Here is a 72089-nt window from a genome sequence, read left to right as displayed (position 1 = left end):
AGAGCTGGACTGTGGGATACTGTTCTGACCGACGAAAAGGTCCACTGAGCAGATGGGAAGTCGGGGCCATGAAATCCTCAATTCAACATTAGTCTGAATTGTAGTCGCTGCCGGGTGGGAATGAAAATAGCAGAAACATGTTGATTTAATCTCATTTTTCTTACCGCACCTGGTGTCGGCCGTTTTGTTTATTCAAATCATATGTCGGCCATATGCTGTTTCATTTACGTATTGGCTTTCTGTTGTCTTTGATCAAGCTGTCACGGTCAATTTTCTCAATTCATGCCAGATATAAATAATGCATCACTTCACAATCATCCCTATTTGTTTGAGTCGGCAACGTTAATTCGAACAGGACCGTATTTGTTTAAAAAGCTACTTTTTTTTCCTTTGGTCATGTGATGTCCATATATAGCTTTGGGATGTTCATTGTTTACAAGTGTTGTCATTTTCTTGTTCAATGACTGTTTCATGGTCAGCTAAAATAAAATGTGTGTGCCATATGCTTCATCCGACGTTGATTTTTGTTAACACTGAAGTTTTGTGCCAATCCGCTCATGACACACATTGGGTCTCGCATTCCCCTCTGAGCCAAAAAGCCCTCGGGCGGTTTCATCTCCCATCTTATAAAATCATGGATGGATCACACATCTTAGAAGCCTCCTCGACCTCATAAAGATTTCATTTACGGCTCTTGAATCACCCCTCTGTCTCTTTTGTTTTCTCCATCATTCCCCTTCTCTGCCACGACCCACACCCTCATTGTAGATGACGGGGCTTCCTACCCGAGGCCACTTTGTTACTCACCACTCTCGTTTTTTTTACTCAAGACTTTCAGCCCCCTCTCCTCTTCCTCTGAACCCAACCACCCCCTAGCACCACATCCTCCCCCTCCCGCCCCATCATCTATCTCCTCTGTGCTGGTGTCTGGTCCGCCTCCCTCACTTTAATCTTATAAAAGTGGATTTCTGATATAGAGAGTGAGTGGGCTTCTAAGTGGATGGTATTGAGGTTGGTATATAGTGGGTATGATGGGTAGAGGGCAGGTGCTTCCTGTAATGGCTCCTGCCCCTCTACCTCCTCTCAGCCACCCCCCCCCCCCAACAGCCACTAATGAGCCTGTATAGACACCCAGTAGTGGGTTATGATGTGGTGAAAATGAGAGCTGGACGCAGGGAGAGAGAGAGAGAGAAGACGAGATGGAGAGTGCGGGTCCATCGGAGCGGCGCAGCACACCAGGTCACTTACAGATATTGATCCGCGTCCCGATCCATCTCAATTTTCCTCACATGTAGTCACATCCAATTATGTCTCGCTCCATCTTGAAAAGCAGCGCGTTTCAAGCGGAGTCATCCGAAAACTGCAACAGCGTGCTAACGCTCACGTATTATGTAAAAAAAACAGAAATGCACCATGCTCGAGGACTTTAAAGGCTCCACGGAGTGAAGAAAGTGTGCCTGTTTTTATGTGTACTACTCACTTTTCACTGTCCAAATGCCTGGAATCCCTGGGGTGGATGTGCTACTCTCTTTGTTATAACGTCTCCATTTGAGGAGAAGATGAATGCGTTCCCTTCTTCATCCCCCCTCCCCCCCCCCCCCCCCCCCCCTCTTCTTCCCCCCCACAAGCTGGAAGCTGCTGTCTGGGTGGTAAAACTTGACTGCAGAGATGCATGAACCCAGGAGACGCTGTCTGAAGGCTGGCGTGTGCTTTCCGCATGGTTTTTTTATTTATGTTTTTGCGTTTGTGATGAATTGCGTTTACATACGGAACAGTAGTCCTGGAGATCCATCCTGTCTCTTATTATAGCCAAGGATATACAAAGCAAAAGCCTCTCTGTCTTAATGACAGCGGTTGTTTCAACAAAGACGGAGGTCCTTGATAAATAAGATGTCCACAGATATAAGTGCTCCGTGCAGACTAACAATCAGCCGCCTGCGAATGCTGTTGTGGTTGTTATTCAACTAATGGGATTGTTTCTTTTTATTGTTGTGTGTACAGTGTTTGAATACAGGGTTCGCCCTGTATACCATTACCCATGTATATTTGTATTGATATTTACCTTATTTATCCAATGACGCCATTAACTTCATTTGTTTTGCATTAAGATGGCAGATTCTGAGTAAATGGAACTATATTCTAACAGCATTTTAAGAGTGGAAACCTTGTTGGGGGGCTTTTATACTTAGCCTGTGGGATGAATAATCCATCATTCATCTTGATCATCTGGGACTCGTATATGTGACACAGTTTAGAGGACCTTAGTCACTATGACCCCAGTGAAAAGCCCCACATATACCATGTGACGGTCTATAAAAGCTCTGTCTCCAGCTTGTGCTGTAAAGAGTGTTTTCACTGATGGAGTGGTGCTCTTTGGGAAATAGCATTCTCTGGTAGGTTTCCACAATGACTGTCTGTCTGGGAGTTATGGGACAGGAGATGTGGTGTTGGTGTTGGGGGAGCAGTATGGAGGTGTTGATGGACTGAACTTGTACATGGAACCATCCCAAAAACTGAAAAATAAAACCACCCCAATGTCTAGTGAGAAAACCAGATGAGTCAAGACGACCGTGTGCAGAAAATGTCACCTGTGCAGGTCATCTTCTGACGCATGTTTCTAATGTCAGAACAAAAACGTCAGATCATTGCCAGTGTGAAGACATCTGTAAAGGGTAAAGGTTGTGTAATGGTTACACAAAACAACCTTTAGCTGAGTGAAGGGGGGGGGGGGGGCAGATCCCATCAGCAAGCTTCAACGCAGAGATGCACCAAAGTCTTCACAGATGCCCTGTGAAGATTTCTGTACATTCAGTGTTCATCACCAAAATGCATTCTGTACTGCATGAGGCTGTGAGGTCTCAACATGTTGAATGCATTTCCTTTTTCATAAAACATTTACAAAAACATTTTTTTTTAATATTCTGAGTTGTTTACATTCATGTTTACTTGCCAGCAGTCTTCTTCCCAAACCTTTGCGTGCAGATTGTTTCCTCTCCTGGCAGATTACTGACGTTTGTAGATCAGAGGAATAATGTGAAACTATTGGTAGGACTGTGCCACATTGCCACGTGTGTGTGTGTGTGTGTGTACAATATGCGGGGACTAAAAATGACTTTTTGTTATAAAAAAAAAAAGTTTAATCTTAACCCGTCAATCAATAAATATGGTTGAATATCCATTTGTCAGTTTGAAAATAACAAATTCATACAGTGTCATCCTCAGTTTTCACAACACTGTTGTAAAAATGTAAATGTGTACCACTATCCCTACTGGTAATGTGCTTGTATGTAGTGTGTTCATCTTGACACTTATATTGCCTTGGGCTGAATACATGTTTCATATTATTTTTTATAGGTATTCGCCCATATTTCTTGAAGACGTTTTGCTCTTAATCATCCACTTAAGTGCTTGGAAGTGAGTTTTTATGCCACATGGACAGAAAGCATCGCCCCCGCCCCACATTACCATCTCTTCATTAACATTAATGGCCCAAAGTAATCTCTAAGTGAAACTTCAGTCAACTCTATCGTATCCATCCATTAAACAAAACTGACCGAACCTCAACCAGCTCCATGGCTGCGGTTCTGTAGCGCAGCGCGTCACCTTTGACCTCCCTGTGAAGCAAGCAGGAGAAGAGTGAATCTCCCCAACGAGATCCATAAAGTCCCCATTAATCCCGGAGTTAATGCACGTCAGCTAATATCAGAGATATGCCCAGAGGAGAAGCTCTACAGAACAAGGGTTTTCTGGAATGGCTTCTCATTTTGGTGTGTAATAGGTGGTCCTACTGTTTAATTACGCACTGTTTAGGTAGAAAACCTTAGTAAAACAGTCCATGAGTCAACCAAGTGAATGTGCAGTTTATTACTCGTGGAGCTGCTCCAGGCAATAAACCATGACAGTCTTGACGAGAGATTTATCTACATTTTCAAACATTGAATAAATTGTCCCAAGCCAATTGGGTTTCTTCCAACATTGTTCAATTCCCATTTAACAAAGATGAAACGACTGCAACAGACACAGAGCACTAATGAGGAACCGCAACAGCAGTGTAGCATATGTGTCTCTTTGAATACGTGTGTGTGCGCAATTAAATCTATTGTGTCACTTGCTCCGTCAGAGCAATCGATGCTACTTCTGACCAAACTGCATAAACATGCATGCTTTGCAGCGGGATACCCACAGCACCGATAAAATCGACACACTAACCATCGCCTTTTGGTTTCAGCAACAAACACATACGCACAAAGATGTTCGACAGTGTTGAATCTGCGCTTCGCTGACATCGACGCGAGTAGAGGAAAGCTCCAGTGGTTCACGGAGGGTTCGTCGTATGTCACGTATGTCATGAATGTGATGCATTATAAACACCCACGCACTGACGCACAGTTTAAAACAAATGGACTCCCACATGTACGGTTCATAGAGAGCCTTTTCTTTACAGTCGGCTAGAGACAAGAGGGGGATGTCATACTGGATGGTGTCCAGGTGTGGAGCCTGCCTCTCCCACCTCTGTCATTAAACCGCCGGCCTGTGGGAAGCACGTTTTACTGGGCTCCGCAGAGTGAGCTGACCCCGAGATAAAGCAGTCATCTGTCCTCTCTCAGATCACCGCTTATGGCTCAGCGCCGTAATTCACAATCAGCCAGACGCAGCGGACGTCACACCGAACTTATTTATTGCTTATATTCTGCTACTAAATGAGAATCGCTCAGCCTAATGCATGTGCCAGTGATGACATTTTTATTTCACGTTGGCAGCCCGCTCACTCACCCGATTCATGAACTTTGTTTTAAATCCCGCTGTCAGTTAGGACGTGCATTGCCATCATTTCTGCCGTCACATTGAAGGAAGCAGACGCTGGTAGAGATCCACGAAGCAGTTCAATCTTATTTATAACAAATGGTCATACTGAACAGTTAGATTTTACATAAGTAACTCTATTTGAGGGAGCTTTCAAAGAATATGAGTGTAATATGAAACAATCATTTTTCTGGGTGAACAGAACCCCCATCCATACATCTACATTAGATTAGTTTTTAAATAAACAAAAACAGAAAACCTAGCACATGAGGGAGTTAGGACGCAGTTATCGTAAGAGTTGATCTTGAGGATTCATTCTTGAGCTTGGAATCAGTTGTTGCAAAAACATCTCAACAATTGGCAAAACATAACGATGTCAAGGTCCACCTTCAGCGGACGAACTGCTGGACTCAACCTTCAAGCCATCATAGACAGTAGTAGTCCGTAGTAGAGGTCCAACAGCAGTGTCTGATATTAACGATAGTTATGATGCGGGAAAAAGCTGATACCGATAAATCAACAGCTGATGGTGTTGTTATATATTCAAGAAATAACTTTTCTGGGGACAAATAAAGTGAAGACGGGTCAGACATGACGCAAATACCACAATGCAGCTCTTCCCCGGACGGCAAAGGTGACTATATCTCCAGAATAATGCGTTGAATGTTGAGTATTGCTTTCTGCTGCGCAGCCATCGGTCACTTTTGGAGCCCAGTTCCACCGATAACGTTAGTTTGTAAAACGTTCTACGAGCGGCTGTTTTGTTTTCCTTTAAATAGATAACCTCGAATAGGTTCACAGGAACCGAACACTTAGACAAAAAGGCTCAGTGCAAAGTATTAGACAGTTTAAAATATCTGCACATCCGCAACTGTGCAAACTTTCTACTAAACAAACCTGATGAAGCTTTGGAGCAAGCGAGTAAGTGAAGCTTAAGTCGAGTATGCTTTGTCAACTGCTGTGTCAAAGGTCAAGAAAGAACTATCAAGCTCATCTTTGCCAACATCTTTAGCCGTAAGAACTTCAAGAACTCCTTTTATATTATTGTAATACCTTTAAATGTTTCCCGTTTCAATACTCCTTTTACCCCGAATCTTTTCTGAATCTATTATTAATAGCAGTATTTGTATCTTATAAGTTATCCTTTGTGCATATTTGTGATGAGCAAGGCTCGTGGATATTTCCCAGATGGCAGGGGATGAGTCAGAAACTGGGTCTGGTAGAGGAACCAATATCCAGGCCTGTCCAGTGCCTATCAGACACACTAGCTGGGTAATCCAGAATGACAGCCGGAGGTCCAGTCTGAAAGGGTTTTCCACTCAGCCTGCAGACAGGTGAGGTTTGATGGTTTCCGGGTCTCGGGAAACACTGTTGTAACCCACTGAGCGGTAATGCAGCCCAGCGAGCATTAACCCTACAGGTGCCCGGTGCTGGACTTTTAGTCCCAAAGCAAATGCGTTGGACCATCATTTTTTTTGACTGATATCCTGTAGTCTGGAGAAATAAGCACCGTGTTTAAGCCGTACAGCATGTGTTGAGCCTCGTATCACTTGCAATTGATTTGCGACGTGAACTACAAATCCAGGATATTGACAGTGAAGAACGACTTCCCCTACACCATGTGGTCGATGAAGCCATGCGGCAATATTACATGTAAAACTAATTTACCACATTTTAAGTCCTCGTGTCAGGGATGTTGTGTTTCTAGATTTGCTTTGAATTGTCTGTATTGGCTCACTCATGACCTCTAAGTGGTTCCTTATTAAATGGGGATTTTCTCGTTCTGGCTCACTGGGGAGGGAAGTGATGCTGTGAAAACACGCTCGCCACAACTGGTTCTTCTGACACGAGAGGAGTTGGAGGGAACCAGAAAAGACTAATGGTGATGTCGTATTCCTCCTCTGATAATATCGAGCAAGCTCGCTCGTCACTAACGAAGCTGCTCCTGAGTGTGTTTGACAAGATGGTTGCCTCTCTAATTTGATGTTACCGTGATGACTTCGTCCACTTTGTGTTTTGACTCTGAGCGCCATAAATACACGTACACAATCGTGTACATCCTTGAGATGTAATTGCTGATGCCTTAAGGGTTTAGTGTTTCCTCAAGAGGCAGCAACACAGTACCTCAGAGCTGCACGTTTGTGCCTTCTGTTGACTGAATGTTTACGTCTTGGATCTCTTCCCTCTGGGTTAAACGTTTCATCTCATCGTCTCTTCCACTCAGCATTTATTCATCTTTTTTTTTTGTATATATTAATAGCCATCATGGGAATAATACCAGTGATTGGTTTATTTAAAAGTTTGTCTTACCATATACGTCTCCAGGCTATGCCATGATTAGAAACGAGTCCCAGTAACACTGACATGTGGGAAGCATCAGCCCTCTCCAGGTTGTCACTTCCTTCCTCTGTATTTTCTCTGCCATGATGGAGAACCGGTGGTTATGTCCGTTCTTCAATGCCGTTGCCCATTAGAAAGGTCACCCCAGGTCATTAAGGAGGTTGCTTGTAGACCAGAGGCAGACTTTAGACCAATGGAAAGCCAACAGGATATCAATTGCAAATGTGGACTGCAGCTCTACCTGTATTTGTACTTGAGCTTTATAAGGAAGGAAAGGCTCAGTCGTAATGACTTGTTTACACTGTTTGGAAAGCGCTGATCTTTGGATTCATGTAATTTGCCCCCCGACTCAATCAATCAAGGTATCAATCAGCAGCCTGTGCTTTAAGTAAACATATTAATCGTTTTAGATTCCTGCACTGCTTGTGGCGCCCAAAGAAAAGGTCAACAACTCTGAGTGAAAAGATTGTAGAGAATCCCAACTGAAGCTAGTGTTTCCATCATAAGCAAACACACTAATTAGTTGAATAAGCAGTCAAACCATCGTTAAAGACGACTTGTTCTGTTAGGATACGCAGGTTAGAAAAGCTGCTCGGTCCTTCTGCCATCAAGGCAGGAAATGGCAAGCTAGAATGGCAATGGCCCCTGGAAGACTCTCAGTAGTGAGGTATTTGTTTCAATCAGCTAGAAGACCATTTACTCTGGTTTCCAGTGTGTGATTTTCAATTATTATTATTTTTTTGCAGAGACTTGTCTCACTGCTCTGTGGTTGGTGAACGTAGCCTGTGTCTTGATAATAACGTTCCATCTTATTTGTGAATAATTTGTCTAACATGCTTGGCCTGGAGTATCATACCTCTGACAGTACTGAATGAAAGCAGTTGTCTTTCCCTCTATTTCGGATGGGATGAGGTCAGACCCGGTTGCCTCTTCTTGTTAAGTATTCATGTTTAACTCGTAGCAATGCCTTCATCCGATATACATTATTGTTTCTGGATTTGAATCAAGATTACGCTGCTTCTGTTAACTTCATTGTGTTTTCCTGAGCTTTTATTAAAGCACTTAATCACTTTTGCATTAACCTATTTTCCACTACTCCCATAATTCTTTGTATATGCAGTTGTGTATGTACATAAATAATTCATACATATTTTTTCTTTATTTTAAATATAGTATAATGTATCTGTTTCTCCCCTCTGTGCTTCTGTTATTGAGGGGAATGTTCTTATTCTACCTTGTTCACCATATTCATATGAATATTGAACTGTATCATGAGAATAAAGCTAAACCTAGAACATATTATGGATGTTTCTCTACAATAGTGTTCTGATGGCATTGTTATCAATTTCCCTTGTACCTATTATTCTATCTCTTATCTCTAGATTAAGTTACAGACCTCCACCTTCGTGTGGTGGCAAAGCATTGACCTGAGAGTATAAATATATTCAATGTACAGTTCATTCTATTTTAATATCCAAGGACAATCCTGTGTCTTACTGTACAGCATATAACATTACATGGACAGTATATGACTGGGCACTATAACTGTTCTTTTAAACTCTATTGTCATCTTTCATTTTAATCCTCACAACCCATGAAAAAAAACCTGCAGCAGATTATTTTATTGTGAATGTATTTTAATATTTTTATTACTTACTCCTCTCTCAAAATGTCCTCATCTTTCTTGTAATTAAGACTTGTTACTTTAACAAACAGTAAAACATACATGACAGTAAACCTGGTTTATTTCTAAAGTGCCCGTTGTTCTGTTTGAGAGGACGGCCGTCTCTTTCGCTCTCCTGAAAGTAACTTTGTCTCCACCCACCGATCTTCAACTCAGCCAATGAGATGGTCTCTGTCTCCAGGGCAGCTCTGCCACCCAAAAAAATGTTTGTACAACACAAATTGCGATCTGCCTGCCTGACTCTCACTCACTGTCAGTGACTTTGGTACTGCGGCTATTTTTTCTTTAAATGTGTGGCAGCTGAGAGTTTGGGCAGCAGCCGCCCTGGTGGTCTTTCACTTCTCTAATTGCAACCCCCCCCCCCCCCCCCCCCCCCCCCTACCTTCCTCCCACACCCCTTCTCCAGCCCTCCCTGCTGCACAGTTCCTCCCTCATCACTGGATTTACAGCCCAATCACTGTTGCCATGGCATGCAATATGTCGGGCGACAATAAAACAAGTCATTTTCATAATGAAGGCACAATTGGGTCTGACCTTACAAGCGTCGTTGAATGTTGCTCGTCAGTTGGTAGTCGGCTCTGCTCGGTGTGGTCAGTCCTTTATAAGGATTTGTCTCTGACATGTTACACTTATCCATGCTCCAATGGGGTTGAAAGGACACCTTATAAAGTCAGGCTGGAGATTAAGTAACTCCTGCCTTCATTACGGTGCACATACAGGCCACTCCAGTCATTAGACAGAGCCCTGCACTACTGTAACCGCACCAAGGCTGGCTCAGCTCACACACACCTCCTAATGGCTTTCCCAGAGTGGCCCCTTGGCCCGGCCCAAACCCTTGCTTTAAAAGGCTGGGATCTTTCAAATGAAACAGACGTGCCATACGTTCAGCTGGGCACGGTGTTGTACAGTACAGCAGAGCGGAACCAGGGGTCCATGTTGGATTGAGTGAGCATTTAATGGAGTACAGTAAGACTGAAGGTACCGCAGGAGAGTTGTGGGATTTTGTTCTCAAGTCTCAGCTTACTAGAACATAACCTTGGTGTCCATCCAGCGCTTTCACCCCCACACGCATGTACTTCACCCCCCTCTTCTCTGCTTCCTGCATCCCAAGTGTGGCCATCGTTGTACCGGGTTGCGGGGTTAAGAGTTCGATCTGATTCATCTTCTTTCTTTCTTTTTTTTTTACCAGAGGGGCGGTGAAGGGGACAGCAGGCCTGTGCCACAGTGAGGGATTAAACACTGTCACCACCCCCTCCTCCGCCGGAGCTCAAACCTCTCCATGACACAGACAGCAGGTCCCAGTCCTCCCAAAACCAAAGCCAAACACATGCCAAACTGCAGAGAGACAGACAGGTAACTCCTCTGATACGCAGCACATGTCGCCCTGTGTCCAACCTCAGTGTGTACAGCCCGAGTGCCTGGATCCCCTGCCGACACAGGGTAATGTAATATTGGGCTTTGCTTTATTGGACTCTTTACTATGCCTGTGCATGGAAAGCATTGACCTCTCATCAAACTACCTCATGAATTAAAGTGCTGACTTAAAAGGCCTTTCCAGACCTTGAAAATGGAAGTTATTATTAAAATTGTTTAAAAGAGACTAAACCAAAAATGTATTGAACCAATCATGTACCAGAATAATGCCCTGGGGCCTTTTACTTTCATGTGACCCATTAAGTGCAAATATTTGAAGTAAGTTATGAAACCTGAGGAAATAAGCGTCCATATTGTTCACTTATTTAGTGCTTTACACCTTTTGTCTCATGTTAGTGATTCTTTCTTCAACACATTTCCAGACCACAGTGGTTGTAGTGAACAATAATTGCATGGTGGTGGCATGACATTGACACGTTCCATGTGTGTATCATATTGCCTTTACATTTAAGAGATTCAAAGGCATCAAGGGAGCGATACAGAAAATGATATTCATTCATTGTAAATGGAATCAAAGGAAAATTACCTCCAAATGCTTAAATTCTTCCGGTAAATTTCTAAAGTTATACAAAAAAAGTGGAAGGATTTAATGCCCTTTTTGACTTCTTTAAATTGGCTTGTAAATGGCCATTTTTTCTTATGAGCTTTCTCTAGAAAAAACTTTGTTATGGGCAAAAAAAAACTACTGAATCCAGCATACACACACACACACACACACACACACACACACACACACACGCTGGTGGCAGTGGCGAGGAAGGTGGTCATGATTCTTGGTGCCCACAGCTGGAGATTGCCCACAAAAATTCCAGGAGGATTATTATTTTGTTTAAAAGCGGGGGTATTTTTTTTTGGGGGGGGGGGGGGGGCAGCAGAGTACAATTCTGTCTGGGACCCTGAATCCTTGGCTACCACCCTGGCTGGTGGGCCATTTGAAATCATAAAATAAAATGTCTGACAGCTGTCTGAAATCTCAGCCCCTTTCTTCCTTCAGTTCATCTCTCTAAAAAGAGTTGGTTGTTCAAAGTCCAGTCAAAAGAAAGAGACAGGCCTTGGATCAACGTTTGCGTCATAATATCAATTTTGGATGTCGATCCTATATTGTGCAATGTGTTAAATTGGGATTTGATCCATTGTGTCAGTAAGTTCAGAAAAACATGGAAGAGGCGAGAGAGCAAAATAGAAACCAGGACTGTTCATTCATGTCCAAAGCTTTTAGCTCACTGTTTAAATGTCACAGTCTGATGTCTTCAAAACAATCCACCCACTGCCTCTGAGTAAATGCAATATTGGCTGCAGCTGAACATTTTTCTGAGAATATCAAAAGAAACACCTTGGATAATTGTTGTTGAAAACCAGAAAACTATTCCACTGTGTAGCGAGGCAGCGGCTCCATCCTGCACAACTGGTTTTAATGGAAGTAAAGCCCCACAGACTGCACTCCTCCACCCCCTCATATCTGAGTCCTGAGTGTCTTGTAGCACCTTCTTAACGCCGTTCAGGGTCAGGAGAGAATCTGACTGAGAAAGTAAGGGTCTCCTCTTGCAGGGGGGGTGGAGGTGTGAATCTGACATGAAGCAGGTTTAGTCAGTGAAGCAGAAAGAATAGTGGTTGAAGTGGCGGATTGACGTGTAGCACACCCAACTTTTATGTGTGAGAGTAGAGCTTGTGTCCCGTCACATCACTCACAGTTAATACTGCCCGTAGCTTCGACCATAGCAGAGTTTCCATCTGCACATATTGTAGAAAGAAGTCGTTTTTAAACGCTAAACATTGTCTCTGAACAAAACTTATAGTAATATAGTATCCAATATTTTCTTGAAGTGTGAAATTTCCTTTTTGAAATTGCAAATATGAATGTTGAATCCTGCATTCTTTTTAGCTTTTTTCTGCAGAAAAAGATTTAGGAATTTATTTTTAAAGGTTTGAAGTCGTTATTTACGGCAATAATCGAATGATCTTGCATCCATATTTTCATAGAATGTATGCTTATATACTGATTTGTAAAAGCAAATTGCTCCCAAAGTTTTGAAGTGCCATCGGAGTGTGAGTGTGTGTGTGTGTGAGTGTGTGTGAATGATTAGATTAGATCCCGATGAGCAGATGGCACCTTGTATGGCAGCCTCTGCCATCGGTGTGTGAATGTGTGTATGAATGCTGTTGACATGCAGTGTGAAGCGCTTTGCGTGGGCGGAAGAATAGAAAGGTGCTGCATAAATTCATGTCCATTTATCATCACGAATAAAAAAATAAAAAAAAGTGTCATATCTGGCAAGTCTCAAAATGAGAATGCCGAGTGCATCAGTTAAATGTTCACTGACAACGGATTTTATGCATTTTCCTACAATATCCGCTCTTGCAAACCAATATTCCCTCGTATAGGCTTTTATTAAACTTTTTTATGGTCATGTTTTGGCTCTCACGATCCTCCGATATTAGGGAACAATTGTGGTCTAGGTTTAATATTGGAAAAACTCCACAGTGACTTAAAGCACAAGAGAGGATGTTCACTTTTTTGACATTTTACCAGGATCGCTCCCAAACTTTTAGTGCTTTTGTTGCCTAAACCGAACCACGCACAGGACTCTGACCCCGGTCTCTCATGTCAAATTCCTGAGCTTTATACACCCACTTTCTACCCTGACTACCTCCTTCCAACTTGCGTGCGGTACAACAATGCAGCACTTCCTTTGCTGGAAACATCGCAATGAACATAATCCAAACAGCATTTTCAGATTTGGAAAAAAGAAAAGCCATCTGAATGAACATAATAGTTGTTCGAGACACTTTTCACAATCCAAAGTCAAATTAGGTTCATTCCCTTAAAAAGATGCTGCAATTTCAGGCACACAAAGAACGGTGTGCTTTGAGTGCCACTTACAGGGACTGAAAATGGCAAAAGAGTGTTCGTGCATTCACCTTGTGAGATTGTTCACAAGGCCACAGGTAACTGGTATTGACCTCTGTAACAGAACTGTAACTGATCCTGTTTGGACGATATTGACCCTCTGTTGGGCCAGCTCTCGCCTCCTTCTCCTCGCTGCTGGAAGCACCGACCTTATTGATCTCATTCTTTAAGTGTTACCATAAATTCCCTCCCCATTAGTTTAAACTGGACGGCCATGATTCATCCAGACAGTCCTCGAAAGAGAGAGAGAGAGAGAGAGAGAGAGAGGAGCCCTCTCCACTCTCTATGCCATCTTCTCCAGACTCTGCTCTTCATCCCTCCTGCAACGTGTTCCCTCCTCTTATATTACCTCTCCATCAGCCACTCTCCTTTTCCACCCTTTCACTCGCTCTCTCCTTTGTTTAAGTGTTGTGCCTCCTGGATTCCTGCAGTACAAAGTGCTCTCTATATAGGAGGGATTCAATTCACCCTTTAATTTGGTTTTGATCCTTTTTATCTGCGCCATTTGCTTGTTGGAAGTGTGGTCGCTGCCTTCCTTGTTGATAACTATAATGTACTCTGTACTGTATACTAAAATGTGTATACTTATTTTAAAGGGGGATAGTCAGTTTACAGCAAACCGGCCCTGACAGAAAACCTTTCCCTGAAACTGAAGTACTCTTCCTGAACGGGCTGTTTTAATGGACTACAGATGAGTTTCAACAGTACACACAAGAGCCGGGTGACATTACATTTGCAAATAAATGTTGCGGTTTGTGTGAGCTCACTTGTGTGCCAGATATGTGTGGAGGTTGCCAAGTAGAACAAAAAAGTTTTCTGTTGTTGTCAACTTACCTTTATGTTATCTGTTGTCTCCTAAAAAAAAAAGAGTGCAGAGAAACGTTTAAACACATGCTAAAAAAGGGTTTGAATGACCTCTTGACCCTCAGACAGCAGCAGACAGGCACCAACCAAACACCATGGCAATGCCAACACTGACGGATATCGTTTCTTGCTCCTATCGCATATCTCATGATTACCCCTCTCCTCCGTCAGTCCTACAGCTTCTCAGGTGTCATGTGATCGCCGAGGCCCTGGGTTCAATTCCCCAGGTGAGTGTTTTTGAAAATCTCCTCCAATCATTTCACTGAAGCGTTCGCACCGAAGTGTGAAACGCCGGACGCACAAATCAGTTCTCGGGGCGAAGCCATATGTAAGGCTTTAAGTGTAGAGACGGCAATAATAACGTTGGTCTGGAGCCAGCGTCATCAACTAAGGGGCTGTTTGATGGATGTCAGCATTATGCACCTGAGCGATCAGTTCAGTAAGCAGCTGCATTATTTCCAATAGAGATTTCAACGCAGCTCACAAGCTCTCGGGAGAACAATTCTCAGGGTCTATTGTGGGAAAGAAAATAGAATTTTATGGTGCGTTAATGCTCCTGAATCATAAATCTTAACTGTTTTTAACTGTATTTTGAGAGCTGTGTGCGGCTCGATTGCGCTATTTTTCACATGTATCTTCTCGTGTGTGTGTTTTTTTTGGACATATGCATACATGTGCGATCCGGCAGGAAGAACTAAATTGGCTTCAAGAGATCGAAGTGGTCATTTAATCCGTTTTTCAAACACACGGCAATTGGTGCAGGAAGTTGTGATTAAAAAGCCTGTGCATCAGTGTAAGGAGCTCACCCACCTCCATGGCAGCCAGTTAGCTGATTAATACCCCAGAGGACCCGGTAACCAACGGCCTGCACATTACTACTGCCGTCTGACAGGCGGAGGAGGGAGGGGGTCGGGAGAGAGAGAGAGAGAGAGGGGGATAGAGACCTGACCGGTGCGCTACAATAAATCACCTCCATCCAGCACACGTATACACTGTAATGCTTTTATTTGTGTTCATATAAACTACAAGCATTTGAACATAAACCATGACAAGTGCAAGACACTGCCGGGCGATGTGTTTTTCCATGTTTACACACCACAGTTCCAGGTTGGAACACAAATAGCAGCTCCTTTTTTTCCAAATGTCAGTAATTGCAGAAACAAAACAGAGCCGCACCTTCAGCAGTTGATGCTGTAAATCTCTCAGCACCAGTTCGAGACCTTTAAGACAAAGCCAGATGTGGACATGTACGGAGAAGTTTTTTTAAGAAACAATTTATTCCTACAATGTCAGTGTGTGAGAGAGATACTATTGGGTTAAGATGTTGTCAAGGTTAGACAGCAAAGACATTGAAGCTTTGGTGTAAGATGTCGGGTAAATGTGACCACGATAATCTTTAATCGTAACACTTTTCAAAAGAGAAGTTACAAAGAGCTTTACAGATGGGTGAAACTAGTAATTTGTTTCTTCCTGCCATGTGGGACAATAATCTGACAGCAGTCCAGTTTACATCCAAACCTAGTGCATATTTGTATATATACAGTATATGTTATTTGTTGGTCCTTATCCCCAGTCCGGGTCCGCAGTTCTCCGCTGATCAACACAGCTTGAGCCAAGCCCTTCTTTCCCTTTCTGAGTTGTGCTTGTATGCTAGAACTTCCTTGAGACCAACCTAAAGTCCCTCACTATAGTTTCCTCGAACTCCTCTTTGGCAGCTGCAGCACTTCTGGCCAACCAGTACCTGTCTGCTCTTCTGGAGACCGCTGGGCCAACCAAGCCCGAAGGAGCTCCTTCAGCGTGACGGGCACCAATAACTAGGGAACGGTATCGTTAGGATTTGATCAATACTACTCTAATTTATACTCCTTATCGGTTTGGTTGTTTTTGATACTCTTGTGGGTTTTTTTCACTACTGAATAATTGTTTTTAAAAATTATCTAAAAAAAAAAAAAAGACTACATTCAGACAGGATTAGAACATCTAGAGCAGCAACAGTAATGTTTACAACAGCAAAGACACAACATAAACGTATTAATAGGGATGCCCCCCGAAACTCCGGAACCGATTATTCGGCAGTGAAAACCCGTTACGGAGTGAGACCCCCGTGGGAAAAAAGCAGCGTCTCAAACCAGCCGGAGTACAGCGTGAGACACCAAAAAAGAGCCAGAGTGTGGCTACATTTAACTCCAGTAGATGCTGAGAACTCTCGTCGTCACTATTAACAATAGTTATAGCGGACTCCACGTCTTCAACCTTTTGATTGGTTTTAAAATCATTGGACATCAATCCATAATAGAAACGGCTTCTATTGTGGATGGATCACAACCCCAAGACGGAACAAAACTACAATCCACCTCCGAATACAACGGACAACTTCTTACTATTAGTTTCTAATTCCAACATCTAGAAAATTGGCTCGTAGATAACATTTTTTTTGTAACACAGGGTTGCTTGTATTTTCACAGACCGGAACATGTTGAAATGACCTTATGTCTACCCCCAAACCTCCACCCGCCCTGTGCTGCTGCGCTCCATATTTACCTCATTAGGTCCATTAATCCGGTCTTGTGCTCCTGCTGCTGCTCGTATGGACCTTTTTCATTATCTGGCTGATTTACTGCTCAGGACCACAGAGTTTAAGGGCCACTTGAATATCCTCCGAGGTCAGGGAAGGAGTTGGATTCCTGTTTTGGAGCGTTGCTCGGTCCTGTGTGTGCTTCACTGTGCTTCACATCTACAGTACGGCGTATAATGAGACGGCAGTTTGACTCATGCTGCGCCGATCGGAGGTCACCGGCTTGCCATGATGTGATTCAGGAATTAAATGTCAATGAGTATTTAATCTATCGGATTCTGCATTGAGGTGCTGCTCGATAAGGTCGTGCAGAGCATAATGATGTGTTATGTTCGGTGCAATGTGTTTTTTAGTGGACTGTTCTTGCGCAGGCAACTTGGCAGTGATGTTAAAACTACATTTATTATTGGAGGCGCTGTGGAAAAAGGGTCTTTACCTTCATTAAGAGCTTATGCAACAACGTATTCAAGGTATTTTGTTAGCTGTCGTTCTTGGCAGCATTTAAAAGGTTGAGATATTATCCCTTTACTTTTATCAGCCAGACTAAACACCACTATTTTTTTTTATAAGATTAATCAAGAATATGTGGAATGGGTACACTCTGATCCACCGTAACATCTCTGTCAAACAGATACTTTATATTGGTGAGATAACATCATATCTAAGTGGGGATTTTAATAGGAGTGTATACACTTCAACTAGAGATCCCTAACCTGAGATAAGTGAGGCTGGTGGTCCATTTGAAAATCGTAAAAGAAATGCCTGACAGCTGCCTCTATTCTCTGCACACACACACACACACACACACACACACTCGCAGAGTCCACCCACTGACCCCGTTCGCCAACATCTCCATTAACCAGAACACAGTGTGATTTCATTACATCAGGCTTAATTGTGTTCGCTGCATCTCGACGTGCTCTGGTAGAAACAGTGGCGTGAGGGCGGCTGGAGGAAACAGAAGATGGGAATGGCGACGGGGACACAGGGCAGAGGGGATGTCAAAGCTTTTATTCACCGGCTTTTAAAAAGCTCTCTATTCCACACCACTGCATTTCCCCCTCCGCAGGGCTGAGAGCATGTCTGCACGGAGAAAATCACCTCCAGCCTCCATGCCGCCTCGCAAACAAACCACACCAACATTATGTACTGGTCTCTGCACTACAGGCCAAAATGGAATACAGTATATTTACCAATTTAGTGAGGCAGAAGAAAGAGGTGATGGTTTGGATGTTTAGCAACTCATACTGGTGTGCTTTTTATTCTAGTTAAGGGGAATAAAAGAGGGGAAAGCTCACCGGGAATGGATGGAAATGGGTTGAGAAAAGCAGGGATTGAAAATGAAGATAAAAAAGGAGCATAGGTTCTCCAAAACCTTCACATTTAAAAACTGATTCACATAACTACCGTTTAAAAAGCTTGATTATGAAGCAGGGCTTTTTCCTGACAGCTGGTGCCGATTTACAACTATTGTGTAATCAATTTGGACAGCTGCAAAATACCAGCAGTGGGATCAAGACCTGCTTAGACCTCACTGTTTGGTATTAAAGGAATTGGCCCCGTCGGGACTAAAAGTTGAGGTGATTCAAGGCCCGACACCTGACATGGTTTGGTTTCTTAGTCCTCCGACTGGAGCTGAAACACCTGCTGTGACTTCGCGGAGTTTTGTTCACATGTCAGTCCATCCAGACTCCCACTGCTGTTTCAACTGTCACAACACGGCAAAGACTGAGGTCCTGTGTGCTAAATTCAGGGCATGACCTTTTGTCTGTGTGTGTTCAGACACATCGGTATGCTGGTATGTTTACCTAATATGGTACTTGTGTGCGCCAGTGTAACTTTTGCATTAATAGTGAAAACCCATTTTAGTAGAGTGGACTGGAAGTGCTAACTTCCTTACCAAAAACCTGTTCTTTTTGGCAGCTACATGGCTCTGTGGAGGACAATGTTGGTCTGTTGGTCCACCACTTTAGTGGAAGCTGAAATATCTAAACTGCTATTGGATGGATTGCCATAAAGTTTTTACATTCATGGTCCCCGGAGGATGAATCCTAACTTTGATGATCCCCTGACTTTTCCTCCATAAGGTTGACATTTGTCGTTTTTAGTGTATCAACAAATATTGGATAGATTTCTATGAAATTTAGTAGAAACATTCATGTCCCCCTCATTGTAACTTTGGTGATCCTTGACTCATTTAGCGCCATTATCAGGTCAAAAATCCTTAAATTTCCAATACTTTTCACCAAGTACTGACAAAACTAATGACATTCCCATGAGCCTCAGCTGTACTGAACATGGTAAACATGCAAGCTGAACATCTGCATGTTGACATGAATTCACATTTAGCACAGCCTCAGAGCAGCCAGCATGCCTGTAGACTTAGTCTAGTTTCAATTTTGGTCTCAATATTTTAGACATCAAGCCTTTTGTCAGTGGAACTGGTCCAGATCCCTTTACCCTTTAATGAGCTAATCAGTGGTACCGGGAAACCACATTGAGATTATATGGAACCTACTCAAAAGTTAGAGTTGTTATAATTACAGGAGAGAGAGAGAAGACGGGGAGGCATATGAGGGTGAGTAACAGCTTTGGCTGAGAAAAAGGACAAAGAAAGAAAAGAGTGGACTAAGGAGCACAGAAAGAGAAATGAACCGAGACTTCCTCTCATCTACACGGATTCACCATGTTGATGTGACTAAAATAAAGACATCAACTTATTCTGCCGTGTCTCTGTTTTTTCAATCAGGCCTTTACAGGGAATAGTTTTCGATGCAGCCGTTTGTAGACTCACAAACTGCTCCCTGATCTGCAGTAAAAGAAGAATCTGCCCCCAAACCAGTTCAAAGGCCTGTGGTCATCAAGTGCTAATCTAACGCTGCAAATGTTTTCAACCAGATTTTACGATTCGGAAACTATTTCACTGAAATTGCATGCAGGCAGGTTCAGAGTTTTGCACCTTTGAAGAAAAGAGTCAGCAGATTGTATTGTGCTTAATGCGGTGTTAAACTAAAGCAGTAATGAAACATGCCTATTTTCACATTTTGTTTTCAACAATCATTACCTATAACCACGGTTGGATGAACTACCTCCATGTGTGCTGTGTGAAATCTGACCTTTAACAACGCAGATCATTGCAGCTAAAGTATATTTTGTGTTTCCCTTGTTGAGGGTGTTGAATGTCTCTGGCTTAACTTTTCCAAGAAGTTTAAGGAGAATGTAGCTTTCTTTGTGTGGAAATAACCTCTGGATTTATAGGCCGAGTGAGTTCGTACGAGCAAGAAATTTGACTTGGAACGACTGCGCTCATTAATATAAACACTTTAAAATGGTTTAAGAATGCAATGGAGAGTAGATTTAAGAGAGTGGAGAGAGAGCTTTCCCCTAGTTTTATACCCAACATCAGAATTTCCACTAAACCGGATCCAAAACATCTTGGTTACAGTTCTAGGTTCTGGGTTACACCTCTTTTACAGTCCTGTTACCGATTGAGCGTAATAGTATCTGAGTTCCACGTTTGACATAACGCAGTTCTCTCTGGACCTGGATAATGTGTGGTTTAGGGGTTTGATGGAAAGTGAAGATGAGCTCGCCCCACAACAAAGGCACCGTGCAGAGAAGAGCAGCTGCTGTCTGTAGGCTGCAGAATACACCAGCAGTGGATGCAGAAACTTTAGAACCACAGAATATGGTGTACACCTGCAAAACCTGCTGCATGTTTGAGGCTAGATTATAAGGAATACGACGGTGGCGTCTGTGAGTCTGCGACAATGGAGACTACAGAGAAACATTTCTATCAGCGTTTGTCGGTTCTGACTTTGGATTTGGACAGTTAAAGTTTATATCTATAAATCCTTACTGACTTTTTTCCTTTTACAAATAAAATACCTGCACCATCCTAATTATAGACCCGCGGTAATACAAACAGCCGAGTGACGCCAAAGTGCAGTTTACATGACAAACGTTCTTAACGTTGCCATCACTGAGCTCATTATAGACAAATAGAGAGCTCCATGCTGCACAGATATGCTTTCATCCAAACCAATTAATGCACTTTTTGCATTTACATCCCAGCTCACTATAGAAGACAGCAAGCTGTCTGAGGTTGTGACAGGTTGGAACGATTTCTTGAGGTGACGTTTATGATGAACACGTCCACTCTCCACCTGCAGACATGAACCCAGGTCTTTGTTTCTGATCTCCCCCCCCCAGCCGTCTGATGCATTAACGCGCTTCTTTCAGCCGATGCACTCATACATGAGTCACTTATTTTTCATGTTGAGGAGCAGCTCTATGAGACTCATTGTGAAATCTGGCCCAGCAGCCCTTGCTGCACAAATGTGATCCTTCAGTACATTAAGCCAACCTTCTCCACGCAGACACATTTACAGCCTGACGGTGACATATTACTGTTATCACGATGTTGTGCATTAGTGGTGCATTATGCTGCTCTTAGCACGTCATGTTATCGTAGTTTGCGCTGAATAATAATCACGTCTAAATGGTTTGTTGTATGAGGTCCTGACATACCATAATAATGCAGGAACAGCTTCCCTATAACTTTACTGCATGTCACACTGTGTTCTCATTTAATGCTGTATTCAGATAGTTTGGTTGGTAGACGTTGGGCATAGCAACAGTCGCATTGTGAGTATTTGGTCCTAAATCTCTGACGCTCCCAAATTTTGATGGTCTTTGTTTTCTTTGGGCTCCAAAGTTCTAAATCCGACCGGATCCCAGTGCAATCGAGCACAAAATTACATGAAATATACGAGGCGCTTCTCTTTTACTCTGGAACTACTTTGACTCAATGAGCTTTGTCGGTGCATTTTGAAGCACAATATCCATCCAATTTTAAACTTTAAATGTCTTGCCTTTTTTTATTAAAATTTTTTTTATGGCAACCGATCAACATCAGCTGACATTCGTTCTAAATGGTTTGATACGTGGTCTCTTTCAAGGCTGGTCGGAAGAGCCGATAAGATGAAGCATCCATTCCGAATTGAAGCGTTTACAATACTCATTTGTCTGCTTTCTTGCATGCTCTTAAATTTGCTCTGAGGGTGACACAGCTGGACACACACACACACACACACACACACACACACACACACACACACACACACGTACGTTCCGAGCTCGCTGCAGTGCATCCTGTCTGAGCAGCTCAATGGGTTAACATGTTAGACCATAACTTAACCGATAGGCCGGTTGGCGTAACTGGTCGAAAAATGTTCTCGATGGTTAACCGAACAATGATTGGCTGACATCCCTAGACACATCTTAATGTCTTTACTGGACTTTGTCCATGACACTTTTACTTTCATTAATTTAATTATATTCTCACCTCCAGAGCTCTTAAAATAGTTTGCTGTATTAATATCATTGACTTGACTGGTCAGAATTTGAATATATTGTAATTTCTTTGCTGTTGCAGATTTAGCATGATTTCACTCAGAGTTGGTTCAACATGACCTCCACAACCTTGTCTAAAACCAAACCTCTGTGGCCGTGAAGCTTATGTTGTTGTAGGTTTCAGACTCTATGCCAATACCACCAGTGCCATGAAGCTAACAAGTGCTCATTTAGTTACTCTCCTCACAGCACTTAGTGCAATAATGCAGTTTTAATGACTCTCTCTAAGCGCACCTTAACTGTATCTGTGTTGTGTGGTGAACAGGACCTCTGAGTATTTTTGCATAATTACAATTATAAAAGAAGCGTCCATATCGTCCCTACAACCTCACTCACTTATTGATAAGATACAGACGCAGGGTTTGTCCAGTAGCCCTGCTCACCTGCCGTCGTCAAAGAGAAGAAGCTGCTCTGAGTTTGTCCTGAACTACGAGACAAAGAAACCGTTTCTCTGCTCTGGCTGCTTGGAGAGAAGAAGTGTGAGACCAGACAGGAAGCAAGCGGATGAATGCTGGAGTCTAATATAATACAATTTAGTACGAGCACTTCCATAAAGATGGTGAGTGGAGCCACGTGGGCTGACTAACGACAGGCACAGCTACATCTGCAAATTTGCCCAATCCCTGAGCTCCGTAGAAAATGATTGTCTGGCCGTCAGTTAGTGCTCCTTAGCTTCAGATTAGCTGGATGTGCCTTCTTCTTCTGCTAGCAAATATTCTGTTTTTCTTTCAGGGGTAGACAACCACTGCGTCTATTCACAGTCCTTTTCAGACGGCGTTTGGCATCGACGTGTCAACAGCGAAGTAATATATTCATCCGATGTCTGAGAAGCGGTTTCTAGATGGAAAACAGCTTAAGGCTGGCTCAGACGCTGGGTTTCACATACTGTGGTGAGATATGTTTGTTCTATCAGGTTACAGCATTGTGAATGTGTTGTGGAATAAAGCTCCACCAATGCTTAAAAGTTTACCGGCGCAGTTACAAATATATGTCATGAGTTCATGCCACTTGGAAACCATAAGCTCTCCATCTTTAAAGGAGAGTTTCTGTGAAAGAGGGCCCACAATGAACAAGCTTTAACTTTGTGTCTGAACAGATGTTCGACTCCATTTATAGATCAACCTGTTCACGCAAAGTCAGCATGCTACAGTGAGATCCATTGCACCGTGTCCCTTCTTCATTAGTTCCCATGCTGTAACAACACAAGCCTTTTCTGATCAAACCGGGGGGTTCAGGGAGTCTCTGCAGTTTAACGTGAGGCTGTGGTCAGTCGGGGGTCTTCAGTTTCACACCCTGGTTGTTTTACTCCGGGAGGCCTGAAGGGGAGGCTGGCAGAGCTGTTCGGGGATCCAGTGACGCTGAAGGAAAACATGGTGTAAAAAATGAATGGGAACACTAACTTCTCCAGACAGATGTGTTGATACACCCTCAAAAGGGGAAGATTCAGTGTGATGCTGTGAGAGGAGAGAGGCAGCTCGGAGGAAAGAGGAAATGGGACGGGCAGGGGCTGCAAAAAAATAAAGAACAAATACAAGAAAAAGATTCGAAAAATATTCTCTCTTTTGCCTTCTGCTCGGTTTGATTTACAGCTCAGTCATATTCTCTTTCAGACTATCCCCTCATCCCTCCCCCTAAATTAGCAGCTGTCAGACCCCCTCGCACTACACCGCTGATTGATGACCTCATCTGGGAGTTAACGTGACACACTTTGTGTCAACTTTTCAGACTGCTGCTCTCACGTTCTGCATGGTCTTATTTACTCGATACCTTGAACCCTTCATAACTTTGCCACTTATTGTTACCTGAACTCTCGAAACCTCGACCCCCCCCCCCCCCCCCCGGCCACGCAGCATGTGGCGAACAGAGAATAGCGCTTCATTCTTTTATCCAAGTAACGGGTTATAAATACTTAAATACTGTCACATGCAGAGTTCTGTTAACCAAGACGTCTTGTGTTTGACCCAGTGAGGGAGAGGCTTCTCAACACACCCACATCCTCACGGTGTCGATGAAGCCGCAGAGCTGTGATTGATCACTGCTCGTTCACTCCGGTGCCATGGGGTTCATTTACAGTATGGGCTTGTCCTCTGAGTGGAACCTCTCGTTTCCTGCGAAGACACAAGGGTGAAGTATGGAGGTGTTTTCCTTTTTAGGAAAGAAAACAATTCCTCTAAGTCTTTAGATAGTTTTTTTTATCTGAACTTTGTATTGTGTACTTTCTCACAGTAATGGATCCTGCAGACTCTGTTTGTTTTAATCACCACTCTATCTCTCATTAAGGAGAGTCAGCAGTCAGGGGTTGGTCAGCAGAGGATTCTGGTGAGAAAATAAAGCTTCTTTTTATGGCAATATGTTGACGTGCCAAGTGCGTTGTGGAATCCACCATTGTTTCAGCATGGCTTTTCGGAACAATAAAAGCCACTGTGGTTGGTGTGTGCTTTTACACAAGAGGAGTAATTATCCATTAGACCTGTCGGGTACATTAGATGTTCTCTGGATGGTCGGCTAAAATGCATGTGTGGGGATTTTAGTTTTTCCTGAAAGTGTACTCGTTATGACAGGTAATAAGCTCTTATACATGAACCTAAGTGATGATAAGAAGTAACAACAACTCCAAATCACTTAACCCTCCTCAAGTGGTTTCACGTTAATGACACTATATGTGCAATAGTATATAGGAGGTATATGTTTCTCAATCTTACTATATATAATGGTCGAATATAAAAAAAAATAACTATGCAAAACAACTTAATTATGTTAATTAAGTTTAATGTTTTACAAGCTAGTGTGCATTTTCATTCGCATGTGTGTCTTAGAGCGACAAATGCTCCTCATACGCTGCTTTATTGGTTCCTTGCTTAATGCTTGTTGTTTTTACTGTATTGAATCGTTTGTCATGCGTTCTTGGTTAGCTAAATGGCAGCAGTCCTTTCCAGCTAATCAACAATACCACATATATTGGTAACATGCGCAGCTCAGTTTTGAATTACATTTTTTATTTTTTAGATCCACAATCCACATGTGGACTGTCAACATGCCATTTATAGGCAACAGAAATGTGCAAAATTTACAGAAATTCTAAGTGGATGCATTACAGAAATTCGTGAGACCATAAAAACAATCCCAGAGACAAATTCTTGTTTGTAAGTTCAGCTTTAGATGCTAAAAACGGTTTCTGAAAGGAAAACCAAGCAAGGAAAAGAACAGTCATGATTAACCACTTTAAAGGGTACTCTTGTAATGACTGCTATGACAGCCATGTCCAATCACTTCGCTGCTACCAAGTCGCAACCCACCCAAATGAGTATGTGGTATCATACAACCACTATCACAAACCACTAAACCAGAAAATGTGTCTTTACCTTAACTGTAGCTTTCCCTGATTAGATATTGGAGACTTGAGAAGTTTTATAAACTGCCATCAACAGAATAGAAAAGCCATGACCTGAAAAGGGGGTGACAGACATCATTTAATTAGACGTGCTGTTCTTTTACATTTAAGCTGTCAGCTCTTGTTTTGTTTTTTTTGTTTTTTTCCCACACGTTCCTTATAAATCAAAAGTTGCATGTAATGGCCGTCTTTATAGATTGCTTCCTCCACTCTCCTCCACATCAGCTTCTGTATATGGGCCTGCTGGGTCCTGCTTTGTTACTGCCAGACAGCTGTGTTAATAGGTGAGGTAACACGTTGAAGATGGGATTTCTGAGCTGCCGACTGTTTTGTTGTGTTCTCTTAGTGTCTGCATGGGTTTTACTCCCAAAGACCAAAAACATGCAGGATGGATGACGTATTGGAAACTCTAAATTACCTGTAAATGTGAATTTAAATGTGTCTATTTCTGTTAGCCGTTTACACAACACCTCTCTGCCAATGCACAAATGGTTGATCGGGAAACACTGCTTGGACTCTATAGAGACGAGAAGATGAACAGCTGTCATTACGTGCATCCATTACGCACAGCTGTGAATATATTATATAGCTTTTATTCATCACATGCACATGAAAACTATCATCGCGGAGATATCGCATCATTATTAAACGTCAGAAGGATGATTCATTTTATAGCGCTAATATTTAAACAGAATGTAAAAACGGCTTCACAATTTGCATTCAAATGTAAAGATTATTATTACCATTTTAAGTGTATGCAAATTTTAAGTGCAGTTAGACATGAACAAGAAACAGTAACTCAACCAATTGTTCTAATATAAGTGGAAGGAACAACTAGCAGAACTTCCATGGTGGACCAGAATAAGTCAATGAAGTGAACTTGCATCCTTAAAACTGTATTTATTATGTAGAATGAAAAGATGAGCTATTTGGGACATTGGTTTTGTAGTCTTGGACGGTTGAAAGTAGAATTCAGGATCGTTGCTGGACACTTAAGAAAAAGTGTAATTTCGAGCCCTCGTGGTGGCACAGAGTAAAAGTTCAAGTTTCATCACAGTTCTAAAGGTTTATCCTCTGGAGGCCGTGGATACCTGAACCAAGTTTCATTGTGATCATCTAATATTTGTCAAGAGATTTCACAAAAAGCCAAACATGTCAACTTGCTGGTGACTGTAGAGGAAAAGTCAGATGATCTCCAAAGCCAATAGGATTCATCATCTGGGGAGCATGAATGTCTGCAGTCAATTTCATCTGTCCAATAATGTTGTAGATATTTCAGACAGACAGACAGAGCTGAGACAGTTAAAGGACAAACGAGTAGTAAGGACCAGTAGGTACAGGCGTGCTCTTTGCTCCTGATCTTTTTAATTCCTCTGATTATCTAACGGTACTGATTTTTATAAAAAGTTGGCTTTTTAAAATACAGGATTTTTCATTGTTTTGTTTTTGTCATTTTGAAAAGCTGCTGTATTTTCCTTTCGCTTGGCTTTTCAGGTATTACAAATTGTTTGAGGGAGGCGACTTGCTGTACGCCATCTCCTATTAACTGCCTTCATAAATGATGACTTCCCCCAAATAGAGTTTATTCAGCCAAGAGCAGGGAGGTATGGATATGATTCCTTCCACAGCGAGACAGCCGTACTTCATTGTCTCAGCGGAATAGTCTCTGCCCTAGCGCATGCAGGAGATAATGCGTTATCATAAAACTGATTTCCAGGTCCATTCGCTGGCCTGAGGTGTGCTGCGGAGCAGAGCGAGCTGTCTGCTTACTGTCACCCACGCAGCCAGCTCGGTGCAGATGCGGCAAGACGTGCTGCGAGTATCCAGCATCTCCGACCCCGAGGAGAGGGCTCTATAGCGGCCCAGCTCCTCGCTGGCTGCCATCTATCTTTTCTATCTCCCAAAACATCCCCTCGCCTCTCTCTTATCACACACTTCTGCATATTTACAACTCCGCATTCATCAGAAACACTTCAGTTGCTGACTTGCCCACATATCTTCCTCACTCACCTACGGAGTAAACACTCAGGGAATCCGTTGTATTTATCTTATTATGCATGGGCTGGGTATTCAGTATTCATGTGGCATAGAGCTGAACGCATCTGGGCACTGCAGCTGCAGCAGAGGGTCAAGGCAAGAAAAATATGACATCTCTGAATGCATTGTTGTTGACAGAAATAGAGTCCATTACAAGGTGAGAATGGCAAAGTAATTAAGGGAAACCTGATTGTCAAATTTGCCTCGCTTGAAACTCAGATTCTGTTTGTCCCCCACTCAGTGGTTGTTTTGTTAAGAGCAGTTTTGAAAGCAGAGTTGGACCGCTTTCACTGTTTCACTTCATGTAACCGATATCAACAACGCTCTATGAAGCTCCGACCAGTGAAACGCTGCAGGATCACTTTACCTTGCCTCGTTTTTCAGTAAATCATCAAACCGGTGCGATGCCTCTGATCAGCGCTCGGTTCCCTGAGGTCGGTAGTGTGGTGGACACGGCCGTCTGAATGCAGGCGAAAAGCTTAATTTGTTCCTGTTTGTCGTATACAAACTCCCATCAGGATGAAAAGCCAAGATGATTAGAGAGGAGAAATCAGGTGTCTCTCACAAACAGTAACACTGTGCGTGTGTGTGTGTGTGTGTGTGTGTGTGTGTGTGTGTGTGTGTGTGTGTGTGTGTCTGTGTGTGTGTGTGTGTGTGTGTGTGTGTGTGTGTGTGTGTGTGTGTGTGTGTGTGTTTGTTCTGTCTCATCATTTCTGTTTGCTTTGTATCAAGAAGAAGTTCTGAGCACATGAAACCAGGTGTATATATTATGTGCAAAATTGAATCTATTGTTGGCAATAAGTGGTTTCATTTTGCCACCCATGGGTGTCACAGATAAACACATGGTGTAGCACTGTTATTGTGTGGTCTGTGTGAGTTATAGGGTAGTTGCATCATCTGTCGGGTGTATACAGTTAGTCGACTTGAGTTTATGTGGTATTCCTCAGTGTTATATACAGTGTGTCAATGGTCCCCAGCCCAAACTGTCTAAAAGGAGAACAATGAACACCGTGTTGGAGCAGTTAATAGAATTACAAAATGTAATTGTAATCCCACAGTGGGATTAATATAATCAGCCCAATACAACTGTAGTAAATCCAGTATTAAGAAATCCAGTCAGACAAGTCAAAGGAACGGGTCCTCTGACATTACTCAAAGCTGCTGACTCATGCCTGGAAGAGGTTGGGTTTGGTTTCCTATTCACTAATTACCTTTCTGCTCTCTGAGTTTTCCTGTTATCTGTGTCTGTTGCATGTCGAGGGAAGAAGAGGGAAAGAAACAGAAGATAGCCAATGAAGTCTGCGAGCTCAGAGTCAGTTATGGGCCGGCTTCACGTCTCAATGCGTCAGTATCCGCTGGGTTTGGGGCTGGATTTTAGGCTCCTTCAGAAGTACGGGCTGGTTTTAGATTCATCAAAGTAAATAGTAAGAAGAAAACGTTTTTCAATTTGCCTCTCATTCACGTGCCTGGAACAGCCTTGACCAGAGACATTACGTTTTCAGGTTGCCCGTCCGGTCCATTCGTGTTAACAGAATATCTCAGGAACACCTTGAGGGAATTTGCTTCCTTCATATGCTAATTATGACAATTTCACACAAATGTCTAAAAGAATAAAATGATGACGTGATGACATTTTGAAAGTGGAATAAATTGTTACACAGAAAACCATTGCATAGTTCTCCTGTTGGCTACCATTGTGGAAATGGGCAAAAACATTGTAAAAAGACCATCAACATGAAAATCATTCTTTGAAGTGTAAATTCGTTCAATTCATTCAAAAGTAGCCCTCAATATTGTTACTTTTTGCTGCAAAATATGCTTTTTTTAAATTTCTCACGTATTGTTTCTTTCAAACGTGAATCACTGAGTTTATTTTTAACAGTTATTTCTGTTTACTTTCTCATTGCAATGGCAAACATTGTTACTTCCTGCCTTTTTTTTTGTACTGCGTAACAATATATTCTACAACATCTTTTTAAAAACAAATTGTACTGGGCATAAAGTGCAGTGTGCGCATACATTACAGTCCCATTTTCATGTTTCTCTCTGTGTTAGAGAGACTGTTATTGGGAAGAGAAAATGTAACCCTGCCCTGAAATTATTCATCTCTATCTTGATACAAGGCGACAGTCGAGTAATGGATGTGGGCCAACTGAGTCCCACTGAGTCAACTATGTTGTCCACACTACTTTATAGCAGAGCAGGAAATAAGCAAACCAGATCCATGCATGGAAATTCATTGAGTTGCTGAACAGAAGCATATTTCAGTTTTTTTTTTTTTTTCTAAAAATAGAGAGTTATACAAATATGAATAAATGAACTGAGGCAAAAAAGGGTTATTTATGAAGTCTTTCTTTCTGGCTGGTTACTTGTCATTAAAAGAGTATAACTTCAGTGAACTACAGTGAATATATATTTACCTTTTCTATTGCAAAGGTGTACAGAGCACAAGATGCACTGTATGTGGAGCTGTGTGATACACAGAGGTTCACATGTCTACACGGAGACAAAAGACTCTCTCTTCTTTTTAACTTCATATCCAGCTGAGGTTCATCACAAGTCCCGCAGCAACAAGTGCAACGTGATAAATTAGAATAAGTCTGACTGATGACGGGTTTGTGGTTGGGTGTGTTTGACTTGGTGGGTCGGGTTATCCACCAGAGTGAGGTGTTACAGGATGAGGGTTCCCACAGCTGGCCGCCATCACTCTCAGGTCTTATTTCCACCTTTTTTTTCTGACTCTTGTTCCTCTGTCTTTATACATAAAACCAAGTGAGTATAGGGACGGGGTGGTCCCCTCATTTCTACGTGGGATACAGACAGATGGGAGAGGCCAGGGGTGGATTGGTTGATCTGCTTATGTGTTAACTGCCGGATGGTTTCCTCATGTGTGCCACATGATCCAAGGTCTCCCACACTCATTTCTCACCCTACAGAGACGTGTATAAACACGGATAAACACTGAATCATAGCAGAGATCTTGGTAGAAATGGCCCCATGTTTCCAGTTAGGTGTGTGTGTGTGTGTGTGTGTGTGTGTGTGTGTGTGTGTGTGTGTGTGTGTGTGTGTGTGTGTGTGTGTGTGTGTGTGTGTGTGTGTGTGTGTGTGTGTGTGTGTGTGTGTGTGTGTGTGTGTGTGTGGTGTTTTACTCCTCAGCGTCTTGTATATTTATTTGTCAGGTGTTTTGATACCACAGTGAGGAGTTCAGCCATTTGAAACACATTGAAGGACAGATTTACTTCTTCCTCCACCAAATTCCTTTCCCAAATATCCTCCCTCAGTGCGCCAGCTCACATTGCGTGCAGATGTAGATCCGACCGACTGTTGCAGAGATGTGCGTTAGTGTTTCCACGTTTTGATTTTCGTCCAACCTGCTTTGATTGCACTCAAGAACTCAGAGTTGGAGGTGCGACATGTACTGTTTTATGTTTTGAAAATGAGAGCCACATTTCCCATAAATCCTGGTGCTTCCTGTCACTGGGGATGTAACTATTTCTCCCTCCTCCCCATTGTCCCTTCAGTTATTTTGAAGAGAAAAAGGACGGATTAGAAGAACTAATAACAGCCCGTATGCACTCAGATACTCTAGGGTTAAGCCGTGAAGTTGATGCTGTTTTTATATTGGAACTGGAATAAAGTTGGGTGTTGAAGGAATGCTTACTGTGAATACTGTCTTTTAAGTAGTAAATATGGCATGTGGGCAAACAAAAGGCTTTTATCTTGTTTTAGGCAGGATCAAGGCAAGATGGCTGAAAGTTTGTGGCAAATACAGAGCGGAAGACATGTGCAACGTCTTTTAATTGGAGACAGGATGTGAACAGCTGTTGCACATGTTCGAATCAGATACTTTGTTACCCGTCCATCCAGCCATAAGAGGTTCTGCAGTGTTATCGTGCTACTTCCGTCTTTGCTCGGCCAAACAAAGGTTTTTTTCAGGTGAATGTAAACATGGTGATTTCAGGCTTTCGAACAATGAACAATGATGTCGTTTTTATGGAGAAGACGAGCCTCTTCCTTTGCTTTGATGTCAGCTGAATACAGCTGTAGTCATCCATCAAGTGGCACACCATTCAAACCTGAGTATGTGACACTGAAAAGATAAAGAGTGTTCATTTAAAAATGTCTTCCTGTGTTTCCGTCTTTGGGACACAATGTTGCACCGTGTAAATATCTGTGCAGCAGTTGCTGATGGAGGCTGTCAACCCTCTTGGCAATACTTTGGTTCATGTAACTTTTCTGGTGTCTTGGACTGAATCGAGCAACAATTTATTGATTTTAAATCGCCAATAAAAGCATCTATTAACAAAGGAGCGCACAAAACAGCATCCATCTTCTTTTAGCCGAAGCTGACGTTTCTTTATGGGTTGAGTCGTGTTTGAGTTTTATCGCACCGAGCATATTTTAATGCGTCTCTGCTTGTTCCACAATGGGCATGCCTGTTTCCTTTTATCTATTTCAGACTTTTTTTTTTTTTCTTCTGCCATTTCAGCTTTCTTGCACTCTTGATTAATCTTGACAGAGGGGGGAAACGTAGTTTGATTAGTGTCTCCATATAAGTGCTCCCTGCTGATCAAATTAAAATTCTGCAGTCTATCTGTCACACCAATCTCAGTGTGCTTCTCTGCATTCAGGCCCTCATATAGAAACCAGTCGAGGGGGGGAGAGCTGTACAGAGACATTTCACACTGCTGATTTTGTTTTGTTTTCGCAGACTAACTTGTCCACAAAATCAGTGAAGTAAAAATTGAAGTGCTGTTTTTAAAACTAGTGTTTTTCCACAGGATTGTGCTGTCTTAGGTTACTTCCCTCCTCTCGTGTCCTTTCTGTTACATGTGGAGGATTGTATCACTGAGGATTCATCTCTGACACGAAGAAAAAGCCCCTTCGGAGCCCAGCATGTTAAAGTGGTGATAAGACTGCAGGGGAACCACACTCCGGGTCCGATGGGCGCACATATGGTGCTGCTTTTGACTGTGGTTTGGCTGCTTACTTTCATTTGCTTGAGGTCGTTTTCACAAATGCTTTTGGGTGTTTTTGTAAAAAGGGGGGGAAAAAAAACTAAAAATGCTTTTCTATAGCCGAACATTAAGTCTGCGAAACGCCTTATGGACTTTCCCTGGAGGGATTTTGAAGTCTGTACAGTCAACTCTGGGAATAATTTGAATAATTTAAAATGTTTTATCTCTCTGAGTACAAGCTCACTGAGGTTTCTCTAACCCTCCTGAAATGTCTTCAAGTATCTAAATCCCGATCTTGAATTGAAGAAATAAGAATGATTTGACGTTTTTGGGAATTATACTTATGTGCTCTCTTGCCAAGACATATAAGAGAAGATTTATACCACACTCATGTTTGTACGGTCAAATATGAAGCCTCCAGCACCCAGTTAGCTTAGCCTAGCATAAATACTGGAAGCGTGGGTAAACGGCTAGCCTGCCTCTCTGCAAAGGTAACAAAATCAGCCAAAAAAATCATCTTGTTTGTTTAATTTGTACAAAAAGTAAAAAACAACATGTAATTTGGCATTCATATGCTGGATTTCTTCAGACTTGTTTCACTGTTAGATTACAAAGAAACAAGTGGAGACTCCAGGAAGTCAATAGTCATAGCTCAAAACCGCCTGTAAAATGAGAAAAAATATATATTTGAATCTTGGGTTTATTTAGCGATTCAACACATGATAAATAATGTGTTTATTAGTGACCTTTAGAGGAGCTGATTCCAGTCTTTAAGCTAAGCTAAGCTAATTCATTGTTGGCTGTTGCTTCATATTTACTCAAGCGTATCAATCTTCTCATCTAACTCTTTGCAAGAAAGTGAATCAGCATATTTCCCAAAAATGTTGAACAGCGGTTGAATGTAACTTAAGTACATTTACTCAAGTACTTTACTTGAGTACATATTTTTGTTACTTGTACTTTACTTGAGTATTTCCATTGTATGCAACTTTCTACTTCTACTCTACTACATCTCAGAGACAAATATTGGACTTTTATACTCCACTGTATTTATCTGTAAGCTTTAGTCACCTCTCACATTACAGTTTTTCATCCCCTTCCTGTCAAGTGAAAACCACATCTCTTCACATGTGCTGCTGTTGAATGTTTGTGATAAACTGAAGGATGAAGTTGAGAAAATCCTCCAACTTCTTAAGCTGAATAAACTGTATAAACTACTTTAAAAAGCCTCTTGGATCCGCTGGAAAATGCATCGTCACAAAGCTGAAAACGGCTGTTTTCCTTTTTTAGAGATACGTGGCACAGCGACGCTACAAACATGATGATCTTACAGAAAAGTATGAATTGCTGTAGATTAAACCACCCAACACTATATAGTGCAGTTAACATTACCACAACTATAAACATCAACAGCAGTAAAACGCAACATACACATTAATGCATCAGTAATATTGATCCGGAAACATTTATATTAATAAAACACCAACGGGGGACATTTTACTGTCCAAAGAGTTCTTTTATACTGATACTTTAAGTACATGTTGCTGATAATACTTAAATATTTTGAATTAAGTAAGGTTATAAATGCAGGACTTTAACTGGTAGTATTTTCACAGTGTGGTAGTAGTACTTTCACTTCTGAATACTTCCACCACTGACGTTGAATCATTCCTTCAACACATTTAACATCAGTCTTAGTTTAGCTACAAAGACAAACTGGACACATAATGCGATGACATCTCTGTTTATTGTATTATAGATGCTCATCTCATTTGCACACATTTTTGTTTCGTTTTTTTTACATTTTATCGTGTATTTCTGTGTCTTGTATCAACTCTAAGAAATTCACATTTACACAATGCATTTTACATTAGTAGGTAAGTACAAGTGACATTCAGCATTTTCGGGAGCAGGTGCTCATCCATCTGTATCAGCCAACCTCCCCATAGATTTCATGTTACGGCAGATTACATGTGTGGTAGCCTCTGCAATGGAGGTACATAATGAAACTCACTGTACATGCAAAAACCTCTGCACAGTAGAGCTGATTCCTATTGACTAATAGCGTATGTGAGTTTTGGAGCAGGAGTCTCAGGTGACATGTGTATGTTTTTGTCATGCTATATGACCCTATTAGTTGCCAGTATTTATAGCATGTCAACACACAGCATGTCTTCATTGGCAACCTGTGTGTATAAGTCTCTTAACATTGGTGCCAGGTTTATACAGTTTGCTTGAGTCTCCTAAGGTCGTCTGACTTACTAAAAACCTTCATTAAAAATACACACAAAATCATAGTATAAGTGAAAAAAACTGCAAAAAAATATATAATCATACTTCTGAACTTAAAGACACCTGACACTGTACACAGGCACTTGAACTGTGGCACACTCTTTGAGTGCATTCATATTACTTCTAGTAAGTGCTACAAAATAACATATCAGTTAGAAAAAATACTCTAAGAAGTGTAATACTATTCATAATACAACCCGACAGGAAAACGTAAAGACAAATGTACAACAACAGAGTGAGGGCAAACCTGAACCTCATCCTTGAGTGTGTCTTGCATATTTCTGTTTATATTGGGGTCGTACATTCTTCCATTGTGTTTCTCACTTCACGAGTTGCAGGAGAAAGAGAATAAGTCTGTTTTGGGTGGATGAGTGGGCTGCTCGAGGGTCGATCGGACCTCGTGGGGAGACGGGAGTCGAGGAGTTTTTTTTTTTTTCTTTGAATCAACACTCGGGTCACTTAAACTGTGGCAGCGTCTGCTTTTAATGTAAAGCTGCCACAGCTAGGATCAGGATGAATCACACCAGCTCTCTCAGCAGAGGAGTGAATCATACTGTCTGTGTGTGTGTGTGTGTGTGTGTGTGTGTGTGTGTGTGTGTGTGTGTGTGTGTGTGTGTGTGTGTGTGTGTGTGTGTGTGTGTGTGTGTGTGTGGTCACATTACATGCCCACATTATTTTAACTGACTTGAGATGTTGGCGGCCATGTGACCGATGCATGCAGCATCACACAGGATAGAATGACTCACTTTCTGTCTTCATGACATTTCTTATCTATCGCTCACTGAACTCTACAAGCTCTGCTGAACGCGTCTTGTCTCTTGGTTTGAACACGTATTTGCTTCCTTTACCAGAGTAAGCTAAGCTGTTGGCAGTAGCTTTATATTTACTGTATGGGATATGATTATTTTATTAATCTTCTGATCTAAGTCTGACGAAGAGAGTGAAAGTCATCTGCGTAGTAGCATATCCACCCGTCTCTTTCTACATGTTCTTACACAACAGCTGCTTTATATCTGTACCTGCCTACCTACCTACTCCATCGTACATCTACAGGTTGTTTACAGAAACCCCCTACAGGTGTGTTGGTCTCCTTTTAAGTCGCACCACAACAAGAGGGACCCTGAGAAAAGTATGTACCCCTGTCGGAATGGCTGCAAAAGCAGTGCAGTCGAACTCAACTACAGTATACTTCTTTTACAAGACATCTATCTATGTTGACTGCTTTTACAGTTACTGCAAGCAGCGGGAGGGAGGGAGGGAGGCAGCATAAAAGTGGTGATCAAAAGTGCCACCCTGCCTTGCAACTAAGTGCTTTTATATCGCCATGGAGATACAGTAAATGTTAATGGCCTCGGACTTGGATAAGAGGTCCGTAATGTCATGCCGAGGCTTCAAAGAGGGCTGTTGTCCGCGGCGTCAATCCCGATGAGAAGTGTCTGAGCTGAGCCGAGCAGAGGGTAAATGAAGCTGAAACCCTGAGGTAATTACTACCTGCCTGCCGGGACGTCTCTCTAATGGGCCCTCGTGTTGACATGAGTGCCGCCTGACGATGCATTAGCGCCTCAGCGCTGTTTATCAGGCTTTATCACGCAGACGGAGCTTTATGCAAGACTGTAACAGTGAGTGTTTAGAAGTGTGGTGGTGTCAGTGAGCTGAGGATAGTGAGAGGAGTTTGCCTCTGAGGGGTGTCCCAATTTCCCCCTCAGTGGGCGTAAAGAAATGACAGATGGGATTCCGGTTTGCCCATTTTTTTCAGGACAGAATTCATCTGTTTAACGAGCAGCTCTGTATAACGGATTTACCGTTGATTCGCTTCCCCCTCGGACACCGTCGCGGTGAGTCAGCAGAGCTCCACAGTCCAGAGATGTTTCTCTCGTGTTGCACATCCAGGCTCCACAGAGGACCGTGGAGGCACCCTGCTGAGTCAGCAGTGTAACTCGAGCCACAAAATGAAAGTAATGCACCACAAACAGGAGACAAACATTGGGCCGTGTTACATTATAAGCGTGAAATTACTGAAAGACAATCCCTGGAGTCGCTGCGATGGGGTCTGTGATGAGTGCAGGAAGAAGGAAATAGTTGATTACCGAGCGGGCTGCACAGCAATCGACCTTTCTTCCCAAATGTGAGTCGCTTGTATCGGTCGGTGCAGCCAATCTCAAACAGTGACGCAAACATTTTACAAGACAACATGCCATGAAATGCGTCGGTGGCGAAACGATAAAAGAACAAGGAACTTCAGAAGACGTTGGTGACTCACGGCTCCCCCGCTGCTTTTTGTGTCGCAGACGACGACGGCGGTGGCGGCGGCGGCGGCGGCGGCGGCGGGGGGTCTAATGGATTGAATCCTCTGGAGAGAGACGGAGGATTATCAGAGAGTGGTACGCCACAGAGGAAGATGAGGAGGAAGGTGCACAGGAAAAAAGAAAGAGGAGATGATGGAGAACCTTTCTGCCTTGTTCACCATTCAGGCACATATATTTCATGGATTATGGAATTAAGGGGGAAATGGTAACGATTGAAAACCACGTTGGCAGTTAGTGAGAGTCGTGTCAATATTAGCGCTGGAGTAGTCCGTTACTACGAGATGAACCGGCATATACCTCTGATTATGTATCTGCAGCGACGTTGGTGCAGATAGTGGTTGGTATTGCCGGAGCGGTCGTGTCCAGGCACACACTGATTGATAGAGTTGAACTCTATATGCAGGGATGAAGAGTCACACTGTGGCCCAAAGGTGCTGGGGCCGGGGGGGGGGGGGGTCCATACAAGTCAAGTCTTTGCTCTGTGGCCACTTCAGTTATGAATCCCCCCCCCCCCCCCCCCCCTCCCTCTCCCCAAGGCTTTCTGTTTGGTCCACGGTTCAAGTCTCCACTCTCCTCTCCCCGTCTTCAGTTCTGACGCCTCCTCCTCTTCCTCAAACTTCTTGGGGAGCTGTGTCAGGCTGGGGGCCGCCATCCACCCTCACCACTGTGGAGAGAAAGTGAGAAGACAAATGTCAGGCTCTGGAAGAGTACACGGGGGATGAGTGGGGATATTTAAATCAGCGGTGTTTCATTTTCATAATGAGCCCATAGAAATAGAGCGAGAGTAGAACGGACATTCAGCTGTTAGCCGTGGTCATTTGACTAATTCAAAAGAAAATGGCGATTGCTGTCAGTGTTTTCATAAAATGTCCTCTCTAGCTGCGAGGCAACCGAGAAAGTGCACATTAGGCTCTCCATGCGGTCACGGGTTCTTAGCAATGCACTTAAAAATGGCCGCCGCGCCGACCATCCAGCCATGTAGAGTTGTTCTCCTCACGTTGTATTTCTATGCATGGACCTCTTTCTTACTCACACAATTATGCATATTCTCAATTCTTCAGTTTCCCACTGAGCAGCTCCATTACAGTAAATGAGAAGACCTTTGATTTAGGGCACCTTGAATAGCTTCTGAATGTTTTTAATTTGAATCCCTGCCCACAAAGATTATAACCTCCTATCCACCAAAACCCTGTCCTCCTGCATGGAGAAACTCTGAACCCCGTTATAGTCACACTTTTCCCTGCAGGGGGCCCTGTGGTGTCACTCACTCATCTGAGCCTGCTAAACCGGAGTCATTAGCCGGACGAGGGTGGGAGACAAATGTCCTCATTTCCCACAAACCTCTTAACCTGCTGTCAATTGAGGGAAGCCATGGAAACGCCTCGGGAATGCAGAGGCGTTCCTGAGAGGACCCCCGAGTCCGGTGGGTGTTCTCTCGTCTTCATCAATGCCACGTTGTGCCAGCGAAGTACAAGAGGGTTTATTTTAACTCTTTAAGAGAGGGGGGGGGTTCTTTTGTCGACTCATAACGTCATACCCCCCCCCCCTCTCCTGCTGTTTTCTTTCCCTTTCCCATCCTCAAAACCCATCTTTTTTTCCCACACATTGCCGTGGTATAAAACACACTTTGATTACTAGACGCTGCCTCTGTGCCCGCTGTTTATATATCCGAATAGATCCTGTCCAGTGACGGCCACAGTCCATAGCACTCCTCCCGCTTGCTTCCTGTTCCACTCTACAGGCTTCAGCAGTGACAAAGAGCAGAAGGACACTGATGCTGGCCAGTGCACAGCCATCTGTAACGCGCACACAAGCTCAGGCGTTCGCACAGTGGCCTGCACCTGCTCTTCTACCTCAGTGCTACATTCAGTGCACCTCATATTGGAGGCAGTGCTGATGAAAGTGGTCACGTGGCTGCTGCCCGATGTCTTTCAGTCCGACCTCATTCCAAGAATCAATACAAGCTGTCTTTCACCGAACCAGCTCAAGCTGTTTCTGAAATGTGAACTCCCAGCAAAGCTTTGTAACCGACTTCTTCTTCTCTTTCTTTCTTTTTTTTTTAATCAGCCCGAGGACTCAGGCAGTCCTGATTGGACCCTAAGCCCCGATAAAAGCTTTCAAATTTGCTGATTGGGATTTAATTTGAGATGATTTCTTGGTAATCACAAGCTTAACAGACATTGGGATTGTTTTACTAATTTGAAAAATATATTGCTTGTTTTGTTTCCTTACTTATCGCTCGTTGGGGACAGAGCTTCATTGCACAACCTATTTAATTTAATTTCCATTCAAACCTCAAATTCCATGTCCAGATTTTAAATCAATGGCCCTCTGGGCACAGACACATAAAGGTCTTCAGCCCCCTTTTTACCTAAAGTATGCACTATGTAGCTGTTTTATGCATCAGAAAAATGATCTAAAATAGAAGAAAAATAAATATTTGATCCGACTCTGCAGATTGTGAAGCATCAGGGGGCATTAACATGATTGGGACATCTCTGCCTTTGGCTGAGCCTTGTAACTTTACAACAAGAAATGCTACATAAATATTTACAATATGACTTTGTTAATTATTTCAGACAAAACTACTGATTTTACTCTTAATTCCGGTGTATTCAGAACTGTATGCCTGCTGCTGCTGCACGATTCTCAGCCAGTTATAAAGCCAAGAGAAAATTCAAGATTTCTCCAATAACCCTGCTTCAGTTGGTTGTTTGACTGATATTGCCTCGACTCCATTTTGTGTAGACGGCGGGGGTCAAACTCAGGACAGGGATGCACGGCATGCACGGGTGATGTGAGCGAGGGCTTGCAGTCTAAATCGAGTTTAATTTTTAAACACATTCAATATGCACGATCCAGGGGGTGGGGGGTGGGGGGGGGGGGGGGGAGCAGGCGGGGAGGGGTGCTGCACAGATAGACGGTTCTTTTTAATGGAGATGAGCAGACCGAAATGAGGCCGAGCACCCTTCACGCCGGAGCTCCCACCAGTGAGTCATGCAGGGAATACCCTCTCAGTCAAAACAAGGGACAGTTTCATTGCTCTGTTTCTCTCTGTAAAAGGCTCATTTGATTTGTTTTGACTGGACGTGTTACCGTTGTTTTAGTCGGCAGTAAAAATATGGTTCATTGGAAACAGCAAACCCCCCCCCCCCAGGGATTATCGTGGATTTATTGTGCTTATTCTCACCCTCTCGCGTATTTTATCAGAACCAGTTGGTTGTGGAAGAACCAACGGACCCCAGCGTGAGAGCCTTTGCTGCCCTTTTATTTTAATGGCTTCCGCACCCGCTGACGGTGCTAATGCCAATTAGCACGTGCTAAACGCTGGCGCTGGATCAGCTTTTGAAAGGAAGCGAGACCAGGCCTGGATCCAGTCTCGTAGCACCTGCTAATGAAGCCGATCGGTTAGAGAGGCGACGGGGGTTAAAGGGGCAGTCGTCTTCTTACTGAAACGAGGCCGATTTGTTCCTCCAAAAGAAATTCCTTCTTTTCTTAGACGTGCAGCGGGGTTCTCATTTGTTTGAATGGAAGAATGAAGAGAGAGACTCAAACACAACACAAAAGCTAAATAAGCTTTTCCCAAGCCTCATTAGAACGTAATGGGTAACCCTGAAAAGACACAGTCATGTGGATTGTTAGAGGGAGGATTTATCAGCTGTTTGGCTTGTTAGCACATTATTATCCCTGTATAACTATATTTAGGCTTTAGTGTAATTCACAGTAAGACCGGGAAGGAAACACAAGAGATCCTGAGAGAGAAAGTCTGGGAGAGAAGCATGAATGACTGAATGAATAACAAGATCATGACCGAACTTGAGACTTCTTCTTCAGGTAAAAAGCCTCTCAGGTTTACGTGTATAGATCGAGTGAGTGCGCTGGTTTCATCTCTTTAACGTGAGTGCTATTTGAGTATTGAAGGAAGGTAGACTGCTCTGGGGGTCACATCTCATTCCTGCCACACTCGCTTTTATTCTCAGAGCTGTAAAAGGTTATCCTCTTTTTGTATCGGTGCAGACTCCACATGATACACCCGGCTTCTTTTTGTGTGTGTGCTGGTGCTCGGTGTGAGTGATGCTCATAGGTCTGAAATATATAGTCCCCAACAAATGCACTATTTCCTCCGGTTTGAGTAATGTTTTATAAAAGCTACAGTTCAGAAACTACCTAGTCTTTTTTTGCAAAATGAAAGTATATATTTGCGGCCCATTTTCTGAAAGACCTTCAGTATTAACTCTTTTTTGTAGGATTTGTTGACAACACGATTTTTTTTTTTTTTTTATATGATTAATCACAAGAGATTGGATTATTTTGCAGAATATTTTATTGCCTCTAAAAAGCAATGAATCGAATCAGTTGTTTTCCCTCTTGATGCAGTAAACTGAGATCATAGTAAATTGCTTTACAATAGATCAGCAAAGTTCAAGAATGCTGTTTTTACCCCGACGAGCCAGACGTTATTTACAGAGTTAATCTCGCGTAACCTTTTAGATTCTGTCTGGCTTGCAAGACTACGTCGCAAAGTTGGTCCCACAGACATCCACCCGAAATACTTCACGAGTCAAAGAGAGACGAATATAGATAAAGAGGAGTAGGGAGAGTAGTAAAGGCACATATAGATCAAACATCTCTTGCGTGGTCTTTAAATGTTCTGTACGCTAATATAGAAACTCTGTCAAACATCTGTCAGCGCTGAATTCTTCAGCCTCATATTGATGGTGTACCTCAACATGTGTTATTAGGAGGCATACAGCCAAACTAATGTTCAGTGTCCGCCTCACATTCATGTTACTACCGGCTCCCTAAATCATAATCTCTACATTCCTTCAGTTTAATCCATCATGCGTGTAAGATTTGGCCGCTCTCGGCTGCTGGGTGTGAATCCTGCTCCGACGTCGTATATTGTGTGTTTGATCTCCGTCACCAGAAATGTGTTGCCCTGAGGAAAAGGCTTGCACACTGCTGGAGAAGCAAGTAGAATCTCAGCAGTGTATCCTGATGTAATCAATAATGACAGCTAGTATATATCATGGTGTGAAGGAGGAATGTACTCGGACCTGGATGAGTGTCTTTTGTTAGGTTTATGTGGTGAATATGATCAAAATGATAACATCTGCTCTGATTGCATCGTACAATGTTAATCATTACATCAGACAAAACCTCTCAAACATCTAATATACAAACCTAAAAAAAGAACTGTTTTGCAAATGATTGCACAACCACTAAACCCGATTCACTACAATCATATTGGATTGTCCCCCAGGCCTAATGAATGCTCGTGAAAACAAGAAAATTTGATTCTGATTCAAAAGAAATGAAGAGTGAGTTTCCCGCTTACCGATCTGTTCCTGTGTGCGTGAGCGTGAAGGCTGAGCCTGGACTTCAGCCTGGGCCTGCTGCTGCTGCTGCTCCTGCAGACTCTGACTGTCCACCGAGATGCCGCTGTCGCTGTGCAGCTTCTCTCCCTCCGGCGTCACCATCTGGTTGCTTGTAGCCGCGCGGTTGTTGGCTGCCTGCTTGTTCTGCTTGCAGCTATTCCACCTGTGGAGAAAAAGGTGTCGCGTCAGAGGAAGATGACTATCTGCTCAATATGATGCAGTCGTGCGAGCCTATCTGTAGTTCAATATTTGGATTTCACAGCAGTTATGAGCGATGAAGCAATAACTGATAAGGGAAAACAACATTTAAAATTATTGCTGTCAGATATTCGGAGCTACCGTAGAGGAAAATAAAATCTCTTTATAAATCAACAGTCGCCCGCTAGAAAGGAGGAACATGCTTTATATACCTTTATCTGTAATCAAGATAATATATTGTCGTTTGTCTGCAAATAGAAAACTACAATAACACAGTTCAAAAACAGCTTAACAGTTCTTTACTGATGCTTCTCTTTAAGAGGATGAATGACTCGCATACCAATGGTTGAAATATTCATGAGGTATTGAGTGATACTGTGCAGTTAACACCTCCAAGAGTTTACTTGTAAAATATTGTGTGTTAGAAAAATTCACATAAATTGCAGTCTGTTTTCTGCATGACGACAATTACATGAGGATTATGAGCCAGATGTGTGCGTGACTCTACTGATAAACCCTGGTCGGTGCCACTAATGAGCTTGTTGACTTGTTTCAGACGCTTTTCAGCCCCGGCTTGTATCTGTCTGAGTGCCTGCATGCATGTGTGGTTGCATGTTCCTCATTAATGTGTGTGTGTGTGTGTGTGTGTGTGTGTGTGTGTGTGTGTGTGTGTGTGTGTGTGTGTGTCCCCTCTGTAATGCATTAAGTGTTGTGACCGTCTTTCTTTTTTTGTGTCCAAAAAACTCATTGTGGTACATTCGAGTGATTCTCTAGAAGTGGGTCAAAAGCTCTTTGACCATCACAGGCCTGAATATTTCAACAGGCACCTTACTAAAGAATTTTCGCCCAGGGCAACATCTGTCCCAGTCCAACACCACCCACCAGACCACTATCTCCATCACCCTCTTCGTCCTAGATTTTATTGTGGATGATGTGCAAAAACCCAATTGTGTTGATGTCTTTAGCGCACAGCAGCTTCTCGTCTCGTTATTTTCTACCAACTGACCTCTTAAAAACGATGTAGGCCACGAGGCCCACCACCACGGCGGCCAGGATGGAGCAGTAGATGGGGATGAGGTTTTCGTTGAGCCCGTGGCCGAGGAAGCGCGGAGAGCCAGCGCTGGACGTGGTCGTCTCTCCAGGCACCGGGCCGTCTGAGCCGTCGGGGAGGAAGTAATTGGTGAAGGAGGGTGGAGACGGGCCCATATCGGAGGTGGGAGCAAAATATGTTGGGAGGAGAGGATCTGTGTGGGAGAAAAGGGAGCATCTGTGAGAAAACAAACACGCCTTGATACGACTCAGAAAGAAAATAACTTACGTCTGCAGCCACGCTAGCACCTCTGTGAGTGCCTCAAAACTGTACTTAAGTACGGGACTTGAGTAAATGTTCTTTAAGCAGCTATAACGTTAACCATGTTCGCCATTTTAGTTGAGTGTACTTCACCAAAGTAATGACAGTACATTTCATCCTCGGAAACATGACGGTCTGTACCGAATGTTATGATGATTCATGTTCCTGTCAACCTTTTTCTCTCGCTAGAGAAAGAATTCCGAGGATCAGCAAAGTTGTTAAGATTCATCCTCTGGGGACCGTGAATGTCGGTACAACATTTTAATCCACCCAGTAATCGTTGAGAGATTTGCGTCTGGGCCAAAGTGATGGACCAACATTGCTTGTTGGGGTGTAGTCATCAAGTCCCCAACCAGATGTCTTCTACGCTGCACACATGCGGCAGCTGTTTCTGATGAGACAGATGGGTTCTGGCTGAGTTGCTGAGTGCAGAAAGAGAAGGAATGTTCCTCGACGAGGGAGGGGGGGGGCAAATATCCGTCACCCACCACCAGCCCACAACAGGCCCTGCACGCCAGGTCTCTTCTCACCACATCCCCATCTTTGGGGATCTCTGCACATTGCATGACATCAAGGCCATATGGATCAATGTAGAACAAAGTCCGGGGCTTTAGAGAGGTCATCACTTTGAGTGTAGCCTTTGCTGAGGCCAGAGAGGCAGGAAGGCTCCGTGCTACTGGATGTGTCTGGTTTCTATCATAGCAGAGCCTGGAGAGAACAGTCATTTTCATAAACTGTCCTATTTCCGCTTTCTTCGTCAGCTCCATTAATGATTCAGTGTAATTTCCTACGTTGCAGCAGCCCCGTGCCCACTCTGATGGGCATGACTTGTCCTTGAAAACACAGTTTATCCATCAAATCTCTCCTACAAGACCTGTCATATTATACTCGTTTTGAAGAGTGCTTTAGCTAAAACTGCAGTGATTCTGTCAGATGGTAGAAAGGCTCAAAGAGCAGTCTGCAGATTAGTCCCCTCCCTCAGGGTATAGTGCAGCAGGCCGAGGAGAGGGCCCGTCCAGCCAACGCCAAAACTCCTCTGAGCTCAGCAGCCTGGTGGGGATGGAGAATGTGCAGCCTGGTTCAGATCTGAGCCTGTGATTCCCAGCAGAACCTCAGGCTGCTCCTCATTAACTTCGTACTGGCGCTCGCAGGATTAACCCTGCGGAGACTCCCGAGGCTTCCTTCAAGGCCGAAGACCGGAACGCTCTATATATAAATGTTCGGGGTCGTCCTTCTTTACAACTGTTCTGTTTTTAGGGGTTTAACTCTCACAGTGTGATGGATAAACCCAATACGGTTATTACAGACAGGGAATCGGATTACTAACACGTTGTCTTGTAATGTAACCACATTCTATTCTTCATTACTTGTATATTTTAAAGCATGGCGGAATTTTTGAAACTGAGAAATGGTTCAAAGGGTCTGTTCTCACAAATGTATTTTCTCCTTTTATCTCCAATGGCATCTACTGTAGGCTAGCACTGCGGATAAGTTTCTACACATTGATTTGTTGCATAATTTACACACGGTTACTCGCTTTAATACTCCGATGGGACCTTGATGGGCAACTTATGTGGACACATTTGAAGAAAAAAAACCCTTCTGCTGGGCGTTAAGCGTCCACGTTGGCCTCTGCGTCTGCGCGGTGATGACGGGGCATTCCTGCCTCCCGGAGGGGGGATTAGTTTACTGAAATGCTAGAAAGCATCTTTCACGGACAGAAAAATACAGCACATGTGCGTGCCGTACTTAGAAACAGAAATAATGCAGAGGGCTATTTACAGCGGGTGCTATTGATTCGGATCCGTCTAAAAGGAGGGCGCGCTCGGAGGAGTGGAACATCGGTGTCTGTATTACATGCGTTTCTTGACCTTTCCTGGGATGTAGTCAGGTTTCCTCAGCTCCGCTATACATCATCCAGCTAATGCACGGCCCGGCTAATGGTATTAGCAATGCAACACGAGCTTGCAAATAGGATAAATTGTGAATGGGGAGGTGTGAAAGTGTGCAGGCGGTCTGGTTTGTCAAAGAAGCCTTTCCTTTACCACACACTGAGATATCATTCATCCGGTGCTGCCGTTAGCGCCCGTCTTTGGTGCAATGACTGTTTTCTTCATGCAGATGTAGTTATGCATCAGTCGCACCTCAGGACTCGCCGTAAATTGTCTTTCTCGGTCTGAGCCAAGATGACAGCTCTCCTGGGAGTCTGCTTCACATAACACTGACTCAACACAGAGCTACAGCTTAAGTACAGTGTACGACGTCTTTATCGTAACTCCCCCTCTTTCCTCTCCAGTTCTCTGGCCTGATGTAGAAAACACGACTGGCTGTAGACTAAAGGATAAACCTGGGCCTCCAGAGGCTGCATACCTCAGCTGGAACAGACTGGGAGCTTAAAGGCGGCGGTGGAGCTTTAACAATTTTATTTTGGCTTCAGTGGGTTTAAAACACTCATGAAACAAAATAAAACTAGCCCGGGATTTTACGAGCGTGGGGCTGTGTGCGCGCAGGGAGATGTGTTTATTAGCGGGGTGTGGACGAGAGGGGGGGAAGAAAAAAAAAGATTTAATTTTTATGAGCCATTGAGGTCTTTATGGTGAAGTTAACCCCGGGGTCCCGTACAGAGGTTGGTGTCTCGGCTTCTGCCAGTTCAGGGTGGAGATGAGCAGCTTATCGGGCACATGCACAATGACCTCTTTATCAGCCGCCAAACACTCCGTCTCTCTCAGCTCAGCCTCGGTCTCAATCTTCCCCTGTGTTTGTCGCCGGACGCGCGCACATCCATCACACACCCACACGACAAATTATTCAAGTGAGCGCTCTGTCTTCTATTACGGAGGGTTAATAGGGAGAGCGGAGCGGAGGGCAGACAGAGAGGCAGAGTGTTAGGAGAGAGCGAGGAGGGGGGTGCAGATGAACAGAGGAGCTGCTGTAAAGTGCTCTGATTAGCAGGAGCAATTATACTGCAGCGGTGAAGGCGCTGAATGCACACTTCCACCACTTCGCTAGCCCGGCCACTCGAGGGCCACTGTGGGAAGAGAGAGAGAGAGAGAGAGAGAGAGAGAGAGAGTGCAATGAAGGGAGGAGGGGTGAGTGTGATGAGCGGGGTAATGAAGAGAATAAAAAGTCTTCCTTTATCTGTTTTTTTTCATCTTTTCTTCTCTTTTTCTCGAGGACAAACACTCGAACAGACCCTCAATACTTAAATGGAAATCTTCTCAACTGTTGTGAACAGAACCTTTTAAGAAAAAACTCTGCCGAGGCCAAACGGATGGAGACTTTCGATAAAAGACGCAGGAGGTGTTTTCAATTTCAGATCAAAGAGATTCACACATGTGCGGTGTCCGGAGTTTAATGAAAAATGTACATGTTGAAGCGCACTTGGCAGAGGGAAGAGCGTGTGTGCGCGCGCCAAGTTATCCCGCTATCAGCTGCATTGATTTTTGGATGCTCATGAAAATGTGACTCATTGTGAGTTTGAAGCTGGAGAGGACCGTGTGTGTGTGTGTGTGTGTGTGTGCGTGTGTGTGTGTGTGCGTGTGTGTGTGTGTGTGTCCTGCAGTCGACGGTGTGTGCTCATAGAGGTCATTCAGCGAAACCTGAGCGCGAGCAGAAGAAATCCCAGGACTCGAATCGACCCCTCAGCATAGAATACCAGCACAGCACATATGCTGCAGCTCTCCGCTTCTTTCTCTCGCCCGCTCTCTCTGTCCGTGATTGTATCAAGTAATTGACACTCAGTGACAGCTTGATATGAACTGGGGATTTAGGGATTTGAAAATACCCCAATCACATCTTTTTACTGAATGCAGGAGAAAGAGAGCGGGAGAGACAGCAGGATAGGAATTAGATGAAATGAAGCCTTTTTTTTAAAAAAAAAACATTTTAAACCACTGCTGATCATATTGTGCACAAATTTAAGAATTTATGCAAATAAGTTACAAAGAATCAATTTCTTTGTATTTTTGTATCAAATTCCAATTTTTACTTGTAAATCAAAGTATGACATGTTCAAACATAAGCTAGTACTGACCATTCCAACCAATAATATCAAGGCGTCCATCAATCAATCTGCAACTTTTGGCAAGAAGGGAGGTGTGTGTGTTGAATTAGCTACACTATAAGCCCGCCCACACTTCTTAGCAGTCCAACCAAATGCAAAGGATTTGATTTAAATCCCCAGGATGAGAATCCCAGCGAGCAGCTTCCTGTTTGCTGCAGAAAACATATCTGCATGCATCATAGACCACCATGGAAGGCCTGGAAACATCATCACCACCACATGCGACTATACAGCCATTACCCACAGGCCCGCTGGTGCAGCATGACAGGGCTCTCCTTTCAAACGGACGTCCCACAAGGTCACTTATCGTGCCGTCTCCAGTCGCAACCGTCACTGCCGCTACATTGCTATCGCTTAGGACGAGGCGGGTCAAAGGTGAGACCGGCTGCATGGGTGGGCGCTAAATGGGCAGCAAAAGGCTTTATTAAAGGCCTACTGTACATCAGATGCGTCTCGAATACAGTCGATGTTCTGCTTGTTTTAAGGAGCATAGGGGGCAGTTTTTCTTTTTATGGCTGTGCGTCCTGTCCCGTGACAGCCTCGTGGGTCTTTCAGAGTGGACATATCTTCCTCCGAGGAACATTCACTAGACTTCTACATGACTGTGCAAGAAGCAGGAAAAAATAGTCATTCCTGGCATCTCACCATGTGAAATTTGGTTCACACACTTGCTTCCAGCACTTCTACAGAGCTTCCAACTTCAAATTTCATGCATGATTCAGAAAGTTTGAATACTGCAGGGGTGATTTTTTCTTTTTTTTTTCTCATGTCCTTGCTTCTATTATAAACACAAAAAAACAACAAGGCAGAACTTTGATCTTAGCTTGAGCCGGCACAGGTGTGGACATTTCCAGGTGGAAAGGACAATTTGGGTATTCCACTCCACTCCATCATGTAAAGTTGTAAACAAGAAGAAGAGCATACCGCCATTTAATATGTGCTCAAATACTTCAGCCTGGACCGAACAGGCAGAGGGAGGCTTCACATTGCCATCATTCATCATGATAAAAAAAACTGCAAAATGCCTTTTGAGGATGTTTGGTACACGTGGAAGGAAAGGTGGTAAATCACCGTCTATGTTATTAGCCCTTCTTCCACCTCATCTACCGCTCCTGCTCTTATCTTTCCCTCGTCCATTACTCCGCTATTACACTATTAAAACAGGAATTTACACCCTCCATGCGCCGCTGACACATCCTCTGTACTACAACAGGGTGTTGACAGATTCTTGAGGTTCGTTAACTTTGTGGATCCAAATACCTGCCACAGCGTTTATATGCCGTTAAAATCCCAAACCGAGTCGGCCTTGGAAAGAGAAATATTGCAGCTCAAGTTTAAATCCCAACATTTATACAACAATATTTCGATGTTCATTTAATGATTATAATGCACACAGCAGATCGATAAATGCCCTACATTAGTGCTCCTGCTATTAAACGCTTTCGTCAAAGCATTTAATCACACCGCAACGTATAAGTGCCTCTGTGGCTCACATGGAAGGAAAAGTGCTTTTCACCGGAACAGACAATGACCACAAACTTCCACTGAAGTCGGGGCTGTTGTTGAGAAAAGGTTGTTTTTGTTTCGAGTTCACTTTGCACTCCTCCCTTATCTGATATTGCTTTAAAAATCGATAGGTTTTTATTAGGGAAATCGAGAGCAATGCCACGGAAGACATTTTTACCTCCCAGATTTGAGCCCCGTGGCCCCCTGGTGAGGTCAATTTCACGCCCCGTCCGGCATGAGGGAATTTACAGCTTCCTTGGTAATAAGCTGCCTCGACTCGAGACGAGCAGCTCGACTCTGCTTGCGTGTTTCCTTCTGCTTTGTGGGAGAGCAGATTATTCATTGTCTCTGTGTTGACACTCCAGCAGTCTTTGACCTTTTTAATGCTGCAGCTTTCAACTTGAAAACATGACCGACACAGACCTCTGACCTAGCCTGTTCCCACAGACGCATACGGGAGTCACTGGAGGCTGGTTCCAATGTGAGTGAGACATATATGATGGCTCCTAAACAGCTTTGAAACTCCTGACAGCCAGTGCGCTTTATGTGCTCTGCTCTTGATCTCTTAGGAGGGTGCTGTCACTGCTTACCATTCTGTCGCTGTTGGAACAAACCGGTGGATTTGGCTGTTTGGCTCGTGGGAACGCTGCCGTTTGAACTCTGATACGGACCAAACAACCACAACAAGACGGCTTGAAAAGCATCTACTTTATTTATGGAGTCGCTTAATTAAATTGCAGTGACCACATGTAACTAGCAACTGTCCCTCCTCATTATGTCGGAGTACAAACAGCTTTGTTTTTGTCCTTTCTGGCTGTCAGTCATTGTTTATGACAGGGCAGGTCCAGTTGCAGGCTTAACTAATAATAACTAATAAATACATATTTCTTCATGAGCTCTTTGTGATCACCAGAGAAAACCTGTAATTTGTGCAGCATGACTTTGTTTTAATTAGAGCTGCAACGAATGATTATTTTCAAAATGAATCGAAAAATTGTTTGGTTTCAAATCACTTGTTTTGTCCGACCGACAGTTTAATTAAAACCTAAAAATGTTCAGAAGCTGGAAGCAGATGATCATGTTTAGAGACATTTGTGCTTGGAAAAATACTACTTCGATAAATTGACCGTCAAAGTAGTAGCCGAGTTTATGTGACACTGATGACAAACAATGACCGTCACCCAAACTGTCCAATGATTGATGTACACGTCAGTCATATGAGTTCTTGTTAACCCCTCCTGGTTTGTGTGTAATAAGTCAGACAACAATACCATCCCTTTCTTTTCTGTGGTCTGGAGCAAGTTTGCTGAACTAAAGGTGTGATAGTGTCCTGTGTGTGTGTGTGTGTGTGTGTGTGTGTGTGTGTGTGTGTGTGTGTGTGTGTGTGTGTGTGTGTGTGTGTGTGTGTGTGTGTGTGTGTGTGTGTGTGTGTGTGTGTGTGGCAGACTTACCGTGACAGACGGAGTCCCTGTTTGGTGTGCACTCAGACAGCTGGATCTCACTGTCCTCATCACAGATGGTGCAGGGCAGGCAGGGGTCCAGGGAGCTTTCCCGGTCCGAGTAGGTATCGTCGATGCACTCTTCGCACACCGTGTCGTGATCGTGTTCGCAGTGCGAGTACACGCCCTGGCCTACCGGGCACACCGTACACGGCTCGCACTGGCCCAATATCCCGTCGAAGAAAAAGTTGTAGTTGCAGACACAGATGGCGTCGTTGGAGTCGGTGCAGGGCGTCTCCATCCGCATCAGGCCGGTGCACTCGGTGCAGGGCCGGCACTGCTCTGTGAGACTGTAGGCCTCTGAGAAGGTCTCACCTGCGGATGAGAGGACAGGTCGAAGGAGACGAGACGGAAAAGGGAGAGGAAGGAAACGAGGGAAGGGGCAAAGAGCACAGGAGGTTAGAAGAAGGAGAGAGAGAGAGAGCAGGAATTATGAGGGGATAAACAGGGATAAACAGTGAGTCTAATGACATTAATCGTGTTTACTGCACATTCATTAGAAGGGAGGACACATTGATCCACTGGGCTCTTAGTGATTTGTGCTCCGGGACAAGAAAGGTGCTCTTGTCAGGGAGCGAGTCAAAAGCCTGCTGTGCTCATTACGATATTGATCCCAACGTGTTTGTGCTGCGCCGAGTAAACTGCTTTAATCTCAGTCATACACACAGAGTGAAGTGCAGGTGCATCGACATGCTCACGCTGATGATAAAGACTTGTTTAGTATACCCAAGTGATCAAGCAATTACTCTGGTGTATGTGTAGACTTAAGAGAGTGTCAAGCAGCCATTGCCGTTGAATCTACTGATGTTAGTCCCATTTGTACAAAAGAGAAATATTTGTTTAAAAAAAAAAGATATTTTGAATTGTTTAATTTGCAAATGATAAGGGTTTACTTTTCTTGTGTAGAATTTTTATTCATATAATAATTAGGACCAATAACTACCTCAAACATTTATTGCATCTGATTAGTTGATACTACTCAATTAGCATTGTTGTTAGCATTAGCAAGTATCAGAGTTCCAATAGTAGATGAGTGTGAATGGAGACTGTGCAGCCATGCTAGCAGCTCGGTGAGGCTGCATGAATGCTGATGTTAGCATGCTAACATTAGCATGCTAGCAGCTCGGTGAGGCTGCATGAATGCTGATGTTAGCATGCTAACATTAGCATGCTAGCAGCTCGGTGAGGCTGCATGAATGCTGATGTTAGCATGCTAACATTAGCATGCTAGCAGCTCGGTGAGGCTGCATGAATGCTAATGTTAGCATGCTAACATGCTTTCAGTGACTAGCATTCTGCTGTTTAGCAGGTATAATGTTTAACATTTTCACTCTCTTAGTTTAGCGTGTTAACATTCTAACATTAGCTAATTAAAAAGAGGTTATTGACTTTATCATCTGTAGATCATGAATGTTTGTACATTTCTTTATTTCAATGCATCCAGACTATGAGTGCTTGCATGGCTAAAAGGAATGTTTTAGTTCTGGTTCGTGTCAAACATTTGTTCAACCCTTCACAGGGTTTGCACTTCTCAGACGGGCAAATGTCGATCTGCAAACTGACTGTGTCCTTTTTCTGTAAGGATGTAAAAAAAATAAATGGCCATTACAAAGAACAACTCAACTGCATTATATTGATATTATTTTGAAGGGTTGTGAGAAGAAGAGATGGCAGACCACAGCTGACTTGTGTTGAACAGAATGAGGTAGAAGCCTGCTGCTTTTTAATTACTTCAAACACTTCAGATTTGCTCTCCAGGAACGTTTACATCGGGAGGATTCAGGGGAGTTCATCGCCGAGGAAGTGACGACCTCAAATTAGTTTATTCTTACACTGAGAGTTCCTAGGGGCTCAAAGTAATCTATTAATATTACATGTTCATATAGAACTATTCTCCAATATAATTGGATGCCTGCTGAATTATGCATACAGTGAGGGGGGGGGGGGGGGGGGGCAGTGAGTGTGTTTTAGTGGTTGACTGAGATGGGAGTGGAGTAGAGAGGCTGACAGGGAAATAAATCTACGGCTCAGATGCAACGTGTGACGTTCTACTCCCTGCTGCATGCAGAGAACATTAGAGGGGAGTCAAAGTGCAGCGGGACGTTTAGCATCCATCCAGGTTTCACAATGTGAGATGAAGAGATAAGAATGCATGTCGAAACACATTGACTGCTTCTGTCACTCTCCATTTCACAAAGTGGAGCAGATAGCAGGTTAACACTGGTTTTGAAATGTCCTTAGTGGTTAAACGTTCTTCGTCTCAGCGTGAAATAAATCATCCGGACTGGGTGTAACCATGATTATCGCCACAAGACTGCGTGTGAGACGTTTTTTTCCCTCTCTTATCAGCGTACGCATATGTCTGAGTGTGTGTTCCATGGGAAGTGCTTAGTGGGTGTCGTGTTGAGCTGCAGCATATTGTCAGTGTGAAAAGCCCTGCAGCAATGTCCCAGCACTTTGCTTTGCGTTGTAAGCGGCTCTGGCAAGCGAAACGCTGGCACAGACGGAAGCTCTAAACACCTTGTAAACAGCAGCGCGGCTTAGAAGCCGACGGTGGAAGCTGTCACATTCTGCAGGCAGACGGAGGTAATGATATAGAGACAGGTAGGGAGCAGACCAACGAGTAAGGGGGGGGGGACGCTTGATTTGCTCCAAGGAATCTCGTGACTGTTTGCCTTGATGGGAAACAGTCTGTGAGGGTGGGCTGGCGAGCGAGAAGCACAAAAAAAACATGATTTAGAGATCAAAGTGTTGATGGAAGGGGAAATGGAGCAGGCAGGGATGTAAGTGAGTTCAGTTTCCTCCTCGGATAGAAACACACACACACACACCATCTGATTTAGTGTTTTATCTCTTCTCTACCTGGCTTCACCCCTTGCTCTTATTACTGTCTGGAGGCAGAAGTGATAAAAGAGAGCGACACCGACTAAACGATCCAGACGCGGACAAATAACGGGCCTGAGAGGTTAATGATTATTTGAATTAGTGAGCTTGAAGCCTTTGTTTTTCTTTGCAGTCAGGCTCAACCGGCAGAGCTCTGCTCATTCATTTCAATTATCCCACAGCGCGCAGGCTTCCTTGGCCAATTTTAACTCGCATGCATGAGCCCCTTCCCAGTCCATGTGTGTGTGTAAACAGGTCTAAATGCGACCATATGCACCGAGAGGAGTGTGTGTGGTTTGTGTGCGTGTAATTTAATGTGTCTGCGCTTTCATCTGGGGGCTGTAAGGAGAAAGTAAAAGGCCACCGAGGATCCGGTGGAGAGTGTCCTCTTTAATAAGATATGGTCCTTTTTCCTAATTGTCCCCAACTGAGCGATGACCGGTTCATCTCAGCAATCGAAGTTTTCATGTTCGGCAGTAAAAAACAAAAAAAACATCCATAGCAAAAGGGAGATGTGGGGATGATGCACTTAGAATGTGCCACTTCAGCCCAGGAAGACCCCCCCCCCTAACGCTGATGTGTTTCGGTCCCATTAGTGTCATCAATAATGTAGCTCTGGATGAGCTCCACAATCAGCACTTAAGGTGTAAGCTTTTAGCGACGATGGCCATTTCTGCCACTCCGCAGCGTGTCGGGGTCCACCTTTCAGTGGAGGATCCATTTCCCCCCCCCGACCCTCCGCTGACTGCGGATAAACCATTTGGAAAGCTGCGTGGCGGGTTTATTTGTCTTTTTGAACGTGAAACATTTTTGTGTGTAATTATCGCCGCGCTTCATTGGTCCACTTAGCTTGCCTCCAGATTTGAAACAGGTGTTTTAAGATACCGCCAAAGCTATTATTAGGAGACCAAAGGAGGGAAGTTTGATCCAACAAACGACCGTTGCTTTTTGCATCTTGTGCTGAGCTGTTGTTTTTATGCCACGTTAGGACGTAGCTTCGTCTGAAACCGCCACAGAGGACCTGCTCGGGGGAAATCTCCATTTTCCTTTTCTTCATCCCCTCTTGATCCACCGTTGGAAGCGATTCTTGGCGCTCTTGTTTCAGCCCTCACCAGACGAGGCTGTGATTCTACTTTCCTTCCTTCCTCTAAATCCCCAGTGAGCGCCGGTCCAGTCGGCCAGCAGCTCTCCTTAAACGCTATTTCGCCTCGCGAGGCTCTGCCTTTTGTTCTCTCAGATCTTCAGTCAGTTTGCAGGGGCAACCTTTTCTGAATGGTTCACTAAGTGAGGCAGGTCCGGTTGTCTTGTCTCCCATGACGGCGGCGAAAAGTGGAAGAGACTGATAAATATTTCAGCGCTGCTGACGCTGGCATTCGTCCCAAGCCGGGATCGGGAGGCCATGAAGAAGGGGGGGGGGTTGCACTGACAGGAAGTGGGGAATTAAGGGGGGTCGTGGTAAATAAATATTCACCCATATTTACCATGAAACAGGAAATGGATGTGTTGCATTCTCCTCTTCAATTATTAAAACCTGCACTTTAGAAAATGTATTCATAGCTTTGGTTTTCCAAATAAGGTCAGTGTTTCAGCCTCTAACTTTATATAAATCCCACTGGGAGTTATTGTAGTGTGTGTGTGTGTGTGTGTGTGTGTGTGTGTGTGTGTGTGTGTGTGTGCGTGTGTGTGTGTGCTCCTGTGGGCCTCAGGTACGTTCAGATTTTATCTGCTAAAACAAAAACAATATTGAAACCGAGGAAAATGCATTCGCACCGGAAATTGAGAGCAACCTCCTGGGTATTTGAGCTTAATTGTTGAGTGTTTATCAGCGGTGAATACCACTCCTATGCTGCAGAGCAAGATAATTGTTCTCTGATAAGAGGCACAATAGGCTTTTCAATATGGTTTAATTAGCTGGATCAAAGGAGGAAAGATGCATTGATGTAACAGTATGCATGATGAATGAGGCTATCGTGCCCTTTGGTGCTTGGCTGTCTAATACCATTTTATCCGTTTAATACAGACGATGAGTCATAGCAACAGTGAGGAGGGGGGGGGGGGGGGGGTGTTGGCTGAGAAAAGTGAGTACAGGATGGAGAAAAGAGGTGACACGACTAGAGTTGGTGGGATGAGGAATAAATTAAAAGGAAAAAATAACTTGAATCCTGAGGGCCAGCCCACATAATAGGAAAATGGAGCTGTGGTTTCCCATCCACGCATTGTCGGCCACTGTTGACGACAGGAATATGACATGCGAGAAAAATTCCTCATGACGTCAAATGAAGGATAAAGTCCAGACGCTTGAGAAGCTGCAGCGTGTTTCTATACAGACTCCAGGCTACTTCACTCAACCAATGTCCATCTCCAGTCCGTCATATGCAACGTTTGATGATGACTGTTAATCGCCCTGCTCACTCTCCACCTACTGGTGAGACGGGATATTTAACACCGATGCAAAGCACGACAAGCCCGCTTTGTTTGTCTCTTTTATTTTTTGCACAAAAACCCATTTTTGCCAATTTCACGGCACTACCTTTTCTACATTGACACAGTTTGACAGAGTTGGTTTTTTGTGAAATTGACTCTCGGCCCTTTTTCTTATTCTTTTCTTTTTTTTTCACCCTGTGGCACTGTCGCGCTCTAGATGTAGAGAATTGGCTTTCTGACCCTGAACCCATCGCTGCAGCTCTCGAGTTCCTCGAGGCGAAGAATAGAAACTTCAAAGCGGTGAAATCAGACCAGACATTGAGATTCTTAATAACATAACACAACACAGAGATTAGCATCTGTTGTGCAAAGAAAGTTCAAGGATAATCAGAGTCTCACTTTCCTCTGGACAAAGAGCGTTCCTGCCAGCCTGAGTTTAATCACAAAACGACATCCAGTTGACGTTATTGTACTTCAGTGTTAAAAGACTGTTTACATGCACCATTTGCAAGTGTTTACATGTGGCATGTGTGTGAGTGGATTAATGCAATCAATCAATGCTGGATGGAAAGTGCACTCCAAACGTCTAAACAGGACTAATTTGGGGGTTTCTGCTCAGTGTCGGTCCCTGCAAGGTCTCAAAACTGACAGGATTAGCGCGAGCTTTCAAAAGGGAGGAAGACGTGCGGCGTTTGTCTCGTTGCGATACTTCAGCTTCCTGCTGAACTATGCAGCGATGTTCGTGACCTATACTTTGACGTTTTTTTTCTTTGCGCTCTGACACGCACCAGCATCTTAAAGGGCAAAAAGAGCTGCAGGAATGTGACGCGGAAAGACGACCAGGAATCGAGCAGGACCACATTTGTTTTGCAGCATCGGCTCTTCTTGTCCTCGTCGTTCTCGGGGATGTTGCGCTGTTGGTTGGCGCCTCTCCAGCCTCTGTAGAGCGAGCGCTAATGGTTCACAGCCCGGGCTGAGCTGCGAGCGAACACATTTGGACCCACTTACGAGCATGAAACATATGAATTCCTACCTTATTCCTTTAGGATACTCGATGAGGGCAAGCAGACACTTCGTACAAATTGGACAAAAAGGAGTTTGTTTTGGCTTCGGCGTTCTTTTCGTTTGGAGTTCAGGGCCGGAGCTGGCATCAAAGGCTCAGCAAGTGAATGTGTTTGTATAAATGAAGATGACGTAAGTGCAGAAACTTTGCATTAATCGGGTGTGAGCGCGTGTAATGCTGGTGAGGACATGCAGCTTACATGTGTATACACTGTATTTTGATTGTCTCCAGATTGAATGTTATGCTCTTACGCGCGACACATTTCAGGAAGTGGGGTTTCTGTAAAGTCAAGTTTTTAGCATTTTTAGTGTTAAAGTTGCTATTAAAGGGTCAGTTCGCTCCAATTAGACCAGTTTATAACTTGTAACTCCTGTTAATGTTTTATCACATGGAAGGGAGATGGTTGCCAAGTAAGATTCGACCGAATTAAGTTGCTATTGTTCGAAAGGAGAATCTGTTTATTGCTAAACTATTCGCCAAAATAAACTTTGGTGTTGCATTGTGAATATGTGAATTACATAGCATCCTAATTGTAACTAATAGCTTTATTAATAGTTAATAAATAACTCACCATGATTTTATTATAGATTACTTATAAGACATTAAAACAACTTTTCTGCTAGTTTGACTCCTGTCTGTTATTTTCTATTATTTGGTAGAAAGTCTGCAGTTATAAATTATAATAACATTAACAAAGGGTTAGTTCAAGTTTGTTCCATATTTCATAATACATTGTTAATAAATGTCAACCATTAATAAACTATTTGTTACAACTTACGAAGCCTGTATGCCTTATCAGAAAGTGGTACCAGTGTGTTTTCATTGATCAGAGTGCACAGTCGTCTTAACTTTTTAACTCTATAACTTAATAAAAAAGTCTCCACTCACTGTCCAAACACTGGGAGCAGACGGTCTGCGTGGAGCCACATTTCTTCACCACTCCCTCTCCGGGTGGACAATCCTCGCAGCATTCTCCATTGGTGGTGTACTGGCCGGACTCGCAGGCGACCTGCACCGCCCGCTCCGTCTTAGACGCCAACGCTAACGCCACCTGGCAAACGGGGACAGCAGTACAGTGCATCAGAGCGGCACTTTCTCACACACACACACACACACACACACACACACACACACAGCACAGGGCCGCTGAGACTTAAACATGCACAGCACAACAAATTGATGAAGATTACTGCCAGGTGTCTAACCTGTTCCTTAAAATCCAAACGCCATCAGTAATTCATCATAAATAATGTTGTCTCCACCTGTATTGGACACACTTTAAACAAGTCTAAACTGCCCTAATAGCTCCCCTGAAGGCACCTCAGCTCTAATAGTAAACGTATGACATGCTCAGTCCCAGGCAGTTACCATAAAATCCTGTGTGTGCGCAATATTATACATATGCCCGTCCTAATTACTGTCTAAAGGTGAGAGGAGCTGTGAACGTCCACCCCTGCTTCCGATCAGCATTGGCACACACACACACACACACACACACCCTTGTTCTACTATACTTGTGGGGACTTTATCATGCATTGAATTGTGAATAGGTGCACATACGATTTTACTTAATTCAAAAGATGTTTTTGCACATTAAGAAGCCGCATTTTGTTTAAAAACTGTTGCAGAGTAACACGAAAATACGTAATTAGAAAGACTACACACCCAACAGTGGCGTGAGTGACGCTGAAGCTACGTACTCTGATGTAACGCTGCTCGCACCAACAACGGGTCTTGCTCGTTCTTTCGCTTCCCGGCTGATAAAAAGTATCACTGGATGGAACACATCAGGTAAGATGATGCATTTGTTTATGGATATAGCGAAGTTACCTAGCTAGCTAGCAAGCCAAGGTGACCACCGTGTTGGTGATGCACATTGTGCGAGACGAGATATAATTCACTCAGCAAAACTAAATGATACGACGACAAATTTATGACGAACTGCGACTTTCTGGACTCGCAAAATGATCTTTTGAATTCACATTTCGTATTTTGCCGTTGACTGCAGTAGCTACATTTTTTCCGTGGGGGGACACCATAATGGGCGGGACTTCGCCTCTCGATTTGCATATCAATCACAGATGCACATGTTTACTTAACGCCTTACATGCCTGTACTGTAAATACACATGCATTCGCTGTATGTTTCACTTTCCTCCTAAACCATAAATCCATACATGGGTCAGTTCGCATTTCTTTATCCTGTCTAATCTGTTATCACTTCCTCCCTCTCCCTCCTCTCTTGTTGCATTTCCTCAGTCCTCTCTGATACAAATGCCACGCAGCTCTACTGGCAAAAGAACTGAGGCTTGTTCCACTGGTGTGTGTGCAACAATGTTAAATAAAATAATTCATATCCAGACGTTTTCGAACAAAGAAAATCATTATCCTGAAACACTTTCATGTCCTGTGGCTCTTATTATGTAACGAGCAAATGCTCATTTCCACTTAATTCACATTTGCTGAGACATCAGTTCAATCTTTCCTCTCTCTCTCTCTCTCTCTCTCTCATTCGTCCCTCTCTCTCTGTTGTCTCTGCTTTCATTCAGAAACAGATGTACTGAGCAGCCAGCAGCTCTCTCTCACTCTCCCACCTCTTGCGCAACATTTCCTCCCTTTCTGTCATCCCACTTTTTGCTCTCTAGGTGCATTTCTCCTCCTTGCCTTTACAACCCATCTCAGAATCTAGTTGAATATATCATCAGGATTAAAGTCACGTTTTTTGTCTGCAAAAATGAACTCTGGCTGCAGTCCAAAACCTCAAGAGGTTCCCTCTTGTATCTGCAGAGGAAGGATTCATGTCCCTAACTCCCTTTCCTGTGACATCTCCCTGGAATATCGCTCAGCGCAAACACAGATTAATGGCAAAATCAGCAGTAGATTGGTCCACCAGCAGCAGGAACATGCATCCACACTCAACAACAACAACGTACCCAGCTGTGGATGTGCCTGGTTTGTACTCTCCCCAATTTCATGGTCAATTTGAGAGTTTATTTCTAAATTTAATTCGACCAAAGTGCAGCCGACCGTCGCCACCCTTTAAACCAGCTGTCATAACAGAGTGTCCCCTCACATCCAGGGCTGTTCACATGATGACTGAGCTGCACAGCCCAATTAGACCAGCTGCTGTGGACATACCAGAGAGCCGGGAGGATGCGTCCTGTCTGCTCTGTGCTCCGCCGTCTTCCCATAATCAACTTTGTTCACATAATCGGAGGAGCCTCATCTTTCATGTCAAAATCAGCCGAACAAGTAACGGCTCATGTCGGATGGGAATTTAATAAATCAATTTACTCTCCATGAGCTGCAGCGTCTTTATCTCTTATTTTAACGTCCCAGATTTATCATTAAAAAAATTAGAAGTAAATTACATCGTCTCATTAATGCTGTTAAAAGTCTGGCTGCAGGCGCCTGTCAGCAGACTGCTCCTGGATGTCTGGATGCTTTCCAATGTGAAGCAGAAATCTAGCTTTTCCAGAAACGAATCCCAGCAGGGATGTCTAACTTTTCCTCCCTGGATGAAAACCAAGAGGAAGGTGTGCGTGTAGCTGTATGTGTATGTGTGGAGCTGGAGGGGGAAATAATGTACCCTGGGCATAATATCACAAGCAAATCACTTGTTGTTTAGCTGCATGCAGCACCTGCAGGTTTAACAGTAAAAAACGGCACATTGGTCCTTTAATAGGTTATGGCTTTTATAGAGGGAAACACCACATTGATGCAGTTCACATTCAAACCCTGTTCAGAATATCATAGAAATATCATAGACATCACAGGGGGGGATGATAAACGCCTTGCAGAGCTCTGAAGTTCAGAAAAACTCGCTATAAAAAGGTCCAAGCAGGATTATTAAAGGAATATTATAGCAATGTCATAAAAGTCTCTATGGGATGTCCACGCAAATTAAGAACCACATTGGATGGAAATGTTTAAAAAAAAATCATATCGCAAAGTGCATAAGGTCCCCAGAAACTCCCCTACAGTCTGTCTACGGAGTTTAAAAAAAAATTAAAAAGTCAGCAATATGCGAATATTTCGGCAAACGCGCTCTAGTTACTGCTGACTGGATCTACTTACCAAAGCGCACACGGTCACCAGCGATAAGGTAGTAGTCATCCTGCGTCGCCTGCTGGAGTCACACAGAAACGGGTGTTGAGCAGAGAAGGCAGCGCTAAGTGGAGGAGGAGAGCCGCTCAGCAGGAGTGCTCATTTTATTTCCAGCGACAGCGGGTTTTTATCAATGAGTCCGCACCATCACGAGTCAGTCCGGGACCCTGTGGACTGGAGTCAGATGCGGCTGTCGGTGTACCCCTCAGCACCACCACACAAGAAGAAGAACAACAACAAGAAGAGGAGGTGGAGGAGGAGGAGGAGGAGGAGGAGGAGGAGGAGGAGGAGACCGTCCTGTCCGGAGTGCTGCTGCAAGTGCAATGCGGAGGAGGAGAGAGGAGAGAAGAGACGTGTACCCTCCAGTTTATTACCCTGATACTCCCGCAGTAAGACTATACAACCTGCTTCTCTCTCTCCCTCACTCTCTCTCTCTCTCTCTCTCCCTCTCTCTAATCTCACGTGAGGTCCAACTGTAAGCAAAAGTGACATAAAAATGATTTACATTTATTGTAAAGGACCAACATTAATGTCTGACACACTTTGCAGCATTACGAACGCTCCACTCATCTCTGAGCTGTTTTTCCACTTAAGCTTAATGCTACACAAACACAGCTCCATCAAAATAATATATATTGACTGGTGCAGCACTTTTGGGATAAGCTGATCTGGGTCTCATCACCAAACCCCGTGGTTGACTCCACTAATGCTCTCGTGGCTGAAAAGGAGCACATCCCTGCATCCGATTACTTAACCGTTCCCCATGTGTGTAATACAGTATCAGACCGTCCACATACTTCTGGCCACATCGTGTATCTACCACCTGATCTAACTGTGCTGAAGGCTGGAGTGGATTGCATTACCACGACGTGTGTTTCTAATAATTTGTTCTTCCCCAATTATGTTAATAAGAGAGGCAAACTAATTATAAAAAAAATTAGAAACATCTTTCCATGTGATGCACTCCAAAACAAGACCGCCACGGAGCCCAGGAAACCTCGAGGTCTGCAGGGATAACAGGTGTTTCTAGTTTTCCTTTGATTCACTTTTGTTCTCCTCAAATCAGATGAAGACGTTTTACAAAATCTCCCCCTTTCTGACTTAATGACTTTATAATCTGTGCAAAACAAACACGTGCGCGTCTTAATTAATTACCGAGCAACATCAAAGTCCGAACATATACTCATCAGTCAGTGTACAAGGTGCATTGTCATCATGTACCACAAGAGGGCGACTCAGCTGAGCTCAGGTCAGCAGCAGCTTCACGAGGAAGGATGAGGTAGAAGTCACTTCACTGAGGGACTTGCGCTGTGAAAAGGCTTCATTTGTAACGGATCTCAGGTTCCACGTTACCGAATCAAACCGCGACACAACTTAGCACCGAATGTATTTACAGTGGCCTCTATTAAACATGCCAATGTCCTGGGACTTAACAGTAAATGAGGGTTTATAGAAATATATTTTATTTCAAACATGACATTTATTGTTTTACATTTTATTATGATGATTTAGTACTATTATTCTGTTTTCCATGACCGGCTGCAGTATTGAGCACTTCTGTTGAAGAGATGGATATAATAGTCTGACGCACTTTTTTTTTGGGAAATCTGCTGAACGTGTTGAGGTTTGAATCCATTAAGCGCTGCCTGCCTGCATCACAGATATTCTTTATTTATTCATTTATTTATTTATTTTTGTCAAGATGATGCTAAATTCGGTGAGGCCACTCCAAAACCACTAATGCACGTCTAAGCATTAACTGTGTTTGATGCTCATCGAGGTACTTAGCCTTTACACCGAAGAGAAGACAAGTGTCGATGGATATCGATCCAAGACAATGTGACGATAAAGCAGCGGTAGTCACCAAAAAAGACTTAATCTGCGTCCAACCTTTCCCGATCTCCATCTTGTACGATCCTCCTGACTCTGCTACTTCCACCTTCTCCTCGCCGATCATCAGCTCAGGGGACAGAGAGGCTGAAGCAGCAGCAGCAGCAGCAGCAGCAGCAGCAGCAGCAGCAGCAGCAGCCACAGGGTGATTTGGTTACACTGGTGTAGATCCAAATGCTCTCCAGTATTGATCTTGGGACACGTCAATTTTTCCCACTTCCTACATCCTCCTTTGAGATCACCCCTGCAGCACCTCCGACTAACCCCCATTCTGATGACTCTGGCAGCACGCTCCTCCATCAATACTTCTTTGATATTGTATTCACGATCCAGTATTTATCGTGCATAATCACCACAGTTTGAGTAAAGCCGCTGTATCACTGCAGGTGAGCAGGTAGTCAATGATGAGCTCCGACTCATCTGTCAAATAAAGGCTAATAATTAACAATCACGGTCTCCAACCATGTTGTTGATATTGTTTGATCCCGACGACAGTGTAACAGAGATGTACAACAACTCCAGGCTGGAATGTATCCTCCCAACAGCCAGGAATAGAAAAATGTCCTCTGAATGCGAGCTCTATTAGTAGTGTTATGGATATATGGATATGTGCTGACAGGGGCCCGTGGTAGGATACATGTATTTTTCTCTGTACGTATCACATTTCCAGCCGTATGATTGGTCAGCGAAAGGAAATGTCACGTCAGTGTGCAAGGTCGCTAATAACACACAATCTCGATGGAGATGACTCGCCGTTCGGCGGAAGTCGTCGCGGTGAGCAACACGCGAAATTCACTGGAAGGCGGTTTTATTCGTTGCGTGGAAACATCTTCCCAGGCCTTTCTCCCAGCGGACATTTTGACTCGTCATAGTTGGGGAAAGCACAGGTGTGACTGATAACGACGGCTCTGTTCTAGTCAGGTGACGGTGAGCAAGCGTGCACAATACAGGAACCTGAAATCAAAGCGGCTCAATGGAGTTCAGCCATCATTGGCTTTGTTTTTTATATACAACTGTGCTTTTGCTACTGTAGACTGTACTGGTCAGAATGTCTTCAGAGAAAAGGGCTGCCAACTTTTTACATTTAAAGCACATTTCACAAGCAGTAGTTACATGTTTTGGCTGCTGAAAATATCGAAGAAATCAGTTTAATGTTTAAAACAAAATGTATGCAACAACATCAAACCAGTCAAGTCTTAGCCTCAAGTCTGGTCTAAAACTAGGTCTTTAAGGCCCTGTCCACACGTATACAGATCTTTTTGAAAAGTGATGTTTTCTTTACGTTTTGGCCTTTTGTCCACACGTATACAGAGTTTTAGGCATGACATCATGAATTGAACCTCTTGCATGGGCGCATGCCTGTTGTCGCTTTGTATAATCAGCAGGTGCCAGAAACAATAACAACTATTGCAGTTTATTCTCTTTATTTTTTAGGTCTGCTTAACGTCTTACCTTAGTATTCTGTCAGATTTGTGACCAGGCAAATATTTCAACGCGTCCTCATACAAAGGTTTGTTTGATATCTTACAAAAGTGACTCCTCATTTTTTTTGTGCGTTTTGCTGCGAAAAGCATGTGTCAATTTCTGCTTGTTGTATACAGTCTTTTCAAAATAAACTTCCGTCTTCACAGGAAACTACTTAGTTCGGTTTAGGCGACACAACTACTTGATTAGCTTTAATAATAGACCGTCGTTTAGGTTAGAATAACGACGAAAGTGCCGTAGTTGTGTGACAAATAAATCCACGTTGACTTCTCGTTTCACGTAGAACAGCGTTCAGTCAGTGTTTGTTTAGGCACAACAACGACTTGGTTAGGTTGAGGGAAAGGTCATGATCTGCTTTTAAGCAGTTCAATTTAGGAAAACATAGGATAGGAGACCTGCAAACACTTGTCATTTTATGGCATTTGCTAAATTGAAGACTAATCTCTAACTCTTTGCGACGGACAATAAATACAGTTATTCTGATTGTGGTAAAGATTCTTAAGAACATTGTTTGGGTTTTGCACTGCAGCACATTTGTTTTGAAAGGAAATAAAGACTGAGTTTAAAGTAATTACTTTCAGCTGTACGGGCCTTTGAAAGTATTCACATCCATGTTGAATGAACAGTGTAGAAATTGTAGGCCCTTATATACATACTCTCTCTATGTTTGGACTACAACTCATACACTGTCTACCAACTTAGGTGCAAACAGCCTCAAATTAGAGTTGAAAGTCTTGTATTAAATCATAGTCACTGTTTCACTTATGTTCCAATATGTTCTGGGGTACGGGGCCAAAAACGACAGAAACTGTGCCACTTTCCAAAAACTGCCTGGAACGTACAGATTTATTGCCTGTTTTATTCGGCCCGGCCATCTCTGGTCTGGCCGAACTCGAACGTGAGAGAAGGATAGAGGAAGATCTTTTTGGCCGTGCATCCTGACTGCAGGAGTGAAACAGCCAATGTCCATGGGTACCACCGCACTGTTGAACTCGTGGCTCGCGATCTAAAGGCAACCGGTGACGTACTGAAACTGGAGGAATGCATTTCTTCTCTTTAATGCAGCACTTGGTGGATATAAAATGCAGATGTTGTACATGCTTAGACAGAGATAAGACTCCAGTGTGACCCTGGTGTGATGTTACAACAGCGCAGTGATTTCTTATCTTGGTGCTGTGTTGTGGTGACAGATTGGGGTCAGATATAAGAGTTGGATGGCCACTGTATGAAGTTATGGCCCAGCATGCATTTAGGGAGCTGCACGGGGGGGGGAGGCGTATCGAGTCCAGAGGGTGGACGCCATATGTTTTTAACACTCTGCCAAGAAGGGGATAGGACAGCACCTGTGGCTGGTTACACATCTAAAAGCATGAGTTATAGTTCCCACTCAAAACAAAGGAGGAGATGCATTCACCCTTCACAAATCATTTGCAAATCTAAAAACCACAAAAGGTACACGCTGAAGGCTGGAGTGGAGCCAGTGCTGCAGGGGGAACGTACACTTTTCTCCTGGCAGGCGGTCTTTACGCTGTCATATTCATGGCTTGGGTTTTTTTTTTTTCTCCTTGGTTAACTTTAACTCTGAAAGATTGCCCACGTCAAGAATGTTAAGCTCGGATATCAGAGGTTCAAAGAGAAGAATAAAAATGGATATTTAAGCAGATGATCCCATCAGACTCATTTAAACTGGCCTTGTTATAACAGCATTACAGGAACCAGGGAGCTTTTCTTACAGAAGGTTCCCCGTATATCACATTTATCTATGTAGAACAGATACAGTGAATGCCAATCAAACCTTTTCACAGCAACATTCCTGGTTCATTTTTTTACTCCCAGACTGGCTCAAGCTGGAATCAATGGGTTTGAATATTTGGCAAATTGGCGGTTTCTCCTTCCTGTGGCCGTCCTACAATCATCAACATTTCCTGCTGATGTATTTAGTCTGCCAGCACGTTTTCAGTCCGTGTTGCATGTTTAAAGGCACATGAATGACCTTTCTTTTGAGCAGATAATCTTACCCTGAGCTGTGCTAAGTGAATTAGTGAGGCATGAATTGACTCCCCTGCTGATTAGTAGGTGAGTGATTATGACTTCCATTGTTTGGATCCTCTGAACAGGATTAACCCTCATTTTTCTTTGTTATTTTAATAAGGAGGGTATGTTTCTTTGTTTGAGAAACAAACTGTCCCCCCCGGGTAATGTGCTGCACTGACTGAGCGTTCACTCTCTGAGTTCAAGAGAAATTTATTGGAAACAATGCTCTGCACAAAATCAAAGCAGCGAGTCAAAATTCAGGACTTTTCATCATGCATTCTTTATTCCTCTCATGTGTTGTTCTTGGATGTTCAAAGCCTTGTTTTTTTTCCAGCCACATACTTCCAATACAGTGAAGGAGCAGGAGAGCTGCAGCCAACAGCTCATGTGGGACGCCAAGTTGGAGGCAGCGAGACATCAGAAAGTTTAAAGTAGAATCACCAGCATCACAGTTTTACATAAATTACACGAAATTCCTGAGTGGATACCAAGAAATAAACAAGGAATAAATTAGGAGATAAATGCTAATTAACAAGAAGCACCAAGTAGCTACTGATTTAATCTGAATTAAGGACGATTTAAGGTTATTAAGGTTACTTGGAGACAGACTGTAAAATACTGTATAATGAACAAGTGTACAGGATGAGTTCTGGATGAGCTGTGCTCTGCATATCATGATTACTTTTTTTCAGCCGTGCTTCTCTCCAGGAATGGTTCAGTCGCTTTTCATCTTGTACCTTAATTAGGTCAGAATTTAAATCCGTCCAATAGTTTGGTTTGTGAACAAACACCTAACTAACAACCCCTGTCAGCCTCAGCACGTTGTGTTTGCTGCTAATTAGCACATGGCAACATGTTGATGTGGTCAACTGAGACGGTGGACATGGTAAACATTCCACCTGCTAAGCATCAGCAAGTTAGCATTATCATTGTGAGCATGTTCGCACGCTGACGTTAGCGTTCAGCTCAAAGCACCCACAGTAACCAGCTCCAGACTCAGAGCTGTAGCATCTGCATGCATCATGGCTGTAGCCTCTGAACTTGTGTCACACACTCAGTAACAAGCACAAGACCCCTCCTGTCCCGTGACGTATGTGGTCATTACTAAGACCGCGGCTCATTTTCCAGCTTGATACAGTAAAATTGGTCCTTTTGGGCTGGAGCGAGCTCGTTAAAAATCTGACTTTGATGATATTCAATATGTATCTCCAATCATGTGTTTTGCGTTGATTCCAGACAGAACAATAAAATACATGATAGATAAAGCACAACTGCACACCAGATCTCCAGAGGTTATTCTTTAACCTCTCACCCTGCACCACATGTCTGGAAGTTGTTTTTTTTTATTTCCGTGTTATGTTGAGATGTACGTTTTTGGAAGAAAGCAACATATTTTGTAACTTGTAGAATATTTTGTTGTCATAAGATATGCAAATACTGTGAGAGAGAGATTAATCGAGTGTCTGGCCACCATAGTAACTGTAATAAGTAGACTAATAATTCATTTTTGCTAGGCTATTCATTTCCTCCTCCTGGATAGCTACTCAGGTATTATCAGTTGACATTTAAAGTGCTGGTCCTGCATGAGCAGCTTTATCAGAGTGCTGCTCATGACCCTGATCCACATGTGCAGGATGACCGTATCTTGTCAGAAACCCTATATTTCCTGACAGAGCGGGTGGATTCTCTGCAGACCCCAGAGGCTCGTGTTCCGCTCTCCCTCCGTGTCCCAGACAGCCACAGAGGTGCAGCGAAGCACCCGACCCGACACACGCAGACGCTAAACACCGATCCTTCCATATACCCGTACAGAACCAGACAGAGACATGCAGCTGGTGGTCGGAGCGTGCTTCTCCAACGGATCCCCTGCTGTCATGGTGTGCGTAGGCCGCCGCACCATGTTGTAAAAACATGTGACCCCCTCAGAGTCGATGACCCCGATGTAGCTGGGAACCAGAAGCTGAAAGGTGCAGAGGAAGAGCTACAAAGACAGGTTGTATTTACACAGGTGATAATGTATACAGGTCATTTTTTACTGATGGGTCACGTTCGTCGTCACGTTCGTCGTCACTAACGTGCTGGAGAACAGGAAACACTAACAAAGAGAGTTCTGATGAGTTTTTATTTTGTTTCTGTCGAGTTTAAGTGAAGCGTATTACGATGGTCGGCGTTGTTCAAATTGCTGTTGTCTGACTGGAGTCTGGCGGCTTAGAGGAGAGTTTATTAATTGTATGTTTTGTACCTGAGTTAATTATAATAGTTGTCCAAATCTTTGATGATTTTATTTATCAAATATCCACTTTAACGTGCGCCACATAGCATCACGCTGGAAAAAGGGCAAAAATGTGCGAGTCCATCCAGGTGTCCAGTGGATGAGTTTCGATTGTAACCAGTAGACAGATGTTAGTGGGTGCTGTGGGTTTTCTGTCTAGTGAAAGAGCTTTATACACTGTAGGTAAACATACAGTCTGATAACCCCGTCTCTTTTTTTAAACTCATCTATTTAAATCTGCTTTTAACCTGTGATGCTCGTTATGTGTGTTTGTGTTGTTGCTTACTGTTATGTCATCTCTTTTGTTTCTGTCGTAACTGCTTTTATTGTTTCTGTTTTTACCATGTAAAGCACCTTTGAGTACCTTAAAGCGCTATACAAATAACATGTATTATTATTATCATTATTTATTTTTATATACTGTATATATACCAGAAGGGTTACTTGAAATGTGATTGTCATACTTTATTGTCCAATCATCTGAGCTATTGCCTTAATCATTTTGTTCCTTCTGAAGATGACAATAAGGATAAATTCATGAAGTGGTTTTCAGAGCATCCTTTCTGCCAGTAAGTGATGACACAGTTCCTCTATTCCTCACCTGCTCCTCTCTCTGCTGTGAAGCGACGCGCCGCCTCAGATGAGCCACTGTAATCAAGAGAAGTAGTTCTTATTTGCTTTCTTATACCGGCTTTTCTCTCTCCGTCCTCTTCAGCTAACCACTATAATCATCCAAATGGATGAGCCTGCTTCACTCAAGGTGACGGTGATGGAATATTGATGGCGCTGGTGTGATTTTGAACCCTTGATATTTCCTGTTCTTTGAGTGCATCGAGCTCCTCGGCAGATAAACGTGCGCTTTTCTCATCGTGCGTCATAAAAGCCGTTGTTGTGATGCACAAATTGTGATTCAAATATATTCAAATTTGAGAATGCAATTATATTCCCACTGTTTGCTCAAATAGAATAAATAGAGCATCTGCATAATACCCTGCAGCCGGAGACATTTACATTTCACTTGCCTTGCACACATTGTGTCGCACAGGCACGACGTCCTGGGATCAAAGGAGTTTAACGTCTGTGAATAAGGCAGGACATTGTTGTTTTAGGCTTCCTTTGGTCTGTATGAGCATCCTCGGATCATAAATGCCGCCGCTGTTTGACTTCTTAAGCACCTGGAGCATCGTGTTGTGGAAGGAGACAAGAGAGGAACGCACAGGAGGCAAGGAGAGAGAAGTCGAAACAAAATGAAAAGAGGTGTTAAGAGCAGAGACTCAAAGAGATGGTAAAAAGGTGAGCTGTTGACTCAGAGCAACCCGAGGATGAGTATTGACAGCGGGGAGCAGAAAGGGGAGTAATACGATTAGCTGGTTGGATGGTATTGAATAGCAGTCGTAGATAACCGGATCCTCATCCTCTATCTTCCTCCGAGCATCCTTTACTTCCACAAACGGCTCAATAACGTCAAATAATATTGAGTAATGAAGGCTTTAACTCAAATGCTTCATCACTTTTTGTAAATCCACGGGTGCATATCGGCATTTCCGTTACTTGATTGGAGTTGATTACTGCGTGCACCGTGTATAGTCAGAAGGTGCATTTGCGTATCATGTCTGTGTTGTGTTCCCGTCCCATCATGCTTTTCGTCTCAGTGGTAGTGATCAAAGGCCGTAACCTTGCTTGGGCCAGTGATGTTCACTCAACCAGCGTACATGGCTGGCTGCTAATGTCCTGGAAATCCTCAACACAGGCACAAGATATACCGTCTCTGTGTGTGTGTGTGTGTGTGTGTGTGCATGAATGTGTGTGTGGAGCGCGAACACGTGAGCCCATATATTAAAACATAATCGCCTCTTAAACATAAAATCTGTATTCATCGGCCTGTTTTTCTTTCTCGTTCCTGTTTTTTCCCCATTATCTCGTGTTCCAGTAAACGCCATCACACATCTCTCTTTACTCAACATGCATCTCAATAACCTTCTTAAAGGCCTTTGTGTTGTTGTCATTCAAGCCACAGAGCTCAGGCTTCTCCACTCAGCCATACATTTCCTTCCTCGGGGGGGAAAAAGAACGTCAGTTTCATATAGCTAGAGACGATTAAAGTCAGCCGTCCAAATATAATGTTAAAGATTGTCTCAACGGCAGAATGAATTTGAATGAATAAAAGAGGCGCTATTAGCATGTTAATGGTAATAAACACATGCACATTCTAGCCAATAAAACAATGGTTCCCACCACTGTTGTGGCTTGTGACCTTAACGACTGGAAAACACTCCTCTAAACACCCTAAAAATCATTACAAAGCAAAGTTCTATATTATGTTTCGTGTTGTCCGCTCATGCTGTGCTTTCCAGTTGTAATCCTGCACACAGATAGCGGACATGCTGTAAGAGCCCGTATGTTTACATTCCTGTGTGACATATATCTAATTTAAGTGCTTCTGACGTATCGCAGTGATAAAAACGCTGTGAGAGCATTCTGCCTCGTTGGCCGTCGTTGGGAGCTAAATGTCTGAAGGTGAGATCGACTTCAGGGTCAAACCACAAACTCTGTAAGCCTCCATTGATTTACAGGGGGCTCTCCTCTCATCCCTCTCTGTAATAGCTCTCGTATAGCCACTTGCGAAGCAGATGGCGTCTGCATTTTTAACATACAACTGTGTTGCTTTTCCTCTTTTGTGGTCTCCAGTCGTGGAGGTTAATGATTTAACGAGTGAGACCTTCTGAGAAACAGGAACATATTCAAACTGGAGCTGGAATTCACTCCTCTGGTGTGCAGTTATTTCCCTTAATTGTTTCCTGAACTTTGCCCTTGAGGTTTTCCCTGACCCGGCATTTCCTGACGGGGCTCAGTGGCAGACGTGGATTTTGGGAAGATGGAAGAGGGTCCTGTGTGTGTGTGTGTGTGTGTCTGTGTGTGTGTGTGTGTGT

General features: G+C 43.5%; 1 protein-coding gene across 1 annotated transcript; it reads right to left on the bottom strand.

The window, feature by feature from the left end:
- Positions 1-34137: 34137 nt before the first annotated feature.
- Positions 34138-62073, bottom strand: ngfra (nerve growth factor receptor a (TNFR superfamily, member 16)). The gene is made up of 6 exons (XM_076085755.1): positions 61449-62073; positions 58261-58423; positions 50955-51317; positions 43590-43827; positions 42346-42548; positions 34138-37671 (listed from the first exon to the last, which is right to left on the bottom strand). The coding sequence occupies exons 1-6, from the start codon at positions 61485-61487 to the stop codon at positions 37619-37621; spliced, it is 1059 nt and encodes a 352-aa protein (XP_075941870.1). The 5' UTR covers positions 61488-62073; the 3' UTR covers positions 34138-37618.
- Between the last annotated feature and the right edge of the window lie 10016 nt (positions 62074-72089).

The sequence above is a fragment of the Anarhichas minor genome, unplaced genomic scaffold, assembly GCF_050575085.1.
Source record: "Anarhichas minor isolate MPS153535 unplaced genomic scaffold, ASM5057508v1 ptg000007l, whole genome shotgun sequence".
NCBI classification, from domain to species: domain Eukaryota; kingdom Metazoa; phylum Chordata; class Actinopteri; order Perciformes; family Anarhichadidae; genus Anarhichas; species Anarhichas minor.
The sequence above is the reverse complement of the archived record's forward strand: the minus strand, read 5'-3'. Positions and strand labels throughout refer to the sequence as shown.

Excerpts from the sequence above, each read along its gene's own strand:
- ngfra (XM_076085755.1), bottom strand. The coding sequence starts at position 61,487 with ATGACTACTACCTTATCGCTGGTGACCGTGTGCGCTTTG. Across the intron at positions 58,424-61,448 it reads TGGTGACCGTGTGCGCTTTG|GTGGCGTTAGCGTTGGCGTC; the intron begins GTAAGTAGATCC and ends CCCGTTTGCCAG. Across the intron at positions 43,828-50,954 it reads CAGGGACTCCGTCTGTCACG|ATCCTCTCCTCCCAACATAT; the intron begins GTAAGTCTGCCA and ends TCTCCCACACAG.